Source organism: Nicotiana sylvestris, chromosome 12, assembly GCF_000393655.2.
Source record: "Nicotiana sylvestris chromosome 12, ASM39365v2, whole genome shotgun sequence".
NCBI classification, from domain to species: domain Eukaryota; kingdom Viridiplantae; phylum Streptophyta; class Magnoliopsida; order Solanales; family Solanaceae; genus Nicotiana; species Nicotiana sylvestris.
The window spans coordinates 100,388,476-100,460,564 of NC_091068.1; the positions used below are offsets into that span (position 1 = coordinate 100,388,476).

Here is a 72,089-nt window from a genome sequence, read left to right on the forward strand (position 1 = left end):
CTAAAGCACTATAGGATGCCTGAACTGCTGACTGATGTAGCCTGGGAGGATGGCCCCTACCAAAAGTACCCCTGCCTCCAGACAAACCACCCCTAAAACCGCCTGAATAACGAGGCCTCTTATCTGACCCCTGCCCTCTCTCATGTGAAAAAACATCCTCGATCTGCCTGGCGACATTGGTAGCTGTCTGAAAAGAAATCTCTCTCCTTGGACGTATGCAACTTGATAGGATGAGTGAGTCCCTCAATAAACCTCCTCACTCTCTCTCTCTCTATCTCTCTCTCTCTTTATCTATCTCTCGGTAGGAAGCAGAAGAATAGCATGACGGGCTAAGTCTACAAATCGGGTCTCATACTGGGTGACGATCATACTTTCCTGCTGAAGATGCTCGAACTGCCTGCAGTAGCTCTCTCTGAGTGACAAGAAGGAAATTCTCAAGAAATAGTTGTGAGAACTGATCCCAAGTAAGAGCAAGCAACCCAGCTGGTCTAGTTAACATATAATCCCTCCATCATTTTTTGGCGGATCCCAACAACTGAAATACAGCAAAATCGACCCCATTGGTCTCCATTATCCCCATGTTCTGTAGCACCTCATGGCAGTTGTCAAGATATTCCTGGGGTTCCTCTGAAGATACACCACTGAAGTGAACTGGAAAGATCTTAGTAAACCTATCCAATCTCCATAAAGCCTCGGAAGATATAGCTGATCCATTACCGTCCTGTGTTGCAACACTTGGCTGAACTACCCCAACTGGCTAGTCTGTCGGAGTTTGAAACTGGGGAACCATCTGCTTTAGAGTGTGAGTAGCGTGAGTATGTGCTCCTCCCCCAGCCTGAGAGACGTCTAGTGCCACAGGAAATGTACCATCCTGAGTCACACTCTCCATAAGGCCCACTAAATGAACCAAGGCGTCCTGAAGCACTAGGGTGGCAATGAACCCCTTCGATACCTGAGCCGGTCCGGTTGGAACAGTATGGGTTGGAGCCTCCTTGTCAAACTCTACCTAAGGCTCCACTACTGGTGCTGGTGCTCGAGCTCTAGGCTAAGCCCTACCCCTACCTCGGCCTCAGGCACGGCCTCAGCCTAGACCTCTACCCCTTGTAGGAGCTGCCACTGGGGGCTCTGGTTGTTGCGCAGCTAAAGATATGGTGTGTGTTCTCGCCATATGTGAGAGAACATAATAGAAGTGTCCAATTAGCAATGATAGAATAAAATCGCATGTGTTATGCCCCGCAATATTACGCCGATATTATGACTTGCAGTGTTACATTACGATAATGTTACACTTCATAATATTACATTACGACGATGTTACACCCTGTAGTATTATACGTGGAATTGTCGTAAGATAATTGACCTCAGTTCAAGGACAAGATTATTTTGAGATTATAAGCATTATGTTATTTCAAAAAAGTGATGAGTAAATTCGTGAAGGTGAGAGGGTAAGTAAATCGAAGAAAATGAACTTTCGTCAAAGCTTGGCAATTTGGGATAAAATACGGTCTGAGCTATAATACTCGATATTTAAAGATTAGTACCATACAAGGTACTACATGACCATAATAGTAAGATGTACAAGGTATGTTAAAAATGAGTAGCATTTTAAGTAATTTGAGATAATTCTTAATTATGTGGGTGATTGGTTAATTATTGAATAATGGGATATTACCCCATTAATTAAGGAATTATATTGGATAGAGATTAAGGGCATGAGGTGGCAGCCTCCCATGCAAATTGAAATGACTCATGATACAAAATGAAAGGTGGCATCTAAAGTATCATACTAATAACACTTATGTAAAGACTACGAAGACATTAAAAGTTTAGATTGTGGTCTTCATTGGCCTTAAATTAATCAAGGTAAGCTTATAAGTTTTCTTCCTAAATCCAAACATATACAAGAACAGAAGTTAATCTCACTCCAACAATAACGGACATTAATCTTGAAACAAAACAATTTCGACGAGATTTCTTAGTACCGTAGCAACGTGAAATTTTGTGATTCTAAAGGAGTATGACGCAACCTTTTCCAAGAATATCATACGAATTTTTCCCTACTCTAGGTATGTTAAGGCTATCCCTTCTTTCCTTTTGGCATGATCTATAAGACACAAACGAAACGAGCAAATGCACAACTTTCATAAATGAATCTATTCATAGAAGTATTAGAGGTGCCTATGTTCTTGAATTCCCATATGTCTTATTGTTCTATCGTCTGTTCATGGGTCTCATAAAATACATAAGTTGAAAAAATTTACTTCATGATATTAATCAGAGGCATAATGGTCTTATGACACTCCGAAAGATTTTATTGACGTACTTCTCATGCATTGTATTCATTTATACATGTACATTGACCCATGACCAGATGGTGTTATTGTGAGCACGTGATTTTTGCCCGACTAAAATATTCCTACAAAATTCATGAAATAGGATTTTTTCTAATTATCTTAATTATTATAGAATTGTAGGAATTTCTGATTGTTTGCATTTAGTTGCATGTTTAACATTCTAAAATCGTGAGAAAATACCAAAACAAATGTTCAACATTTTCATTGCATAGCATTTCTAGATTTTGATTGCATTTAGGACTTAATTGCATGAGTTAATTGCATCAATAAACGAAAAATCAAATATATATTGGTTCGTCCTTGCACTTTAGTTTTAATTGTCGTTTAGTAATTTTTCTTTCATTAGTTTTTAGTTAATTAATTATTTTAATGTTAGAAATAGATAATTATTTTAAATTCTACATATTAGGTTTTATTTAGGACTTAGTTTAGGATTTTAATAAATTCTATGGGTTTTAAATCAAGAAAAATAAAGAAAAAGCGAGAAAGAAGAGGGAAATTCTGTTGGATCCTAAATTTAGGCCAAACAATTTCAGAGCCCAAAAAATTACCCCATCCGCTAGACCCAACTAACCCAAAACCGGTCCAGCTCGCCTCTAATCACCCAAACGACGTCGTTCAGTAGCGCTCTATCAAACTGTATCATCAGAATATTGGCCAATACATCATGTTTACTTTTGTATATGCTAAATGTTCTGCACTTGAGAGGCTGGAATTGTGGGATAATCTGTACTATCTTGCAAGTGATATGGAGTTGCCTTGGGTAGTTGGTGGTGATTTCAATGTTGTGCTACATGAAGACGAGAAGATTGGGAGACTTCTAGGTCACCTTCCAGAGTATGAAAACTTTGCTTTCTATGTGAACTCTTGCGGGCTGTTTGATGTAGGCTACAAAGGAAGTCCATTCACCTGGTGGAATGGTAGACCAAATGCTGAGTGTATTTTCAAGAGGCTGGACAGTGTTTTTGTGAACATACCATTTTAGAATTTATTCCCAGCCATTGATATTGAACATCTTTTTAGGATTGGATCAGATCAGGCTCCTCTATTCATGAGTTGTAGTGACCAAGTTACTAACTTCATCAAGCCTTTTAAGTTTTGAACTTTTGGACAAAACATGAATCATTTAAGGAGGTGGTTAAGCAGAACTAGATTGCTGACTCCATTGGAGATCCTTATCTCATGTTCAAGCAAAAACTGAAGTGGGTGAAGATTGCTCTATCTAAGTGGAGCAAGGAGACATATGGAGACATGTTTAAACAGCTTTCTATTAGGGAAGACATTGTGAGGATGAAGGAGATGTTATTTGAATAAGAACCAACTATGGAGAACAGAATAGTCCTTCAAAAAACACAAGATGAACTGAAGAGATACTTAAGCATTAAGGAACAATATTGGAACTTGAAGGCTAGGATGACATGGTTTTCTGAAGGAGATAGGAATACAAGATATTTTTCACAATCATGTCAATGGCAAGAGATAGAAGTTAGAACTAAAAAGAATACAAAATGGAGAAGGAGCCAAGGTTGAAAGCCAAGATGATATGGTTGTTGCTGCTGTGGAATTCTATTAGAGGCAATTCACCAAAGAAGATGATCTTACTAACTTCACATTACTTGATAATGTTCCTGCCATGGTAATTATGGAATAAATTGTGGAACTATGTAGGTATCCTACTCTTGAAGAAATCAAGGGTGCAGTGTTTGAACTTAGTGGAGATAGTGCTAGTAGTCCTAATGGATTTATTGGAGTTTTCTATCAAGAGTGTTGGGACATCGTTGGCATAGATATTCATAGTATGGTATTGCACTTCTATGGGGAGCTCTACTACCTAAATCTATCACACACACTAATTTAGTGTTATTTCTTAAGAAGCCGATGGTTCAACTTTCTCAAATCTGAGGACTATAAGCTTGAGAAACTTAATTAATAAGGTGATTTATAGAGTACAACATGATATACTAGAGAATTTTTTGCCTTCCTTGATATTCTCCAATCAGTCTGGCTTTGTGAAGGGAAGAAGCGAAATGACCCGACCAGTTGTTTTGAGCTCTAGCGTGTCGTTCAGTGGTTTGAGGTCATGATCAGCTTCACTTCAGGTATTATGACCTGTAGGCATAGTCGGAAATGAAATTCAGGAAGTTCGGAGTTGTTTGGAAAGAAAATTCTCATTTCGGAACTTAAAGTTGGAAGAACCTAACTAAGGGTTGATTTTGAGTAAATGACATCGGAATCAAGATTTGAAGGTTCCAACGGGTTCGTATGATGATTTTGGACTTGGACGTATGTCCGGATTGTGTTTTGGATGGCCCGGGAGCATTTTAGCGCCTATTGTAGAAGTTAGCATTTTGGGAAGACTTTTATGAATTTGGGTTGTAGTGTATTTTAATGTTTTCGATGTGTTTGGGATATAGAGCCTTGGAAAAGCTTCGTATGATGATTCTGTTATTAGGAGCGCATCCGGAAGTGGATTCGGAGGCCCCTAGGTCATTTTGGAGTCATTTGGCTAAGGTTAGAAATTTGAAGATTTTGAGAAGTTTGACCGGAGGTGGACTTTTAATATCGGGGTCGTATTCCAATTTCGGAAGTTAGAGTATGTTTGTTATGTCGAATATGACTTGTGTGTAAAATTTGAGGTCAATCGGACGTGAGTTGATAGATTTCGGCATCGAATGTAGAAGTTTGAAGTTATAAAGTTCATTAAGCTTGAATTGGGGTGAAATTCATGATTTTGATGTTGTTTGATGTGATTTGAGGCCTCGAGCAGGTCTGTATTATGTTATGGGACTCGTTTGTATGATTGGATGGGGTCCCGGGGGCCTCGGGTGTGTTTCGGGGTGGTTCCGGATCATTTGGAGCTATTTTGGAACTGCTGATTTTGGTGTCTGGTTTTCTTCTTCACGAAGACGAAGGAAGTCCCGCGTTCGTGAAGAGGAAATTATTGGTCTGTTGGGTTTGGTCTTCGCGAATGCAAGCTAGTAGAAGCGAACGCGAGTCAAGAGCTGGACAAGCCTTCGCGAACGTGGCCAAGGCGACGCGAACGCGGAGAAGAAAGGAGGGAGTTGGACCTAAGGCCATTTGGCCTATGCGTTCAGGGAACGCGAACGCGAAGGGGCGGGTCAGCTGGCCTTCGCGAGCGCGATCAAAAGGTCACGAACATGAAGAGAGAATTTTGGGCGCAAGGTTATAGAGCTTCAAGAACGCAAGGGTTGTGCCGCATTCACGAAGAAGGTCGCCTGGGCAGTGTATAAGTTTGCAAAAAATAGGTTTTGGCTCATTTTATCTCAAATCTTTCATGGGAGCGGAGCTAATGGCGATTTTGGAGGAGTTTCTTCATTACCCATCACTAGGTAAGTTATTTCTTCCCATTTGCGAGTTAAATACAAGAATTATACATGGATTAGAACATCAAAATTAGTAGAAATTTGGGGTTTTGGTGGAAAAAACTAGAATTGGTATTTTTGGATTTTGACCATGAAATTGGACATGGAATTTGGAATAAATCATATATTTGAGTTCATGGGATTATGGGTAAAGTTTATCTTCGAAAATTTTCGAAATCCAGGCACGTGGGCCCAAGGGTTATTTTTATCGACTTTTTGATCGGGGTTAGAAATTATTATAAATTGGATTATAATGAGCATTTGAGTATATATTAATAGGTTTGCATAAATATTAGCTAGTTTTGGAGCGTTAAGCATCGATTCGAGTTGTTTGAAGGGCTCGGAAGCCGGTTATGGAACTTTGGAGCGAGGTAAATCTCCTTTCTAACCTTGTAAGAGGGAATTTAGCCCATAGCTGAAATAAATCAATATGTGCTCCTATTTGTATGGGCTGTGTACGCATGAGGTGATGAGACTCTGTGCATAGCTACTATTATGCTTAAGTTCAGGTAGTCTAGGACCCAAAATCATGCTTTACTAGTAATATTTGCAATCTTGTTGTCAATTTAAAATGTTTAAATCATATCGAACTTTGTAAATAAATTTCCAAAAGGATAGACATTGTTTTCTTGATTTTTAAAAGAGAAATTGCATTTTCCTTGGATAATGGCCCCTTGATGAATTCTTGATTGACTGATTGAATGTGTCTATCTTTTGTGGAATGGGTCGAACACCTAGGTAGATTAAATAGATGTATCTATGGTTCGCGTCATTCGACCTTTTGGCAGTGCACAGTTTAAATATTATGTTGGATCGGGTCGTACGACCTCAACATGATTTGTGCATGCTTGTATTGCTTGCCTTGAAATTTATAAATAATAATATTGCCTCCCTGGTCTGAGATAATTGATAAATGATGAAATATGAATTTGTAAATCTCTTATTACCAAAAATATTGCTTACTCGCTTCATGATTTCTTTGAGTTTACTGTTGTTTTTAATAAATCCACGACTAATTATATTATTGATGGCCATAGTAAGTGTCAGAGTCGACCTCTCGTTACTACTTCTTCGAGATTAGACTGGGTACGCGTTGTGTTCGTACTCATACTACACTTGCTGTATATTTTGTTGTACAGGCACATGTATGTTCAGTGGCCTTGTGGGCGCAGCGGCATGATTGATACGGGGACTTAGGTGGGTTGCATCTTATGAGATGATCCGTAGCTAGCAGAGTCTGCTTCCGAGTATTTGTTCTTTCTTTGCTATCCAATTTGTATTCCGAATAGTTATTGTATTTCATTTTATTTCCTAGTAATTGCTCATGCACTTGTGACATCGGGTTATGGGATGATTATGGGATATTCAGTATTGCAATTGTAAACACTTTTATTTATTCTGTAAAGATTATATTTTTACTTATTACATTGAAGGAAATTTACGATTTGAGAAATATTAAAATGAGAATTTAATTAACTATTTAGTATTGGCTAGCCTGACAGAGGTATCCAGTGCCATCACGACCTTTAATGGATTTGGGGTCTTGACAACATGGTATATGAGCACTAGGTTCACTTAGGTTTCACGAGTCATGAACAATTCTAGTAGAGTCTCGCAAATCGGTGCGGAGACGTCTGTACTTATCTTTGAGAGGCTAAAGGGATGTTAGGAGCACTTTCCTTCTTGATTCTCATCGTGCGATTTGATTCCTTTGAGGCTTATGCCTTCATTTCCTTCCCATTCAATCTATGCGACGTGAAACGCTGGTTATAAATCGGGAATTGAGGAATTGTAATGGTACTACAGATGTGGTGCGGGATGTTTCTCCCTACACAGTTGGCTGGGCTATTGTCGTCGCCTTGCGGAAGGATATTTTATCATTTCAGCTCAGTAGTTGTACTTCTGAGAGCTTTGAGTCTATGTACAAGTTTCTATAATGCTCATGAATGGTTATCGCACAGTATTGATGTGATGGTAGGATACTTGCCTATGGTCGGGACTGTGAATGACTTGAAAGAAGGTCTAAACAGTGCATGATTTAGTATGAATGTTCAGGTTTGGGTTAATAGAGCAACGAGACTTGGTATTTTCGAGCGTGGTGGAATTTTCATCTGTGATATGGTGTCGTCACCCTTGGTTGAATGTGTTAAGTTTGTCGGTGTTATGGTCTTCTTCAATTTTGCCTTCGGGGCAGGGTATTGTGAAATGGTGCTTGAGATGCGGTTGTTAGAGATAACGGAGTGTAGCAATTTCGAAATCGAATTGGCACTTCTAGTATTGATGGCTAGAGAAAGATTAACTTCTAAGAGGTTTAAAGTTAGTAGCGATCTGTTGCTTCAAGTGCTATAGAGATAGATTTTTACTTAAGCAACCACTGGGCAGCGAAGGATGAGGAAGTACATGTGGGAGGTGCCTTGCGGTGGTTAGATTTTCTAAAAGGACAAGAGTGAGGAACGGGAGTCAAATGGTTGCTTAAAGGAGTGAGTTTGACCAAAGTGGGAGAGTGACAGAGTAGCATATGGGTTTTGCGGTAGGATGACTATACACCCTAAGAAAAGTCTATAGTGATTTGGGATTCAGGGTGGACAGTGACGCGGTATGCAGACTCAATTTAGAATATTGGCTACTAGGCGGCAGGAGATTTGATGCGACAGAAAGGAGTTACTGATATGAAGAAGGATACAACATGACTTAGGTTTGGAAGATATTGTCGCATATTTAGTTGATGTCCATGAGGAGTGAATAGACTTGTGCAGTTGGTGAATGAGCACAGAGTCAGGAAGGGTTACCAACTTTGAAGTGATTGTACCCCGTGCAGCGATATTGGAAGATGTCGGTATGTAATCTTTATAGATGGGTTATCTCCTATGAGCAGGTCAGCGATCGCGTGGTTAACGAAGCTTTGCGAAGAATTCTACTTGCTATCCGATAAGAGGTCGAATATGTGAATGTGGTTAGTGATTCAGAGTGTTCATGGAGGGTCAAATAGAAGGAATTCGAGGAATTTGGCCAGTTGGTTGTGCAAGATCAGTTCAATGATGGATAAAGAATCTTGGCGGGTTCCAGAGTTATGTAACAGTAGCTTCAAGTTAAAGTGGGAGTGTTCCACCACCTACGGTTGGATTGCATGGTCGTCTATTTGTGAGATTTCTAGTTATCAGCATATTGGTGGGATATTATGACTAAGGAAGAGGGTCATCAGTGGTGATTTGGGCAAAGAATTTGAGGGATGTGTGTTATAATTGGCCTTATCAAGTATGTTCAAGCTTGGGGAAGGTTCAGGATTTATGCTTCATGTAGATGTGAGTTACAAGGAAAGTGATTCGACCGGGTGCTTCGTTGAGAGGGTGTTCATGTGCTAGAAGAGCCTTAGAGTTGATTATATTCGGGGCCAATCCAGAGTGGGTGACTCTCAACAACGGTCCTAGTGGATTCAAAAGTTAAAGTGTGGTGCCTGTGGATTTCGAGTCCGTAGTATGGTTGAGTATCGAGCTTTTGCAGCTGATTATGAAAAAGGGGCTTGGAGTGTTCTGTGTTATCTCTTCTATGGTGTAACATGAGAGGAATTGGAGAAAATGACTTTGGATTCATAGAGGGATTATCAGAATGGGTGTACCAGTTAAAGATGCAAATATGCGCATAAAAAGAGTATGAGATGGGTTGTGGGTTTTGAGACAATGTGGTCTCGTGAAATGGGGTCACTCAGGACGAGTGTGGATTGAGTTCGCTATGTTATGAATGGAGCCGTTATTATTTCTAAGTCAAGTTAAGAATAAATTGGGAGAAAACGGGTCGACTAGAAATGGTTGATTTGACATGATGATGGCAATGATTAGTTCCTTCAGTGCATTGAGTTATGCATGCAATTTTGGAAGTACGTGCAAGGCTTGATGGTCGCGGTAATTGATTTTATTTGGAGGCATTTAGGTATTATGGTATGTTATGTGTAGATGGATCCCAGAAGGATCATAGGGGTTTAGACCGCTGCCTGAGAATATTATTTTCTGCGGTTATAGAAGTTCAGTCACGTGTTGTAATGATTCTCCTAAAATGAGTTAAGTGAAAGGTTTCTATATGACAAAGTGTTCAATCTATTAGTGGTTCAGTGGTTATGATGAAATCCTTGTACTATCGCATATGGGCATTTTAGGTGCAGTGTGCAGCATGAAATTTGAAAGTTGAGGATCAAGGTTGCGGTTCGGTGTTGACAAGGATGTCACAAGCTCAGATGAGCAGGAAAAGAATTTAGAAGTTTAGAGTAAGCTGGTATTGTCTTCAGCGTCACCTGAGATCGGTGTCTTGTGTAAGAGGCTTTGCGTACTAGTTGCGGATTCTTGATTTGCTTTACAGCATTAGTGCGGCTGGTGGTATGGATGTGCAGACTTGTTACCTGGTGCGGAAGTTCGTAGGAGCGTGTCCCACAAGAAGATTGTATAAGTATGACATGTAGTCACTTGATTGATTGAAGATTGAAACCAAGTATAAAGATTGTCGTAATATCACTAATTTGAGAATTTATGCTTGGAGGGTGCTTGGTTCATTTGGTTGTGGACTGTGGAAGTTTGTTTTGGTTATGATGGTTGTTCTTGTGTGTCATGTGGGAAAGGGTTATTATGGACCCTTGAAAGGTTATTAGCCTAGTACGATGCGATCAGAATCAGCTTGAGGTCTGTGGATGGATTCAAATATGAATATAGGCCCTATATTAGGCCAGATGTGTTCATTTCAACATAGCACTCCTTGTGGAGGAGTATTCGGGCGTTGGATGTTATTTCATCATCGGCTATTTCATGTAATACTACATTGTGCCGTGTTTGTTGTGAAACAGCTTGATAAATTTCTTATGTGTTAAGGTTCCATGTAGTGATGGTGTTATGTGAGCAGGATGGCTCTTGAGATTCAAATCATATATCGCACCTTAGTTGTGCTTGAGTTTTGGAGCGTACGGTGCTATTTGTCTCCCCAAGGATGGTATTATGCACTTTGTGCTTGTGGCTGATATTCAGATATTTTGCAGTAATGAGCATTCTAGCTTGGTAAGTATCTCCTTATATAGATTTTATATATGGATCGGGTGGCACACCGCCACAGGTATGTTGTTTGGATCGGGTTGCATGCCGCAACAGTGTGATGTTGAGTACAGTTCCCTATATCTATTTTTGTGTGTTTTGCTTCCCATTTTCTGAAGAAGGTTTATGACATCCTTTAGGTTGTTCAATTAGTTACGTGGGTCGAGTGGCTCTTCCAGAGTTCGTTTTCCCTATGTATCACATTTGAGTTTGTAGGTTGTTGGCACATTATGGCAACATATGAGACTTTTGGCAATGTCTGAAGTAGTTTATTACCTGAGCAGCTTGTAGGGGTGAGACGAGATTATTGGGTCTGGGATCAATGCGATCAAATTTTTGTATGACGTATATTAAAGAGCAAATATAGTTATATGGTTCATAATGAGGCAAAGGTTCTTGTCAAGAGGAGGAACTATATGAATTATTGACTCAGTAGTAGGTCATGAATTTCTACACATCTCTTCCGTCATGGCAGTATCGCAAGAGTTGGAACAGGACTTATATGAGTCACGAGGTATGTTGTGAGCATTAGATTCGTGAAAATTCGGCTATTGTTATCAGAGGATATTATTATAGTCATGTGAGTTATGCAGTGCATAGTGTGGATTCAAAGGTATGCAATCATGTAATAGTGCATCGTGTAGTGATTGATACGGTTATCGGATGATGGAAACAGGCCTGGCAGAAAATTCTGGATGTTCGAATATGGCTCTAAGGCTAATTTGACTAAACAAAAGGGAGAATCTTCATATTTGTTCGAGCAAATGTGCACAATCGAGTTGTGGTAGTACAGGTAGGTGCACAAGGTGTTAAGCAGTGATTTCAGACAACTCCAATGCAATTATTAGCACGTTCAAGGACGAAAGTATGTTTAAGTGGGAGAGAATGTAACGACACGACCGGTCATTTTGAGCTCTAGCGCGTCGTTCAGCGGTTTGAGACCATGAGCAGCTTCACTTTAGGTATTATGACCTGTATGCGTAGTCGGAATTGAAATTCGGGGAGTTCGGAGGTGTTTGGAAAGAGAATTCTCATTTCGGAAGCTTAAAGTTGGAAGAATCGAACTAAGGGTTGATTTTGAGTAAATGACCTCGGAATCTAGATTTGAAGTTTCCAACAGGTTTGTATGATGATTTCGGACTTGGGCGTATGTCCGAATTGGGTTTTGGATGGCTCGGGAGCATTTCGGCGCCTATTGTGAAAGTTAGCATTTTGGAAAGAATTTCATGAATTTGGTTTGCAATGTATTTTAATGTTTTTGATGTTCGTTTGGGATTTCGAGCCTAGGAATAGCTCCATATGGTGATTCAGGTATTGGGAGTGCGTCCGGAAGGGGATTCGGAGGCCAGTGGTTCATTTTGGAGTCATTTGGCTAAAGTTAGAAATTTGAAGGTTTTAAGAAGTTTGACCGGAGGTGGACTTTTTAATATCAGGGTCGGATTTCGATTTTGGAAGTTGGAAGTGGTGCGTAACGTCGAATATGACTTGTGTGCAAAACTTGAGGTCAATCGGATGTGAGTTGATAGGTTTCGGCATCGAATGTAGAAGCTTGAAGTTCTAAAGTTCATTAAGCTTTAAATGGGGTGCGATTCATGATTTTGATGTTGTTTGATGTGATTAGAAGCCTCGAGCAGGTCGGCATTATGTTATGGGACTGGTTTTTGTGATTCGACAGGGTCCCGAGGGCCTTGGGTATGTTTCGGGGTGGTTTCAGATCATTTGGAGCTGTTTTGGAACTGCTGATTCTAGTGTCTGGTTTCCTTCTTCGCGAACACGAAAGAAGTCCCGCGTTCGCGAAGAGGAAATTATGAGGCTGTTGGGTTTGGCCTTCGTGAATGCGAGCCAGTAGATGTGAACGCGAGGCAAGATCTAGACAAGCCTTCGCGAATGCAGCCATTTGGCCTACGCGAACGCATATGAGGAAATGCGAACGCGAAGGGGCGGGTCAGCTGGCCTTCGCGAATGCGATCAATGGGTCGCGAACGCGAAGAGAAAATTCTGGGCGCGAGGTTGTAGAGCTTCGCGAACGCAAGGGTTGTGCCGCATTCACGAAGAAGGTCGCCTGGGTAGTGTATAAGTTTGCAAAAAATGGGTTTTGGCTCATTTTATCTCAAATCTTTCATGGGAGCCGAGCTTAGGGCAGTTTTGGAGGAGTTTCTTCGTTACCCATCACTAGGTAAGTGATTTCTTCCCATTTGTGAGTTAAATACATGAATGATACATGGATTGGAACATGAAAATTAGTAGAAATTTGGAATTTTGGTGGAAAAACTTAGAATTTGTATTTTTGAATTTTGACCACGAAATTGGACATGAAATTTGGAATAAATCATATATTTGAGTTCGTGGGGTTATGGGTAAAGTTTATCTTCGAAAATTTCTGAAATCCGAGCACGTGGGCCCAAGGGTGATTATTATCAACTTTTTGATCGGGGTTAGAAATTGTTATAAATTGGATTATAATGAGCATTTGAGTATATATTAATGGGTTTGCATAATTATTGGCTAGTTTTGGAGCGTTGAGCATCGATTCAAGTTGTTTGAAGGGCTCGAAAGCCGGTTATGGAACTTCGGAGTGAGGTAAGTCTTCTTTCTAATCTTGTAAGAGGGAATTTACCCCATAGGTGAAATAAATCAATATGTGCTCCTATTTGTGGGGGCTACGTATGCACGAGGTGACAAGAGTCCGTGCGTAGCTACTATTATGCTTAAGTTCGGGTAGTCTAGGACCCAAAAATAGGCTTTACTAGTAATATTTGCAATCTTGTTGTCAATTTAAAATGTTTAAATCATATCGAACTTTGTAAATAAATTTCTAAAAGGCTAGACTTTATTTTCTTGACTTTTAAAAGAGAAATTGCTTTTTCCTTGGATAAGTGCCCCTTGATGAATTCTTGATTGACTGATTGAATGTGTTTATCTTTTGTGGAACGAGTCGAACGCCTCGATAAATTAAATAGATGCATCTATGGTTCGCGCCATTCGACCCTCTGGCAGTGCGCAGTTTAAATATTATGTTAGATCGGGTCGTACGACCTCGGCATGATTTGTGCATGCTTGTATTGCTTGCCTTGAAATTTATAAATAATGATATTGCCTCCTTGGTCTGAGGTAAACTGATAAATGATGAAATATGAATTTGGAAATCTCTTATTACCAAAAGGATTGTTTACTCTCTTCATGATTTCTTTGAGCTTACTGCCATTTTTAATAAATCCACGACTAATTATATTATTGATGGCCATAGTAAGTGTCGAATTCGACCTCTCGCCACTACTTCTTCGAGATTAGACTGGATACTTACTAGGTACGCATTATTTTCGTACTCATACTACATTTGTTGTACATTTTGTTGTACAAGCACATGTATGTTCAGTGGCCTTGTGGGCGCAATAGCGTGATTGATACGGGTACTTAGGTGGGTTGCACCTTATAAGACGATCTGCAGCTAGCAGAGTCTCCTTTAGAGTATTTGTGTTTTCTTTTCATTCCAATTTGTATTCCGGACAGTTATTGTATTTCATTTTATTTCCTTATAATTGCTCATGCATTTGTGACACCGGGTTCTGAGATGATTTTGGGATATTCAGTATTGCAATTGTAAACATTTTTATTTATTCTATAAAGATTATCTTTTACTAGTTACATTGAAGGAAATTTACGTTTTCAAAAATATTAAAAATGAAAATTTAATTAACTATTTAGTGTTGGCTAGCCTACCAGAGGTGTCCGGCGCCATCACGACCTTTAATAGATTTGGGTTCGTGACAAGAAGTATATTTGAAAACATTCTCCTCACTCAGGAGATTGTTACTGACATTAAGTTAAGGGGCAAGCCAACAAATGTTGTGATAAAATTGGTAGGGTGTCTTGAAAATACTTGCTTCACGTGTTAAGGAAGATGGGATTTGCTGAGCATTTTATCACCATGATTTGGAATTTGTTGTTTAATAATTGGTACTCAATCTTGGTGAATGGACAATCTTTGGGCTTCTTTCAGTCTACTAGAGGGGTGAAGCAAGGATATCTATTATCTCCTGCATTATTCATACTGTCAGCAGAAGTGTTATCTAGATCATTGAACAAATTGTTTGATGAAAAATGTTTTAGGGGCTTTGGGATGCCAAAGTGGATTGATCCATTGAACCATCTTGCTTATGCTGATGAGACAATAATCTTTGCCTCAGGTCACCCAAAATCATTGAAGAAGATCACGGCAGTGTTGAGTGGGTATGAGAAGATTTCTGGCCAGCTAATCAATAAAGCAAAAAGTTCTTATTATATGCATTCTAAGGTGTCCAGTGCTCTCTTCCTCGTAGTTGGGAATATCACAATCTTTTCTAGAGGTGAATTTCCTTTCACTTATCTAGGCTGTCCAGTTTTCTACACTAGAAGGAGGAAAGACTACTATGAAGATCGCTTCCAAAAGGTGAAGGCTAAGCTACACTTATGAAAAGGAAAGTTATTATCTTATGGTCGTAAGACTACATTAATTAGTAGTGTTCTTCAGAGTATGCCAGTTCACTTGCTATCAATTCTGGACCCTCCCAATAATATCTTGGAACATTTGCATAAGTTATTTGCAAGGTTCTTCTGGAGTACTAAAGAAGAAGGGAGGAGCAGACATTGGTCATTATGGCAGAAGCTTTGTCTACCAAAAGAGGAAGGAAGACTAGGTTTTAGATCGTTGTTTGAAATATCTAGGGCATTATTTGTCAAGATGTGGTGGAGATTCAGAACCACAAATTCCTTGTGGTCAAACTTTATGTGGAACAAAGATACAAAAAGAACTGCCAACTATGGTGCGGTTTAGGGAGGGATCACATGTGTGGAGGAAAATGTTTAATGCTAGGCAAGATGTTGAACATGAAATCTGGTGGGAGATGAAGAGTGGTACTACTAATGTTTGGCATGAAAACTGGACAGGTTTAGGTGCATTATATCATTTAGTGCCACATGATTTTGATATCAATGAAGACTTGTAAGAAGTAGCAGAATTGAGGTAAGGAGAGGACTGGAATGAGATGTTGATTGATCAATCTTTTCTTGAAGGCATTGCAGATCATATTAAACAACAAGTGCAATATGAAGGCAGTGAAGGTCACTGGGATAAACCTTGGTGGAAACCTACAGCTTCAAGTAAGTTTTCTGTGAGTAGTGCTTGTAACTTGTAAGGCATAGGGCAAACCCTAATCCATAATTCAAAAACATGTGGATTAAAAGTGTGTCATTCAAGATTTCATTCTTTCTTTGGAGGGTATGGAGGTTCAAAGTGCCAACAGATGAGATGTGGAGAAGGAAAGGTTACATATATGTCTCTAGGTGTTGGCGTTGTCAAACTACTCAGGAGGAATCCTTTGATCATTTGTTCTTGACTGGCACCACTACTACAAGAGTTTGGAAAATATTCTTAAATGCAACAGGGATTAATACTCAACTAGTACAGGAACATCAAGTAATTAGATCATGGTGGACAACCAAATGTTGTCCTAAGCTAAAGCCATTGTTCCACCCTAGCACCTGCTATTATTGCTTGGAAGTTGTGGAAAATGAGAAACACTAATAGGAATGGAGGTTCAATGTCAGTTCCTAGGGTGATTCATGAGACCAATAAGACATTGTACTTCTTGGCAAGGGTGAGATACAATTGGCTTCCTTATATTCCTTATCTTTGGCCGGACATAATCAAGTTTTTTTAATAATACAAGCCAATTCTAGTGACTAGGAGGGCAACTTGGTCATTTCCTCATATGGGATGGTATAAGTGCAATACATATGGAGCTTCAAAAGGTAATCCTGGTCCTGCTTCTTTTGAATTTTGTGTGAGAGAGACTGTGGAGGTGATCTGGTGTATGCAAAGGCACAACAACTAAAGGAAACAACCAATATTATGGCTGAGGCAAAGGCAATAGAAGAAGGGCTAGCATACTGTATGGCTCATGATCTACACCCTCTCATATTGGAGACAGATTCACTGGGATGAAGAATATAATTGAAGGTGAATGGGATCCACCATGGTGTATTGTGACTGAAGTTAAGAGGATTAAGGAAATGAATGGGCACTTCAATGTGCTATTCCAGCATGTGCAAAGGGAAGGCAACACACTGGCGAATTGTTTTAGCTAACCTAGTTTTTTCTTTTGCAAGTACAATCCAGTTTAATGCTTTCTCTGAACTGCCACGTGCAGGGAGGAGACTACTTAACATTGACAAGGCTCAAATACATAATCTTAGGGTTAGGCTAGCAAAAAGAAAAGCTTATGACTATGATAGATTCTAGCATTATGCTGCCTATTGTTGCAATTCACTTCTGTGTCTGTAGTTTCTGTATATGGTTGGGTTGTTTGCCAGTGGTATCATCATGGTTTTATGCTCAGTCGGGTGGCAGCTCAACTATGTATAGAACATCTAGTGCAAGCAGGCAGGGTACTTCTTTTTCACATGTAAGCTACCATGTTATGTTTCTGCTATATCCTAAGGAATGCTTCTGGAAACTTTATCAAGAAGTCTGGATATACTTAATCATACTGATGATGTCTTATATGCACCTCCAAGAGTGCACTGCATTGCACAATTCTACATGTGTTGGACTACTAATAAAGAGATTACTGCCAAGGGTTCTTGGTGCTTGTATAGAGTCATGCTTCTCTCCAGTGGTATTAGCATGGTTTCATGCTCATTCTGGAAGAGGTGTGGCAATATATGGGTGTTTCTGGCAGTTATGTATCCATGTTACATGGCAGCTTGCAGGTGAACTTGCTACAGGATCAAGGGATACTCAGTAGCTGCATTTGTGCTTAAGGTCAGCTAGAGGCTGGAATCTGCTATTTAGAGTTCGATGGTGCTGCAAATCCACAAAATTTCATGACTACATGCTGCACACACAGTGTTAAGGATTACTGGATGACTTCTAAGGAATCGTGTATTTGGAGGAGATTCACATTTGCCTTTGGAATGCGAAATCCGGTGGCTGGTGAGAGTTTTATAGGTGCTACCGTAAAGGTTTTGCACTTGGCTTGTAGATACACCTACACCATTTTCCTACGGAAGTGCACATCTGCTGCTTATGTAATAGCTAGTTTAATATTTACTAGCATTTTAATAGATTGTAGTTATTTACTTCATGTAGTAGTAGCTAGCCATTTTTGTAAGATTTAACCCTATTTGGGATGTTTATATATATATATATTAAAAGCACGAAGGCCTTTAGCGAAATGTCGTTCGTCTTTTTTACCCTTTTAAAAATAGCTTTCACGCTAGACAAAATTGTCATTTAGTTATTTTCCTTAAATTTAGGAATAGTCATTTAATTGTTAAGATTTCAAAATCAACTAAATTTATATATTGAATTCTTCCTTATTTAAATTATATCATATATTGTAACATATTTGTAAAGGCAAAATAATAACAATAAAAAAAATTCTTATTAAACCATGTAGGAAGGCTTAATATTTAAAACATCAACTAAGACTTTTCCTAATATTGTCCGCTATCTTTTGGCTTAACTTGGGCATCAATCTGCACGTGCATTTCTCATAATCTGTATGCAGTTATTATTTACATGCAAAGTTCAACAAGGAAACTTTAGAATTTTGAAATTAATAAAATATTTGTCATTTAATTATTTTTTTAATATTAACTAAGACTTTTCCTACTATTGTCCGCTATCTTTTGGCTTAACTTGGGCAACAATCTGCACGTGCATTTCTCATAATTTGTATGCGGTTATTATTTACATGCAAAGTTCAATAAGGAAACTTTAGAACTTTGAAATTAATAAAATATTTGTCATTTAATTATTTTTTAATGTTAAGACTTTAAAATTTAAAAAATTATTAATAAATCTTTTATCTAAACTACGTAAGAACTTCTAATATTTAAAATTTTAAAACTGAGTAAGAATTTGTTTGTAAAAATTATTTCGTTATATACAATGCACAAAGTAATTATAGTTTGTCAATCTATAAGGTAGAATTAAAATAGAATCATCTTATTAATCTTGTTAGGAGTGGAATAACTTGTCCAAGACTATACCTTTTAGGATTAAGATCAACTAGGAAATGTTTAAGGCCTGTTTGGAAAGCCACCAGATAATTAAAATTGGTGTAATTACTAGAGTAGTAATTATACAATATTGTAATTATGAGACCTGTTTGTTTGTCATAGTGTAGTTACTGTATAATTACAAGTGTATTGTTTGGTTGCACAAGCGTAATTACATAGTTAGATTAAATTTTAAATATAAAGTTAATTATCAAAAATTGAAAGCTATATTTAACAAATATATGCATTTATAAATAATATTAAATTTGACATTTAAGATAAATATTATTTCTTGAAAGTATATTAATGATAATCATATATTTATAACTAATATTTTTAAAATAATTCATATATATATATATATATTAAATTAATAATATTTTATTTTAATCAATTATAAAATTTAAAATTACATATTATGTAAGAACGTCATGGACTACATGATTGATAAAACAATTAATATTTATAAATATAATATCGTAACATTGCTCAAATATTTTACGAAAAAAATAATTTATCAATTCTAACTGAAAAGAATGGCATGCAATCTGAATTAATAAGTAAATATCAAAGCAAATAAAATGTAAGTGAAAATATAACATAAATTCAAAATCAAAAAAATTAACATAATACTCTTATGTAAAATTAAAACATAACATAAAATAAGTTTCAACATAATATAAGTAAATATAATTCAAAAGAAAATGAAAACATAAGTCTATAACCTCATTCAACAATGATTCTACTTTAATGACATCACTCATTATATGCTAAGTTTATTAATGATTCATTATTTTTAATATTAGGAGGAGTAGTTTCAAAACTAGAATAATAGCACAATTATGCTAAATGAAGAAAATAAAATAAAAAATATGTGCAACTACATGGAATCACAAAAATAAAGGTTGAATATTATTTAAATATTAAAAAAGTAATCTATCATTTTAACGTAGTTAAGTTTGCATATAACCTGATCCAATAATAAAGTTCAACTTTAATGATATCACTCATTATAAGTCAAGTTTGTGGATGACTTATTCTTTCAAAACTTACGAGGTATAATTTTGTGAAAAAATTAGAATAATAACATAGTTAAGTGTAATAAAAAAATAAAGCAAAATAATTAAGAAAGAAACAAAATATGAGAAGTTATATAGACGAAATTTTTTAAGATTACATACTCATTTATACAGGGTACACGCACAAAACGCGCGTACCCTAAGACTAGTATATATATATATATTATCCATTAGGCATCATGCTTAGTGGTATATTTGCTATAAAAAAGATATTACACTTCATATATATATATATATATATATATATAGCAAAAATATTTACAAGATATCCAGTAGGTATGTACATTGTATACCTTCGGGGTATATAATTACATACAAAATCATGTTGTGTAATTTATTAATGAGTGAATTTTATAAATGGTTAGAGGCTGGTAATTTGTTTCTCCAAGATAGTCTTGTAAAAATATATTTCTAGAAAAAATAACTGGGACGATGACCTTTTGGGCCACCTATTAGAGTTTAGCCACTATTTAATGCGGAAAAAAAAATTTGGACAAAAATTTCTTCACCTAAAATACATAAAACTCCAGCATAGTATACTGGAGTTTGAATTTTTGAAGTCCGGGAACAAATCATGGAGTTTGAACTAGTAAATATTCAAACTCTAGTAGTCGTTTCTAGAGTTATGAACTCCCGCATACGATGTTGGGGTTTCACATATAGGGAAATTTCAAACTCTAAGAATAATTCCCGAAGCTTGATCTTATAAATATTCAAAGTCTAGGAGCTGCTACTCGAGTTCTCCATATTTTAGCTTGGGGTATTTTTGTCCAAATATTTATTGTGTAAAAAGAGTAGCTAAATGCTAATAGCTTTTTAAATACTAACTAAACTCTAATAGCGGGGGGTTAATTAGCCATTTTCCAATTGAAATTTTTTTCCTTCCTATACACTATTTGAAATTTTATTACCCTCTCTACTCAAGTTTCAATTTAATTATATAGGCATATACAGTTTACCAATTATATACATTTTAGAAATTAAATGAGTATCCCTTTATATTAGGAATTGAATAAGGAATCAATTATTTCTCATCCTTATTTTCTCTCCCTCCTGCACTCTCTCTCTCTCTCTTCATCTCTCTCAATCTCTCATTCTCTATTCTTTCCCCAATTTTTCTTCATCTGATGTTCTCTATTTTTTATCCTTTCATGTTGTATATTTTTTTGGATGGAATTCATCAATGGATATCAATCGTTTTACTATAGAGTTTTAACTTAGCAATTTTCTTTCATGTTGCACAACTGGTGTTCAAATTGAAATTGTTAACCTATAATTTTGAAGGTGTTTGACTCTCCACCATTGACAGCCATTAAAAAGTTTTGAATTTGAATTTGGGTTTTCAAAAACTATTATTTGTTTGGATTGGGTGTTGTTGCAAATAGTTGAAAATATTGTTTAGAGTTTATATCTCAATTTTGAGGGTATTTGGTGAAGATTGGACTTGATTTTGGCTGAATTTAAGATTGTAACTCGAAGAAGAAGAAGATATGACATACAATATACTTACGAAATTGTAGTAAAGTTGTATGAAAGATGAAAAATAGTTGTATAATGTATGAATTATTGTATAAATTTTGTATTTAAGTTATCAATACTATTTTTTTACATAAAATTATTGATATGTATCAAAATTGTATTAAAATAGAAAGTTTTGATTGGAATTTTAGAGAGGAAGAAACACACACCACATACAAAATATATACAAATCAGATACAACATATACAAAAGACATATTGTATAAAATTTGTATGAAAATTATATTTAAATTGTATGATATTGTAGGTATATTTTAACTGGGTAAAAATAATGTATGAAAGTTATAGATAAGTTGTAAATAAGTGTATACTAAATAATTAGTTGTATGAAATTTATTTTTAGTATGCATGTTGTTGTAGATATATCAATTTGTATTAAATTTGTACGAAATTTATTTTTAAATTTGTATGTTGGTGTACCATCAAATTGTTATATTAATTTTAAGTACGATGTATCCATTTTAGTGCTGATTTAAATAGGTTTCTATTAATTTGTGATAGATTAGTGTATTGGGTAAGTTAATCAATCAAGTGAGGCAGAATTCTTTACTGGCTCCGCACGATAGTTATTAACCTCGTAAAATCTTTGGACAAATTTTGATATATATCAACAACTTTATGTAAAAAGATAGTATTGATAACTTAAATACAAATTTTATACGGGATTTATACATTATACAATAATTTTTCAACTTTCATACAACATTCAAATAAAAAATATATATACAACTACAACAGAATACAATTTACATACAATTATACTACAACTTTACTACAATTTTGTAAGTATATTGTATGTCATGTGTTCTTCTTCTTCTTCTTCGAGTTTCAATTTGAAATTCAGTCAAAACCAAGTCTAATCTTCACCAAACACCCTCAAAATTGAGATATAAACTCCAAACAATATTCTCAATTACTTACAATAACACTCAATCCAAACAAATAATGGTTTTTGAAAACACAAATTCGAATTCAAAGCTTTATGATAGATTAGTGTTCGAATCTTCAATTCCTACGACCTTCTTACTAAGTGTTGAATTCATCTCTTGAAAAAGACTATCAAACTGCAGGATAATCCGATTTTCAAGAGAGCACAATATAAACCGAAGTATCACAAGTTTGAATTCAATAACATTCTTGTACAGGGAAGTTCCATACTTAGTGGGCAATGTAAAATAGAAAAGGGCAAACCAGTGATAAACTGGAGGTTACTTCAATAGGTTGATTGACAAAAGACAACTTTTAGGCTTACCTTATTGAGAGAGAAAGACGGTGAGAGGAAGTGATGAAGAAAGAAAGAAAAATTGATGAGAGAGACGGCAGTGAGGAAAGAGGAGAGGAGAGAAAAAAAGGAAAAAGATGTAACTAAATTCCCTAATTTAAGACGCTAATAATAGATTGTATATAATTTGTAAGTAATCCTTGTTTAGAATGGGTAATATACCAAACTAGGACAATTTTGATAAATAAGTTTGAAATAGTATATAGAAAGGAAAAAATAACTTTCCAATTTCTTCCATTTTTCTAGCCTAGCATGAGATTCTGAGATTCTGAAAAGTCAAATTGGACTACGCTTTCCAACAATCCCAATTAAATAAAAGCCCAAATTACCAATTCAAGGGCCCACACATAATCCAGCCCAAACCCATCCAAAACCCTAAATCCACTATATACATTCATCTCTTTAATTTGCCAAGTAGGGTTTCACTTACTCTCTGCACACACACACACACACACACAGAGCGGAGAGAGGCGGAGGAAAATGCCGGCCGGTCATGGATTGAGGTCGCGTACGAGAGATTCATTCTCTCGTGCATTCAGAAAGAAGGGTACCATCCCACTTTCAACCTACTTGAGGACATTCAAAATCGGGGACTATGTTGATGTCAAAGTTAACGGTGCTATTCACAAGGGAATGCCTCACAAGTTCTATCATGGTCGTACTGGCCGTATCTGGAACGTCACCAAACGCGCCGTCGGTGTCGAAGTTAACAAGCAGGTCCTCTCTCTCGCACACACACACATTAATACAAATATGTTTACTCTTCAATTGTTTGTTGATTTGTAGCTTAAAGTAGTTTACTTTATTGATTGCATCTACTTGTGTATGGAGATCTGTTAACAATTTTTAGGGTCTGAAGTAGAATGAGTTTTTTTTATGATTAAAATCAATGAATGAGGATTCATATTGCTGACCATGACTAGTTCGGGAAGTTTGGAATGAGTCATAGTTTTGTTATAAAATTGATGAGAATGTAATAACTGATATTGCATACTAAGCTAATGTGAAACCTCAGCCTTTGTCAATAGAATGCTAAACGGCTGACAATTATTTGGATGCAATTGTTAATAGCGGGAACTAAAATATTTTGAACAGCTCGAGTTATTCATGCTTGAATTCATTTCTTAACAATCCCGTCTTCTTACATAAATAATTTCCAGCATCAAAGAGAAGTTATCAAATGTCAATCAACCAACTATGTTTGATTTCATTTCTAAAAGAATGTAAGTATTATTTTTTAAATTGTGTCCAATGTCGATCAATCAACTATCTTACAACCCCAAACAAATTGGGGTTGATTGTATGAATTCACTGGTTGTGAATGTAATAATGCAAATGGTTGAGATACATATTTTCATTTGATCATGAAAGCGACTTGGTTTTCTCTCCTTTACTAGTGCATTTGCCAGGATAATCAAAGATGTGCTATTTATTTCTGTATTCCTCTTTTTTGGGTATGTGGTTGTGGGGAGTGTGGATATTTATTTACTTGATTTACTAAATTGGAAGTTTAATGGACTGAGGGTATCTTGGATGTCTGCTCTCCTTGTTTTTGTTTTTTACGCTTATGCATTGTGCCTATTTTAAATTTTTTCCTGCTTGTTCTGGATCTCAGGTTCGTAACAAAATCTTAAGAAAGAGAATCCATGTGAGGATTGAACATGTTCAGCTATCCCGATGCACTGAAGAAGTCAAAGAAAGGATTAAGAGGAATGACCAGCTAAAGGCTGAGGCCAAGGCTAGAGGAGAAGTTATCAGCACGAAAAGGCAACCCCTGGGACCCAAACCAGGTTTCATGGTTGAAGGTGCTACATTGGAGACTGTTACCCCCATACCATATGATGTGGTTAACGATTTGAAGGGAGGCTATTGATTTTTCTCTGTTTATGAGCTGGTGATTGTTTGTGCTTTATGAAGTTTAAAGACAGGATTAGTTTTTGGTGTCCCTGCTTTTTAGTTATAAGTTTTGTTTACAATATCAGTTGAGGACTTCATTGAACTTGTTGGCTCTAAATGGAAGTGCAGAATTATCTATTACTACTAGATTTCTATGCATGGACTTGTGTGTTTTCAGTTCAGCTTTTGAACTAATTTGAATTACGCAAAGCGTTGCCTAATATTCATCTAATGAGTATATGAAGCAGATTTGTATGGTTTTCCAGCCTGAGTTAATGTCAAACAAAACCTTTTCCGTAAGCAGCAGAGTATTGCATTGTCTTTTACAGTGTCAGTTTTCTTGTGTTGACTGGTTGTTGTCCTGGCTATAAGGTGACAAACTATGAATTGATTTTTTGCACGAGTTGTAGAGTTCCATTTCAAACAGTGATGATACTTCATAAGCTCTGTTGCAGCCGCCAAGCAGCAACTCTTTGTGAGATTCACATAATTTGTGCTCCTCAAATACCAAACTAATGTATGATCGCCCATCTCCTTTAGGACACTCAAACTTGGGGAAAAATTTCAACGATGTTAGCTCTAATGAATTTTATTGCTAACATTTGAGCCGCTTCAAGTTAGTTATTACTGGCAGTTAAAGATAAATGGAGATTGCAGTATGGGGCAGGTCCCTAAGTGTTTGGATGGTGAATGTGAGTTTAAAAAAATTCTTTGATGAACTATTCAAACTCCAATTGTGCTGCACATGGAAGAAATAGTGAGCTGAAACAAAAGCATGAGGACATGGGATAATTATTCAACAATTATAAGTTCTTCTGTCGTTCTCTTTTCTAATTTACACCATGTTTTCCTTTAGTTGCCATTGCGATGAAAATGGTTGTAGTTGATCAATTAACAACTGATACATTTGAATCATAAATATCGGCCCCTCAGCGTTCAAACTCATTAAAGATAAACTTACTGGTATATAACCAGTAACATGTCACATATAACCTGCTCATGAGAATTTAGACTAGACACAAAAGTTTCAAACTTTTACCCACGCTTCTATCTGTAGAAGCAGAGAGGATGCACTGTGCGAAACCTTAATGCTTCTGCTACGGTTAGGAGGATAGCTCAAGAATATCCTTTTTTCAGAGTTCAAGAACGTCAATCATGCATAGTTTGTCACAGATTTGTTGAGACTCAGAAATATTTGTTCTGCCAATTTTAAGCAGACAGTTCTTATGTATTAGACTCTGGTCCTGCTGGTTTTGCATTGAGAAGTGGTTGCAGTGCCTTGACGACTATTGTCATATTTGGCCGAAAATCTGCCTCATATTGAACACAAAGTGCTGCAACAGCTGCCATCTGAGAGGAAAGTATACATAAAAGCTATAAGTGGAATGAACAGTTAGACAAATATAACATTAAAGATTAATGGATATCCAATACCTCTTTGAACTAGTTTTACTAAGTAATACTAGCAAAGATCAGTAAGAAAACCTTAGCAATTGCTTTTGCAGGATAGTCATTATTTAGCTTTGGATCAACACACTGCTTCACTTTGTCTTCACTCAGTCTTGGAGTTGCCTGCAGAAAATTTTAGAATGAATCAGTAGATTTGTGGCATGAATAAAGTTAATGAGAAAGAGGTAGAATAATAAGGTACCCATGTGACAAGACTCTGTTGTCCTTTGGGCATTGTATGATCTACTGGCTTCCTTCCTGTCAAGAGTTCTAAGAGAACAACTCCAAAACTATAGACATCACTTTTCTGTGTTATCTGTCCTGTCATGGCATACCTGCACAAGGGCATGGTCTTTATATCGATGATCTACTGCTTGTAACAAGTGCTTTAAGTATATTATTATCGTGGTTTTTATCGATAGGAAATTTTCCTTATTAAAGGTAGGGGTAAGTTCTGCGCACACACTACCCTCTCAGACCCTACTACTCCACTTGTGGGATTACAGGGTCTGTTGTTGTTGTTGTTGTTGTTATTGTTGTTGTTGTTGTTGTTGTCGATAGGAAATTTCTTTGTATTTACGATAATGATGAGTTATTTTATAAAGCTTGGTAAACAGAAAGTCTATGTTGAGAAAATAAGGAGGGGTGCGATTGCAAGTTAGAACAAACTCAGAATGCAAGGCTTACTCTGGAGCATGGTAGCCAAATGTCCCCAAAACTCTAGTGGAATGCAGACGAGCTGCTGTATCGGAAGACTGGTTTGTCAAGTTGAAATCAGCAATTTTTGCTGTAAAATCATCAAAGAGAAGTACATTGCTGGATCTGACATCACGATGAACAATAGGTGGCTGAACTTTTTCGTGTAAGTACTCGAGGCCTTTTGCTGCACCATAAGCAATTTTAACTCTCTGATTCCAGGTAAGAACTGGACCTGGCTCAGCACCTTGTACACCTTTTCTACCTACAACAAAACATCCAACAATCAACTATGATCTTGCACACATTTGATGCCTTTTGTATCTAAAGCATTAGTCGTTTGTGCAGCGTACTATTAGTGAAGTTCCGCAATCATGTAAAGTAATTTTAACAGTTCAGTTTGACATACCATGTAATACATCATGTAGAGAGCCCATAGCTGCAAACTCGTATACCAAGATACGATTGTTTGCTTCTAGACAATACCCCATAAGAGTCGCAAAATGCTCATGCTTAAGTCTTGAAACCATTGATAACTGCATAGATAGAAAAAGTAAATTGCATGTAGTATGTCCTTGCCACAAAAAGAAGAGAGAAATGCCATTATTAGGAAATTCACCTGGGCTGTAAAGTCAGAATCTGGTTCTGATGAAGAACTAGTATCCAACTTTTTAATTGCTGCTTGCTGCCCATAGCTTAATTTAGCAAAAAATACGCGTCCATAAGATCCCTCTCCAATCAAAGCTTTCTGACCAAAATTACCAGTCAATTTATTTAGCTCATCCAATGGCACAACCGGTATCTCAATTGGTAAAACTTTCTGCGCAGTTCCAGTTTTTGCACCACCCCTTGGCTCTCCTCTATCACTGGCTACAACACCAAAAAAGCTAAACTTTGATATACAAAATACTGGTTTTAGGAGAAGAAAGGGATGGTTCTTCTTTCAAGCAAAAAGGTCAGCCCGGTGCACTAAGCTCCTGCTATGCGCGGGGTCCGGGGAAAGGTCGGACCATAAGGGTCTATTATACACAACCTTACCCTGTATTTCTGCAAGAGACTTTTTTCACAGCTCGAACCCGTGACCTCCTGGTCACAGTGCAGCAAATTCATGATATCCTGCTAGTTCATGTAGATAAGGCACAAACTTGCATAACAAACAATGTGATGCTATATCTATTTTTTCTAAAGTAATATTCTAGCTTAATATAGGCAGTTTGATCCCAAAACTATAAAGCTATATATAGCTAAGATAATTCTTTCAAGTATATGAAAAGCGAGGGTAGGAGAGCAAATAACATACCCCTACCCAGTGTTTAAATTAAACCTAAATAGTTTAATAGTTGCAAACTAAAATGAGAATATATATCACTTAACCATGATTAAATGATAAAAGTGTATATACAAGATGCATGTCTTTGTAGTTATTGATTTGGAGTAAACATTGGGTCCAGGTAAAAAAAATTCGAGTAGGAGCATACCACCACCGTAGGGATTGCCGGCTCCAGGAGGGGCTGTATTTTGGTTAGACGGCGGACCACCGCTGTATACGTCTTCTTCTCCACCTCCACAACACGACATTGTCGTTCAATTATGGAAGGCACAATCTCTCTTCCCAAATGCTGCTTTTATTAATCCATATAAATTGCAATGCTTCCGTGTAAAATATTATATGCTACGCAGCAATTTCCTATGAAAAATTTAAAAACATATTGTTTAAAATACAGTTCCAACAATTAAAAAAAAATATATGTAACAAAAAACCAATAAGACATATGGAGTATTTAGTCGTTGAAAGCTGACAATCACGAAAGGGAAGCACCGGAGAAAAGAAAATCGTTGTGCTTTATCCCGTTGAACCAAACATGTTAATTTGTTTTAGGTGTTTTACTAACTAATTTACAGAATAATTATAAGGAAAATATTAAAATGATAAATAGGAGAAATATTACGTACCAAATTTTTTATGGAAAACACCAATCTATCTTGGAAAATGAATCTGGAAAAGGGGGAGACGGAAAGGAGATGGAAGATTGAAAAACAAAGAAAAAGGAGAAGGGAGTTGCTTTTCATGGCTGCATTTCTCTTTCTTGTTTTTTTTTTTTTTTTTTTTTTTTGTTGCTAAATTTCTCTGTTTCTACTATATTATGGATCTTTGGTAGATTTCAAAAAAGGATTTTTCTGTTTTAAACGGGAAAGTCGCATGGACTCATTTAACCGCTAAAAACTAACACATTTCTACATACATACATGAAGTTTTTCCTTTTCCCCTTACTTTTTCGTATTCAAACTATAACAAATGTATTGACAAGGTAAATTACAGTGTTATTTGTAACGATCTGGTCGCTCGTTCTGAGAGTTATAGCCCAATTTTTCCCATCTATGCTTATTTATGTGTTGTTCAGCTGTATTGAATTGTATCGAGTTGGTAGGTTTGGGTTCGGAGTAGTTTTCGAGTGAAATGAACACTTAGTTTCTTAGTTAGAAAGCTAAGTTACAAAAGTCAACCGGAAGTTGACTTATGAGTAAACGAATTCAGATTTGGATTTTTATGATTCGATTAGCTTCGTTGGGTGATTTTAGACTTAGGAGTATGTCCATAATATAATTTGGAGGTCCGTGGTAGAATTAGGCTTGAATTGGCGAAAGTTGGAAGTTTAGAAGTTCTTAGGCTTGAATCCGAGATTGATTTGGTGTTTTGATGTTGTTTTGGGTTTTTCGAAGGTTTGACTAAGTTCGGGTAGTGATATATGACTTGTTGGAATTATTTTTTGAGGTCCCGAGGGCCTTGAGTGAGTTCCGGATAGGTTTGGGTTGTGTCGCGCTCGTTTTTTTTTGTTTTGATGTCGTTTCTTCAAGCATAAATGATATCATATTGAACAAATGAGCTCTGATTTCTGTTTTTGATTGAAGCATTAGATCTGTATCGTAATTACGTACCCGTAGCAACAAAGAATCATCGAATTTGGACATCATATGAGGATTTTATGGTCATTTTACTAAGAATTAGGTTGCCAGATTTTTCAGATTAATTACGAAATTACTATTGACAGCGTATTTAAAAATATGCACTATTTGCAAATATAAAAACCTACATATCTCATTCATTATAAAGTCAAATTGAGTGATTCAAAAGCCTAACTTGGCTAGAATTTCACAAGAAATCCATTAGAGGCATAAAATACGAGTTTCGGGATTGTTTGGCAGGAGAAACGAGTCAAAATAACTGGCAAAAAAATTAGGGGTTGCTCATTCGGTCATATTTTGAGTTGGGGAGCTCGGATTTGGGCGATTTTCACCATAGGGATTGGGATAAGTGTTCTTTACTCGGTTTTAGTTATATTTCATGAATCCATCTTCATTTTTGGGATTTGATTGATGATTTCAAAGTGAAATTGAGGGAGTTAGGGCTTGAGTTTTTGAGAGTTTTAGGTAGGGATTTGAGGGACCAAACGGAGTCCAATTTTGATAAATTTTATATGGATAGACTCGGGAGAGGATGAGGTTTATTATTTTGCCATTTTTGACTGATTCTGAGATGTGGGCCCGAGGCCAAGTTTTGGCCGATTTCGAATTTTTGGCCTATTTTTGTAGTTTTTATTGTGGAATTCGATTCTCTAGCCATGTTGATAATTTTATTCTGATTATAGTTAGATTCGGAGTTTTTAAAGACCGAGTCCAGAGACGAGGGCATCCCAGAGTAGGATTTTACGTTGTTGAGGTAAGTAACAGTTTTAACTCTGGCTTTGAGGGTATAAACCCGGAGAATTTTATATCATGTGATTGTGTGGAGGTAATACCCATGCTAGGTTACGGCCGTGTAGGTGTACACCGCGAGTGATTGAGACTTGGTCCGTCCCGTGAGGCTGTGAGGCCTGATGGCTATCATTTGTGGTTATGTGTTTACTTGTTATTGAACTTGATTGTCTTCATGTTAGCGATCATGCTTAGGCTTTATTCATGCTCACATTATTTGTACTCAGTCATAGAAATTATTGTATATATTTACCTCAGTCTCTATTATTTGCTATATATGTTGTGATACTTGATGTGGGTTGTGTTTCCTTATTTGTTGATGATGGTGAGGCTAGTGAGGTACATGATTGAGTAAGTCCGAGGGCCTGGTTATGCGGATATTGATACCATAGCGCGTGAGTTGTCCGCGTAGCACGTTAGTTGACTGTGCGGGTCCAGGTATTGATACCATAGCGTGTGAGTTATCCGCATAGCGCGTGAGTTGTTCGCGTAGCACGTGAGTTGACCGTGCGGATCTAGGTATTGATATGATGGCACGTGAGTTGTCCGTACTTAGCTCTTGGGCTTTGGGAGCCCCTCCGGTGTCTATACAAACCTCTAGTGAGCGCAGAGTATTGAGTATATTGAGTGTTGAGTGTTGAGTGCTGACTGCGAGTGCTGAGTGATGGAGTGACATTGCTGTGAGGTTGCATTTACTTTTGTTGTTGCTGCATTTATCTGTTAAATTTCTTTGTGGCATTTACTGAGTCATGGAATTTACCTGTTTATTCTTGTTATTTTTAAAATTGTGAAAAATAAATAATTGGACTGTTTTTCTTAGCTTGTCACTACTGCTTAGTTCCTTAGTTATTTCTGTTACTTCTGAGTCAGTTATACCCATACTACACCTTGCACTTTATGTGCAGATTCAGGTGAGTTAGAGTGCGGCGATCGTTGATTTCAGGTCGGCTATCTATGGAGATTGCAAGGTAGCTGTCAGCGTCCGCAGGACCTTGTTACTCCTTTTGTCATTTCTTCTTTTGGACAGTTAGATAGTTTATATATCTTAATTTATAATTTTAAACGCTCATGACTTAGTGACACCCGGATGTTTGGGGCTCGTTTCTGTATTTTTCTATATTATATTTAGAGATGATTTAGTTTATGAGAAATTTAAATGTTGAAATATTTTATTAATTTCTTATAATCGATTTAGTAGTAGTATTTTGGGAAGTAGGCCTTAAAAATCACTTTCAGCATCACCTTGATTTGTGTGCGCAGTCCGGACGCGTAGCCGGAAAGCCATTATGTCAAAAATTTTGAAAAATGATGAATTTTGACTTTAAAATGAATTTAAGTTGACTTTGGTTAATATTATGGCTAAAAGGACCCGGACCCGTGATTTGACGGCCCTGGAGGATCCGTAGGAAAATATGGGACTTGGGCATATGCCGGGAATCGAATTCTGAGGTTCCAAGCCCGAGAAATGATTTTTTTAAAGAAAATTATTTTCTAGAATATTTATGAGTTTTTGAAAATGAAATGTGTTTAAAACTTGATGGTATCGCGCCCGTATTTTGGTTCTAATGCCCGGTACAGGTCTTATATGTGGTTTAAGATAAGTCTATGAAATTTGGTAATAAACGGACTTGAGATGACGTGAATCGGATCGTATTTGAGAAAATTAAAAAATTGGAAGTTCTTAAGAAATTTCATCATTTTGATGTTAAATTCATAGTTGTTGATGTTATTTCAGTGATTTGAATGCACGAGCAAGTCCGTATGATGTTTTTAGGGTGGTGGGCATGTTTGGTTTGGAGCCCCGAGGGCTCAGTTGAGTTTTGGATAGGCCACGGAGTAGAATTGGACTTGGAAAAAATAGCAGGTTTCAGTTGTTCTATTGCAAGCCTACAGGCTTCTCGCAAATGCGAGGGCTGGGTCGCAAATGCGAACTAGCCCAGGCTAGCATTCCCTCGCAAATGCGAGTTTTCCATCGCAAATGCGATGCACCCCCAGTTACTGCTGTATCGCAAATGCGACTTCGCATTTGCGAGAGGTCTATCGCAAATGCGACATTTTGTTCGCAAATGCGAAGGTCTCAGAATTCTGAAGGAATTGCGACATTAGAGACCTGTAAACTCATAACTTAGACAAATTTCAATCATTTTTCACACTCTTTCAAAACCAAAACACCCTAGGTCGATTTTTCAAAGGCAACTTCTTCTCCAAATCAATTGTAAGTCAATTTTAACTTGTTTTCTTCAATCATTAACATCTTAACAACTTTTCACATGATTTCAACTCAAAAATCAATGATTTTCATGGGGGAAATTGAGTGTTTTGGGTGGGACCTAGGCTTTTTAAAAATTGGGGATTTGGACCTCGATTTGAGGTCCGATTTCAAAACAAATTATATATTTGAGTTTGTGGGGGAATGAGTAATCGGGTTTTGGTTCGAACCTCGGGTTTTGACCATGTGGGTCCGGGGGCGATTTTTGACTTTTTGGATAAAACTTTAGAAAACTTATTTTCATGCATTAGAATTGATTCATTTAACGTTTATTGATGTCATTAAGTAACTTGTGGCTAGATACGAGCGAATTAGTGGTGGAATTAAGAGGTAAAACGATAGTAGAGACTTGAATTGTGTTCGTGGCATCGAGGTAAGTGTTTGGTCTAATCTTAGCTTGAGGGATTAAGAGTCGAGTTCTATTTGCTATGTGGTATTTGTCGAGTATGACGTATAGGCATGGTGACGAGTATCTATACGTTGGTGTAAAGCATGCCCGTGAGTCTTATATTGTGATTATTCTGACTTTGTTGTATTATTCATGCTTTGTTGATGATTTCTATTGTTGGGCAAAGTTTGTGGAAATAATTGTGACATTTGAACATTGAGGAACGTTGGATCAAGTTGTATAATAAAATGTGAAAGTATAAGTGGTAATTGAATCTTTTGGAGCATTGGCTCAAGTTGTGAAGTGAGTTGTGAGGTAAAAGTGAGGAAAAGAAGAGAATTATTACGCGGCCTCCCTTGCCGGGATATTGTTGCCATTGATGTTATCTCCCTTGCCGGGATGTTGATGTTCCTTTTGATGTTGTTCCCTTACTAGGACTTGATTGTTGAACTATTGTTTCCTTGTCGGAATTCTTATTGTAATTTCATTTATGCCCTTGCCCTATTATTTGTGATTGTTGTTTGGGTGAGAAAGAGTGTCAAAGTACGCAGGGTGATGTCGTGTATTGTTTTGGTAAGAGTGTGTTAAAGCACGAAGGGTGATGCCGTATATGATTTGTGAGGAAAGAGTGTAAAGCACGAAGGGTGATTTCGTGCCGCATGATGTACCATTCTTTGCCGATTATATTGATTATATGGTGAGGACGAGAGTAAAAGCACGAAGGGTGATGCCGTGCACATTTTCATTACTTGATTGCTTTGGTGAGGACGAGAGTAAAAGCACGAAGGGTGATGTCGTGCACTTATTGATTTCTGATTCTTTATTGATATCTGAGATATGTTGTTTCTTTCAATTACCTGATGTCTTTCTATTCTAAGTTGATAGTTCCCCCGCAGCATGTTACCCCTCACATACTTGACTGTATATTAATGTTCTTCTTTTTCGCTGTATTTAGTTAAATTGCACAGGTTTATTTGGTAGCACTGTGTGCAGATCCCGGAGCAGCGGCTTTTGGACCGTAGATTGGGTGGCTACCTTCAGTCCACGCGGAGATCCAAGGTAGTTCTGCAGGCGTCCGCAGACCCTGGCGTCTCCCTCTATCCCTTTACTTATGTTTCATTTACTTAGTTCAGAAACAGTGTATCTTTTATCTTTTAGACTTTGTATGTAGTATTCTTAGATCGTCTGTGAAACTGTGACACCAGTTCTGAGTGGTCGAGGCTCAAACAGTTGTATGAGATTCATATTTTAGATAGTTTACTGTATTTCTTCCACTTATCGTAATTTCCGCTGTCTATACGTTATTGCTTTATAATTGTTAAAGAATATAAACTGGAAAAAGGGTAATTTGTTCAAACAGTCGGCTTGCCTAGCTCACATTAGTAGGCGTCATCACGACTCCCGATGGTGGAAAATCCGGATCGTGACAGTAGGCTTGTCTTGTAACGCGATAGGCACCATCACGACCATGGTTAGATTTTGGGTCGTGACATTAAAATACATATTTCTTGCCATCAAGCGACAAACAGCTTTTCCAAATCTTGCTTTTAGTCTATCCCACTCTAAAATTTTCATTATCTTCTTAGCTAACACTGATAAATATCCGTTAAAAATAGATTGTCACCACAAGTCCATAACAAATCAGAATCATTCTCAGCGGGTTCATTTTTTCCTATTAATTGGTAAGAAATAACCCAAAGAAGAATAAATTAACTTTATTTCATGCAAATTAGGTAGTGTATACCTTTTACATCAGAGTAGAGTATGACTTATATGCTATCTTCATAAGAGATCCTGAGCTGATATATGATACACAACATATGCAAAAAGGCAAAGGATAACATACTTAAGAGCTCACTGTACAATTAATTGCCTAGGCACTACTAATTAACTTCTCTAATGCTCCTTCCATATACGACCTGTGACTTTCAATGTAAGCTCTTGTCCATTATTCCCACCAGAAAAGAAAAGTGCCAAGCTTCTTGGAATAATAAGTCCATCTTGACAGTCGCGAACTTTTCTGTGGCTGTCTCGGATACTCCTAGGAATACCTTGCCATGTCAATTTACGCCCAAAACCACCAACTTCTAGACTATACTTGAACATTTTGGCTTCATTGTCCTCGCCCATAAATCGTAGAAAGGCCATGTAAACTGGTGTCATACCAAGTGAAAATGCCTCAAAGTGCAAGCAGAACTGTTTTCCATAACAGTCGAAAACCTGCATTGTGTAAAAGATGTCATTGTGCAATCTGGGAGTCGTAACATAGAAATGTAAGGCTTTTATAATGACTCAGGCTCAACTATCAAGGTATTGTCGCTCCGACCTAGCCTTTGAGGCCTCAGTGTTTTGTCCCCTTGGAAGTTAACGCAAAGGGTGCCTCAACTGTTAAATTCCTAAACTCACCCTTTTTAGGCTCCTAACTTTTCCCTCTCATTCCAATGTGGAATTTGCCTAAGGCAAGCTTCACAAATCACAACGGACCCCCTCGAGTTCAACCATTAGCACTCCTTTGGGCTGTTATATATAGTCTTTCTTTAAACACGAATACAAACATTCACCAACAAATCCATAAAAAGAGAAATAGTCTATTTTCCCCTGAGAGAAGTACAAAATCCCCCCCCCCCCCCCCAATCAAAAAAAAAAAAAAAACACCCTTCAAAATCTTTTTTGACAAAGAAGCTAGTATTTTGAACATTATCAGTTGGAGAACAAGGCATTTGATGCATTAAAACAGCATTTACCACTAACTGTTAAAAGTAGCAGAGACTTACTGTGAGCATCCATATTGCATTGTCAACTTCCTCTGGATTTGATTTGACATATCGATGATTGAAGGTACATCCAGTATGCATGTCAACCTTGTGGTCCTCCTTAAGATGTAACATGAGTGTTGGAATGTCCCCTTTTATGGAGCACTCTGATCCAGCATATGGACAATGGTAAGGCCGAAATTTACAACGTTGTTCATGTTTAAGCTTCCGATAGTAGGGTAATATTTTGTGACAGCCAAGATTTTGATGTCTGCAGGGCAATTCCAATGATTCTGCCACTTTCTCCAAGGCTAAACACCTTATGTTTCCAAGTTCAACTTGGCAAGTAGGGCAGAAATTATGTGCTCCAGTCTTGCAGTTGGTGCATAGCGTATGGCCATTTGGACACTACATGGATTATATAATATGAGATACAAAGATTGGAATACAAAATACAAGTGCTTATCTATCAGCAAATAAAGCTATATTTATAGGTCTTCTACAAGCAATCTGTTGTAGAAGTAAGAAACTTCCTCATTATAGGTGATATCTAGAGTTTGTTCAACAGTTACAACATGTTTAGAGCTTATGTCTATACCAGTAGTAAAATACTCCCTTGTGAACTTATTCGCTTTTGGTCCTTGCCAAAAAAGAATGACCATTTTTCATATTTGGAAATAATTTACCTTTATGGAATAATTTATAGTCACACAAAATATATGTGCCTTATTTTTATTACTTCTTAAACTCTGTACCTAGTCAAGTAGGTTACATAAATTGAACAGAAGGAGTATATATGTTTGTCAGTTGGAAATTCAACAAAGAAACAGAGTTTCAAAATTTACCGCTTCCGCACTCAGGTGGATACTTTGGAAAGAAAGAAATTGGAGAAATCTTGCAAATTCTTATTTTAGCCACATATAAACACTCTTTTGTATGCTCTTGGATTACACTTAGTATCCTACTTGTATATGGAGACAGGATTTCAAGTTTATGATTCGGGATTCTAATCGTTTTAAGTTAGTGGATTTTAAATTAATAATTTAAATATGTTTCAATGAATTTTTTAAGACAAATACAAAGTTGGAACCAAAGCTACTAAGTTCGGCCGAACCCGCTCCCCGTACTCTAGCTCCGCCCCTGACTGTATAGATGACCGGGTTCTGTACAGCTATAGTATCTTAATGTGATGTGTTAACCCCAGAATATCCATACTATGCCACAACTATTGTTATAAACCTAATGTGCAGTTTCATAGTGTAACTTCAAATTGTTAGGTGTTTGCTATAATTTTCTTATCATATTTGATTTTCTTATTTGTTGAAGGAAAGAGCAATATAATTACCTTAATTGGGTTTTCCTTTTTGTAGAAGGAAATTATAATTCTCCTATACTTGGCTAGTCTTTTTCTTGTAGGAAAAGGTTTGGAGTTCTATAAATTGAAGATTCGTCCTTCTCATTCAGTAGCATCCACAATGTAGTCATAGGGGCTTGAGAGTAGTATTTAGGGGGAGAACTTTACGGGACAAGTGTTAGTGTGTCACTTGTGTTTGCCTCTTCGTGAGGTTGTTCTCTCGATATTTTGTACTCTCTTTTTATATAGTGGATTGCTCATCTCCGCGGTGGACGTAGGTTAATTGACCGAACCACGTTAAATGTTTGTGTCTCTTTTGGTATATTTCTCCTTTGTTGTATGATTTATCGTCGTTCAAGGTTTGCTTTGCTAGCTTCCGCATGACACCTGCTTTTTACGGTCCTAACAAGTGGTATTAGAGCGAGGTTCAAGACAGGTTCATCTTGGCGGGTTCAGTTCTAGCCGCAACATATTTGACGATAATCGTGATTTTTGTCTGAGAAATTTGACGGGTGTGCTACGCACGTTGAGACAAACTTTGTGGTGGAGATTTGGAGATGCAACCTGTTGAAGGCTTTGTGAAGAAGATGGATCAAATTTATTTTGTCAAAAAATTCCGGCCAAGGGAGAGAATTGTTAGGTGCTTGCCATAATTTTCTTACCATATTTGATTTTTCTATTTGTTGAAGGAAAGGGCAATATAATTACCTTAATTGGGTTTTCCTTTTTGTAGAAGGAAATTATAATTCTCCTATACTTGGCTAGTACTTTTTCTTGTAGGAAAAGGTTTGGAGTTCTATAAATTGAAGATCCGTCCTTCTCATTCAGTAGCATCCACAATGTAGCTATAGGGGCTTGAGAGTAGTATTTAGGGGGAGAACTTTACGGGACAAGTGTTAGTGTGTCACTTGTGTTTGCCTCTTCGTAAGGTTGTTCTCTCGATATTTTGTACTCTCTTTTTATATAGTGGATTGCTCATCTTCGCGGTGGACGTAGGTCAGTTGACCGAACCACGTTAAATGTTTGTGTCTCTTTTGGTATATTTCTCCTTTGTTGTATGATTTATCGTCATTCAAGGTTTGCTTTGCTAGCTTCCGCATGACACCTGCTTTTTACGGTCCTAACACAAATTGCAACCCAAATTTTTCTAGGGGAAGTCAGCAAAAGCAACCCCTTGTAAGTTACTATGTTGAGTCATTCATCTGCCTAAGCCTTGGTCGACAAAGTCACCCGGCAACTGTACAGGTGTGAGACTAGACGTTAAAACAGTCTAGGTGTGCGCAAGTTAGTCCAGACACAACCGTTATAAGAAAAGAAAAGAACAACCACATAAAGAGTACTAACCTGGTAAACTGGAGGATACAAGGACCTTGTGCAGATTGGGCACTCAAGCAACTCATGAACACCATGAATTGAAGACTTTCGAAACTTTTCACCTAGAAATGTGATACTTTTCTCTAGCTGTGTATTTGTTGTGTCACAACTTGTAAAATTTGGCCATGTTTCTATAATTTCCTTGCGACTAGCACCACCTCCAGGAGCCATTCTAAACTTGGATGATATACTTGTATTTGCACTACTTAAATAGCCAAAGATTAAACACTGTAAGTTGCTGACTTGGTGAGTCTAGTCTCTGGTCTCTATAGACACAGTTGAAAGACTAGAAAATCAAAGGGAGGAAGCAACGTTAAAATTACGCTAAGAATACCATATATACTGGTGCAAGTTCAGATGCCCATTTTGACTTAGTTTTTTTGTGGAAAAGACAAAAAGAGAGAAACAGTGAACCAGTAATTATTGAGTGGGGACTTTAGTCTGCTATTTTTTTAATTAGCTCGACATGTAATTTCTCATCCTTCTTGTTTTTTCTCATTTGGGTAGATGAGGTAGGTACAACTTTGAACTAATTTAGACCAAATAGATTCTTTCAACAACCTAATCACAAAATAAAAAATGAGCTTTTTAGATTATTGATTATCCCAAACTCAAAGAAACAACAAATGACCAAACACAAACTCCAAAGTATACAACAACACACCCAGTATTATTCCATACCATAAGGTCTGGAGAGGATAATGTGTACGCAGACCTTACCCCTATCTTGTGAGGACCGAGAGACAAACTCCAAAGTATATTAGCTCAAAAAGTATTTTAGATGCATTCATCTGTATACACTTAATACCTCCACTCGGCAAAAAATGTTTTCAGAATAAGAAGACTTGAACCAGGCCTAAGGAGGCAAAATTTAATGTTGTAGAGTAAATTATTTAGCAGCCGGATTCAGAATTTGAAGTTTATGAATTCCTATAGGCCATAACGATCTTAAGTTAATATACAATAATTACTGGATTTACAGTCAAATATATATAAACATTTAATGGATTTCTTAATATATATACAAGGTTTGAGCAAAAAAAGCTATTGGGTTAATATTAACCCATAAGTTACTAGCTACATCCGCTTCTGCTCTCTGCTTGCTACCTCCACCAAGCGCAGGTTTCGGTGTACTTTGAAAATGCTGATTTCTTATGATTTTAAACTACTTTATTAACTGCTAGACCACACGTTTGAGTGCATTTTTTTTTCTTTTCTTTTTTTAATTTTTATTTCTTTTTTGATCTATGAAGTAAGAACATCAGAACTCCATACTTGTTGGGTACCACAAAAACTATAATAATAAAACTGTCATATAAAGACATATACTATATTCACACAGAGACAATTCAATGAATTGATAGCCCAACCAGCAATCATCAGGACCACCCTTTCCTGCTTTCCTTAATCTAAAATTTAGTGTTTTAAATGAAATCAACCAAAAGGACGAAAACTAAAAGGTCCTTTAGATTATTAAGTATTATTTTTTTTTGCTATCTATCGTATGTCCCCTAGGGACCCTTTATTAGTTTTATTTTGTCATCAAGCACCTTTCTTTCAATCAACCAATCCTTTTCAATTTTCATGTTTAAAGTTTAAACTCAAAATGGTTTTTTTTGCAGAAAGCTCAGTTGCTTATTCACAACACGCCAATGTGTGTATGTGAGAGGCTAGAGATTTGGAGACATGCTCTTGAGTCTAAAGGTTTCAAGTTGAGCAGGACGAAGACAGAATACCTCGAGTGCAAATTTGGAGTTGAGCCGACGGAAGCGGGAGTTGAAGTGAGGCTTGACTCTCAAGTCATTCCCAAGAGGGGTAGTTTCAAGTACCTTGGATCGGTTATTCAGGGGATCGGGGAGATTGACGAGGATGTCACACACCGTATAGGGGTGGGGTGGATGAAGTGGAGGTTAGCGTCGGGAGTCTTGTGTGACAAGAAAGTGCCACCGTTACTAAAAGGTAAGTTTTATAGAGCAGTGGTTAGGCCTGCCATGTTATATGGAACTGAATGTTGGCCGGTAAAGAACTCACACATCCAGAAGATGAAAGTAGCAGAGATGAGGATGTTGAGGTGGATGTGCGGGCATACAAGGATGGATAAGATTAGGAATGAAGATATTCGAGAGAAGGTGGGTATGGCCCCCATGGAGGACAAGATGCGGGAAGTAAGACTCAGATGGTTCGGGCACATTCAGAGGAGGAGCACTGATGCACCGGTGAGGAGGTGTGAGCGACTGGCTGTAGTGGGCACGCGGAGAGGTAGAGGGCGACCTAAGAAGTATTGGGGAGAGGTGATCAGACAGGACATGGCGCGACTTAGGATTACTGAGGACATGGCCCTTGACAGGGAATTATGGAGGTCGAGCATTAAGGTTGTAGGTTAGGGGAAAGTTGTGAATATTTCTACAGCACAATAGAGTGAGACTAGCTAGTTAGGAGTTAGACTAAGAATGTCATTGGTCGTCTATTGATGCAGGGCTTTACCTGCTAGTTTTACTATACCAGCCATCTATTTCGTATTTCGTATTCTGTATTTTATATCTCTTATATTGCTATTATTTTATTATGCATTTTTATGGTACTAACATATCGGCTCCTGTTGCTTTTCTTTTTGAGTCGAGGGTCTCCTGGAAACAGTCTCTCTACCCTTCGGGGTAGGGGTAAGGTCTGCGTACATATTACCCTCCCCAGACCCCACTTGTGGGATTATACTGGGTCGTCGTTGATGTTGTTGTTGTTGTGATAAGTACGTGAACGCTATCATGCATAAATACATTGAGAGAAATGAAAAGGTGAACGAATGCTTGTGATAGACTTCCAAAGAAATTGGGATCCTTACCCAAATAGACAGTATACGTAAATTATCCATTAATTATATACGATTACAAATATTTATACATAAATTAAACATATGATATACATCTTTAGGATTTTTTTAGGGCGGCGATTTAAGTTAGTCCGTCAAAAGGGAAAAAGAAATGTTATAATCTAACTACGAACTAAGAGCTAAAGAAAGATTTTGATGTATGGATCGAACGGTATACACTACACCTAGCTGGATAACCGACTTATTACAGAGTTGATTAAAAGATCAATTTTAGTGTTTTTTTTTTTTTTGGGTTTCAGAAATTTTAGTTGGTTATTGACTAACAGAAATGATTTCTTTTTCGTGCATTCACCAACAAGAAGCCTAGTGAAATTTCACAAGTGGGGCATTAACCAAAACAATTATCAATGTAAAATAATTAACTTGATAACTTATTAAGTAAAACCATCCAACACAATATTTGCATGCCACATAACCAAGAACATGGTTTTAATAGGCCTCATGGCTTTTGTCTAGTGGTAAGAACGCAACACATAATGTGTGAATTAATCACTTGTCATGAATTTGGATGCTGCAACAGACAAAAGTCGGGTTTTTAAGTGGAGAAGAGTAAAGGGGCAAACTCACTATATATCGATTTTAAAACCATGCACCAACTGGCCATCGGGGATTTCTGGATTATCAAAAAAAACAAAAAATATGATTGTGATAGACCAAGTAAACCCAAATATACACAGAAAGGGGGTAAAAACTGGTAGAAGGGTTTATGAATTCTCTACAATTATAAACAACAGCTCCATTACGTTCTCCATCTTTTTCCTTTTTCCTGCTCTTTTGGGAGGCTATTCAGGGAGCCTGTTGGTGCACTAAAGACGTCTGAGAGTGTTTTTAGGGGCACTGATCCATGAAGAACCGGCAACTGCAAATCTCCACAATGCATTAACATGCTCTGGCAAAGCATATTCTATACCAACTCTTGGACCAACTAGTATATGTTCTGGTTCTGGCCCATCTAAGAGTTCTAAACCGCCTGTCATCATGTGCGGGAGTTTCAGTTAGTAGCTAAAAATTTGAAAGATGGAATCATAGAATGCTTACCGGCAGTATATAGAGCATGGCTAGACCATTCTGTTGATAGCCCTAATGCCTGACCAACCTACAAAAAGACCCCAATTACGCTATCATGTAAGTTTGTGATGACTGCAAATCATTCTATAGGGAAATGAAACATATTCAAGTGATCTCTATTGTTTATGAGTTACAGCCTGGGTCATGATTATAATACTCTTCTTTCAAACGCTTCAACTACTTTACGATACTATATTACTTTTTCTCCTTCTTCTTTTCTCCTTTTTGTGTGAAAGTGCTTCCTCCCAGTACTCATCGCCAGAACACAATTTCTTTTTTGATAAGATCATTGCCAGAACATAATAAAATGTTTTAAGGGCAATCAATGTGGTACTTTCAGCAAGTCAAAAGTCAGAATGATGCTTATCTTCTAATGCAAGTTTGTTCATCCTTGAAACTGTAAATGCTCATGGCAAAATGACCTTAAGGAGTTCAAAGCCTGATATTTTGGTAAACCCCTTTAAGTCACCAGTCTAGACAGGAACCATGTTTCACCTATTACGGGTCCTTATATGCTATTTTCCTATACGAACCAAAGTTGAATCTTAACAAACCTAGCAATAGAACTTACATTTTCCAGGTGTCTTTTTGCACAATTCACTAGAGCTTCTCAAATTGCTCATAATACTACTATGTCTAAGATACGAATTTCTCTCCAGCAGGATACCACCTAGCATCCAGAAATACAGGCAGCGTCTTATTCTGAGAAGTTTGAATTTTGTTTATCTAAATGCAAGAAATGGGTTAAATTCACATGATGAAAAATAGTAGACACATTTTCTCTTCACCATTCTACCAAAATGAAACAGAATAAATCATAGTTTATAAACAAGGGCTGTACGCTTTCATAGATCATTTTCACAGTTGAGATTCACAACAAAGCCCTCCCTTCAATATAGAAAGCTCATGAAAAAAATTCATAACTTGAAAGTCCTGGTCTACCCATCCTGGAGTACCACTTGAGTTGTATTTTAGTTATTAAGCATTTCTTAAGGTTGCATTTCAATTTTACACTTCGCAACTGTAAATTTCAGGTAAAATTTGATTCTACAGAAGATTTGACATACGTAAGTTCTTAGCTAGAGCAAAGTTAGAATTGTTAACAGATATGTTTAGGTTACAATCGGTTGTACAGAGCACTTGACAATAAAGGAAGGCAAATGATACTTATATGATTGCAATTCATTGGACAAGAATATGCAGAATGTCTAATTCAAAAGTTTCATTTGAAACTCGAATTACTCTAAGCTAGTAAATGTTTTCCAGTACAAATCCAACATAGGCTCAAAGTACAGTAAATATGAAGTCCATGCCAACAACAATGCAAAAGGAAGGTTCAGCCAAAGACCTTCAAGACATGTTAGAAGCAGAGGTTTCATGTTAAGGCATAACGTTTTGTTAGCCATGACACATGCAGCGGAACTCTAGAAAAAACAGTCGTACTCGATATCACTTGTACTACTTTTATACATACAGAAGTTTCCAGGGATGCCTGGAGAAGGCAGACCAGTGAATAACAGAGAGACATCAGATAAGAGTCCTTGAAGCAAATAAAATAATCACATTCAAAATAAAATCCAACACAAAGCCAAACTCTTCTGAGGGACTTAAATCAAGTAAACTTTCAGGTAACATTTGCAAAGACATGATCAAGACAATGACATTTAACAAACAGCTTGGTTTAATACTCAAAAAGGTCATAGATTACCTTTCCAGGTCCTGCAAGAAGAATAGGCTTCTCAGTTTCTAAACCCCGCCGCCGCTTAATTGTAGCCAAACCTGCAATGCTTACTCCATTATTAATTAAAACAAAACCCTAAAATAGCATTTCAATCGTTGCTAGTTTGACGAGTAGGGATGTCAAACGGTGCGGTGCGGTTGCGGGGTAAACCCGCATAAACCCGCGAAGATTTCAACCTGTCCTGCCCCCGATCATATAATTTGTTGTTTTCAACCCGCCGCGCATAAACCCGCACCCACCCTGCACCGCTTAAAATTTCTTTATTTTTTTTTTTTTTTTGAATGAATTTGATAGTAAAAATTAAGATTCATAAACTTCTTTTTCATTTTTTCTGAACTAGTATTAATTTAATTTAAACCCAAATCCTATACAAGCACCTCCCTAACAAAACTAAAGTAACAGTGTCTTGACAACTCTATGTATAGGTTGCTACACAGATTTGTATTAGAGGCTCTTGGCTCGTGACACTAGATCGGTGGGATTTATATTGATATTTTATGGATTTTCCGTATTGTTTATCTATTGATACAGAGTTATAATCATGTTAATTTGGCATTAAATCCTATTAATTGTTAATGAATTCTACATAAGGGATTGTGAGTGATGAATTGGTCAGGCTTGCCTAGCATCGTGTTGGGCGCCATCACGACCGGGGATTGGGGTCGTGACAAGTTGTTATCAGAGCCTAGGTTACTAGGTCTCGCGAGTCTTGAGTCGGTTTAGTAGAGTCTCTCATGACAGGTTTTTTGGCTCACTTACCCATGATAGTATGATAATAAAGACATGTTACGTTGGTACTCGGTCGAGTAAGGCACCGGGTGCCTGTCGCGGCCCTTCGGTTTGGGTCGTGACACAAACGCTGCGAGCCTCAATTTAGGCATAATAACCTTTCATGGGATTGAATTAAGGTCCAGATTTGTTGCCTAACCCGCAACTACATAATAACATATATTAATAGTTGGTCATTCATTTTAGATTTCATAGATTAGAAGCACGATTTGGGTACTAATGTTTCTTTGTGTTACCATGTGATAAATCTGTTAATTTGACTCCTGACTCCATGATCAATGTTGTATTTAAGTCCCCACATGCTGTATTTTCGGAATTAGTATTAAGCTGTGCATAAGAGGTGAATTGGGCCAGACCTATAAATGACCCAAATAGGGTCGTGCATATGAGTCTGGATACGTCAGGACATGGGCCATAGAGTATGACCCAATGAAGTTCATATGGACCAACATTTGCTAGCCTTTAATTTTACCATATCAAGTCTTGGTTTATCCTTTTTTTTTCACTATTTGTTTGCAATGTAGGAAGACAAGAGGGGTTGCTCCGATGGTAAGCAACCTCCACTTCCAACCAAGAGGTTGTGAGTTCGAGTCTCCCCAAGAGCAAGGTGGGAAGTTCTTGGAGGGAAGGATGCCGGGGGTCTATTTGGAAACAGCCTCTCTACCTCAGGGTAGGGGTAAGGTCTGCGTACACACTACCCTCCCCAGACCCCACTAAATGGGATTTTACTGGGTTGTTGTTGTTGTTGTTGTTGTTTGCAATGTAGGAAGACTTTTCTAAATTAATGAGTTTTCTGTTTTAGTTTTTGTCTTTTTTAATTACAATTGCTATAAGCTTGGTTGTTTTAACATTATTCCTGTTGCAATGAGTCGTTTGAAAGCTGAAACTTCAATCCCCAAAGCATCAAGAAAGAAAAAGTACAAATAGCTCTGAGTCCATCTTATTTATAAAGGTGAGAAACCATATAATCTAATAAGTAAAATAATATATAGTACAACACTAGTAGACTGTTATAAGCGTCAATGTAAAATTTTGAATCAGTATGTGTTTCATGGCCAAACCCGCAGCCATACCCGCACCCGCCCCGCAACCACAAGTTTTTTTAATTAAAAAATTCAACCCGCCCCGCACCCGCACTGTCACAAACCCGCCCCGCCCCGCTTAGGTTCAAACCCGCTCGCACCGCTCCATTGCGACGAATATACTAGTCCAAGAGCATAGAACTTGAAAGGAAGGAATGTCAATGTGACAGTATATCCTTGTTTTCATTTATTACCCAGGCATTAACTCTTGAAACTCCAACGCATGAACCAAATTCAAGACTACTTTTTTAGTGATCATTTGAGGAGCGTCATGGTAAACAGAGGATATTCAAACAGTTACATCCGTTTTTTTCATTCCATTACCATAGCTCTGACTATCTTGATATCACATGATATCAATTAAAATAGACAATTTTTAGTTAATTATTTCAGAAGAAGCAGAGTTATAAAAAATACTAGCTGCTCCAGTAACATTTCACTGGATGCATGTTTTGCTATAACTTTGATATCACCTGATCCGAGAGGAGTATCGACACAAAAAATGCAGAACTGGGTTTGTGGTTTTTTTTTTTTTTTTTTTTGGGGGGGAGGGGGGGGGGGTGCGGATGCTTCAAAGAGTGAGAAACTGAGGATGCCTCTAGGGAAAATGGAGTACTTAGAGAACTGCATGCTTTGGCTGGCAGCAGGACTAAAGAAATCACATGGAAAATTTAAACTATAAAACATTGGAGTAATTCGGGTTGATCCACTATGAAACAGGAATGGAAAATTTAATAAAAAGAAAAACATAGTATTAAAAACATGAAGTGACATGTAATTCAATTTACCGCTGATGGGAGCACAAGAACGGATCAAAACAGCTGCTCCAACTCCCTCCTTGTCTGCGACAACATTTAGCATCATGTGGAGACCGTAGCAGAGGTACACATATGCATGACCACCAGGACCAAACTATCAATCGCAAGTTATTAGAAAATCTAGAAGACATTCTTCCATATGTTTTGAAATATACTCAAACTCTGATTCAGTTACTAAAGGACAATCTGAAAAGTTTCACATGGTATACTAAATGATGTCTCCAACGCAAGGTCTATTGTGTCCTCCAAATCATGTAGCACCAGACATATCGATTAACAATGTTGTTTTTGCGCAACAGAATTTACGACATTCATATTATCATATCACATGATAAACTGTGACTGCCTGCATCTACTTTACAAATTTGACATACGTGAGAGATAACTTTCAGACGGTTTAAGCTAACCAATATGTAGTGTATGACAGCAATAAAATCTTTTTGGGGTAAGTGACAGCAATAACATGATATTTCACGACAGAAACTCAAAATAATGACGGGGCGGGGGCCGCGGGGGGGGGGGGAGGATCCCTTTTAATAATGGCTGAACAAATACTCCTTCACTAGTGAGGAAACATGTCAAAGCTGAGTGAAATGCTCATCCAAAAGCTTATCTTATGTGATATGTAACTAGATCGTCAAACTCTTTCCCGCTATACCCAGCCAGAGCTTCAAGCAAGAAGGAGGAAGGCCCTCTTTTCGCGTCCTTGTATTAAGCTATGTAGAGCTGGAACAGTTTTATTTATTTATGTCTGAACAAAAAAAGTTGAACACACTTCTTCCCAGCATTGACCGATAATGTAAAGCAAATGACTGAGAAATGTCAGCTTTAAAAATCTTACAACAGGGGCAGTCCTAGCTGTTTTGCCAAATCTACCATGACAAGCTGAATCATCTGGCCTATAAGCTTCCACCTATCAAACAAGTCACCATTTAACAACAAAAACAACCCCATCAATCCTTTTCAAAAAAAAAAAAAAAACCCATCAATGAAAAGACCAAATTCAAGAACCATTAAAGCAGGCCAAACACATTAAATGAAGAATAGCAATAACATTAAGAACCTCAGTTATCTGAAGAACAACATCATCTCTCCTAAGGAACTTGCCAAGCAAACGAGGGGCAAGATCAAGTGCATCAATTTGGTAAAAATCTTGGGTCAAGATTGGATTTTTATCCAAGAAAGCTATAAGGGTATTACTAATTTGAGGGATTGGGTGGTTTTCTTGAGATTCTGAGTTGGGTTTTGAATCTTTTGATTTGTGCTGCTTTTTTACTTTAATGGTTGTGGTTTTGGATGTTGAAGCTCTTGTTTTGGTGGGGAATTTTTGGACAGTAATTTTGTGATTTGTATCATTTTTTAGGCGATGGAGTTTCTTCATTGTATTAACTGGAGAAAGAAATGGCAGACGAACGGGCAGCTTTAAGGAGAACCATTGTATAGGGGCGTTTGCTGGGCGGAAAGAACTTGTCAATTCTCTAATTGGGGTTTTAAAATATTACTACTAATACAAAGTAAACACTTCAATTTTATAATTATATTTTATTTAAGTAATTAAGAAATGGCTGTTGTCTGTTGACTTAGAAGTTAGAAACAGACTTCTGTTTGATCTTTTACATTTATAATTGAGTTAAGTGATAGAGTACATAATAGGAAGAAATTAAAAAATAACCAGATTTACGAGTGATCATTGAAAAATAGCCACAGTTTCAAAAATAATCGAAATTTAGTCATTTTTCATGTAAATATAAATCTGAACGAAAATATTATTCAAAATTCAGAAAATATTCCAGCATAATATACTGGAATTCCAGTATAATATACTGAAGTTATACTGGAGTTTCAGTATATTATACTAGACCTCCGGTATATTATATTGGAGTTTATACTAGAACTCTAGTATATTATACTGGAGTCCCAGTATAATATACTGGACTTCCAGCATAATATATTGGAGTTCCAGTATAATATACCGATCCAGCATAATATGCTGGAAATTCATCCACATGTGCTCCAATCTCCAGTATATTATGTTGGAACTTTCCGTGTGTTGGAGTTCCAGCATAATGTGTTGGAGTTTCAGCATAATATGCTGGAAGTTCATATACAGGTGCATTGATCTCCAGTATACTATGCTGAAACTTTTCGTGTTGCAGCAAAATAATGGCTATTTTTTAATAACTTAGCAAACACTGACTATTTTCAATTACTAATCCGAAAAATGACAAGCCCGTGCTATTTTTACGTACATAACATCCAAATAATAGAAAGAGATCTAAATAAGAGAACTATCTGACTTTTACCTGCAACCCGATCTAAACATTACAATTCACATGGAAATATTCATCGTCCCAAAATGCTCATACCCACCAAAAGTTCAACATATACAACCTCGAAAGCACCAAGCAATGACTCTTCCCACAAGGCAGAAACGAAACACACTGAATAACACAAGGTACCATAACCAAATATAATTATATTGCGGCGTGCAACCCGATCCGACATCATATCGTTACGGCGCACAACCCGATTCAGACATTACAATTCACATGAAAATATTCATCGAGCCAGAATGCTCATACCCACCAAAAACATGTGCATCAAGAAGAAGCATGTATAGTGCATAACCATAAACACAGGGAGACGAATAACATAACGTGCTACAAGAAAAGCAAGCACAATTACGGTGTAATAAACAAGCCAACATCTCAAGAGCCATCTCGCTCAATATATATATATATATATATATATATATATATATATATATATATATATATATACACACACACACAAAGTCGAAATAGGACCACTACAGATGTATGAGTAATCACGTGGCCTCACAACTCATCATAGCATAAGAAAGTAACATATGAAGATGATCGAGGCAGGAATAACATCCATTCCGCCCAATAACTCACCCGCTAAAATGCTGCAGAAGAGTAAGAAAACCCGATCTGATGTAGAATACATATTCTCATTAGGCCTACCGATAAACCCAAATCTCATTAGACTACATAAATTTTTTAATGTATCCATATTATAATAACATTAATGTTAGAACCCGCGCGATGCGCGGATAATTTGACAGAATATTAATCTTATAAAATTATCATCTAATATGTCATATTATTTTAATAAATATTAATTGTATTTTATTATTTAATATAGTGTGCAGAAATATAACAAAATCTATACAAAATGAAATGATACGCATCATATAGTAATCAAATAAATTGATTGTTCCTTATTTATTTTTATTATTAAATTAGCAAGTACTTAGTACTATACATTTACTGATGTGACTTTTCATTAACTTGTCAATTGGCTTAATATTTTGATACTACTTCTCGTTTAATATAATATAGATATATGTTTTCTTACTCTGAAAATATTTTTCTTTTTAAACTTATGTTATAATGTTCAAAATTCTTCAATTGTTTGAATTTATTGATAATTGTTTGAGTGTTATTTATTTATATTTTATTTTTAATTTATCAAAAAATAAATATCATAAAGTTATCTTTATTCCCCTATTTTCATACACTCTTTTCCACTTTAACATTTGATTAGTTTTCTCATTTTGTAGTTTACTGAAAATTTAAATAATATAAGTAATATTTATTTTTACTAAATTATAATTTTGAATTCATCAAAAGTATAAATAGATAAGTTTTTATTATATTTATAAGAAAAACCAATATTTAAATAATTATTAATTTGTGTAATATATACAATATGCTTATCTTATGTATAATATCTTAATAGTATCCTTATATTTTTTATATTTTTTATTATGAAATTATGAGTTATATTTATTGACTAAAATTTCCTACATGAGAAATTTAATTAGTATATACATTTTTACGCTATCGCTTGTAATTCTTTCCTTTTTAGTATTCTTCCCTTATAAATATTTGTTTATTATGATTCTAGTTATGTGTATAGATGCCACTTTTCTCATCATAATTCTAATTATAAGTTTTATATTTTATATTTTTCACAAATTTATAATTTATATCTTTTTTCCCTTGCTTATCTAATTGTATTATCTATTCCTTAATATTATTAAATTGTCATATGGATTGTTAATAAATTACCATTTTAAAATAATAAATTGAATATAGTTTTGTATTACTCTTGAAATTTAACTTGACTTTATCTTGTATGACTTTCTCGTAATTATTTCGATATTTAAATTTATCAGTAATATTTCGAGTATTATTTATTTATTTAATTTTATTAAATAAATTTAAAGTGAGTATAGAATCACATTATATCTATTCTCCTCTTTATACATTAATTTTTGTTCTGTAATATTTTGATATTTTTCATTCTATTTATCTATAATACGAATATTATTGTATTATTTTTTTAAATGGATGGTGTTGAATTAGTTCAAAGGTTAAACAAATATCTTTTAATATATGTCATAAATCTTATACTTTTATTCTATTTTTCAGAATTATTTTATTTTTTAAAATTATCAATAATATTTTTGAGTATTATTTTGATACTTTATTCTATTTCTTAAGGTAATTTATAGTATGATTAGCCTCAAACTATCTCTATTTTTCTCTTTTTATGTATACTCCCAAATTTGAATTGAAAGTTTTTTATTCTTTATTTTTATTTTTTATTTTAAAATATTTTTAAAACCACTCCCAATTTGAATGAGTAGTTTATTTTTTTATATTTTAAATTTTTATAGATAATTATAATAGATTTATATTTATTAATTCAAGTAGAGTAACAATTAATTTAAAATTTAAAATTCAAAAAAAAAATAGTTAGAAAGGTAATTTATTTTGTCACTTGGCTTTTTGTAATTATGCCACTTGGGTTAATATAGTGCTTTTGCTTCTCCTATTCTATATAGAAGATTACCATTTTAAAATAATAAATTGAATATAGTTTTGTATTACTCTTGAAATTTAACTTGACTTTATCTTGTATGACTTTCTCGTAATTATTTCGATATTTAAATTTATCAGTAATATTTCGAGTATTATTTATTTATTTAATTTTATTAAATAAATTTAAAGTGAGTATAGAATCACATTATATCTATTCTCCTCTTTATACATTAATTTTTGTTCTGTAATATTTTGATATTTTTCATTCTATTTATCTATAATACGAATATTATTGTATTATTTTTTTAAATGGATGGTGTTGAATTAGTTCAAAGGTTAAACAAATATCTTTTAATATATGTCATAAATCTTATACTTTTATTCTATTTTTCAGAATTATTTTATTTTTTAAAATTATCAATAATATTTTTGAGTATTATTTTGATACTTTATTCTATTTCTTAAGGTAATTTATAGTATGATTAGCCTCAAACTATCTCTATTTTTCTCTTTTTATATATACTCCCAAATTTGAATTGAAAGTTTTTTATTCTTTATTTTTATTTTTTATTTTAAAATATTTTTAAAACCACTCCCAATTTGAATGAGTAGTTTATTTTTTTATATTTTAAATTTTTATAGATAATTATAATAGATTTATATTTATTAATTCAAGTAGAGTAACAATTAATTTAAAATTTAAAATTCAAAAAACAAATAGTTAGAAAGGTAATTTATTTTGTCACTTGGCTTTTTGTAATTATACCACTTGGGTTAATATAGTGCTTTTGCTTCTCCTATTCTATATAGAAGATTACCATTTTAAAATAATAAATTGAATATAGTTTTGTATTACTCTTGAAATTTAACTTGACTTTATCTTGTATGACTTTCTCGTAATTATTTCGATATTTAAATTTATCAGTAATATTTCGAGTATTATTTATTTATTTAATTTTATTAAATAAATTTAAAGTGAGTATAGAATCACATTATATCTATTCTCCTCTTTATACATTAATTTTTGTTCTGTAATATTTTGATATTTTTCATTCTATTTATCTATAATACGAATATTATTGTATTATTTTTTTAAATGGATGGTGTTGAATTAGTTCAAAGGTTAAACAAATATCTTTTAATATATGTCATAAATCTTATACTTTTATTCTATTTTTCAGAATTATTTTATTTTTTAAAATTATCAATAATATTTTTGAGTATTATTTTGATACTTTATTCTATTTCTTAAGGTAATTTATAGTATGATTAGCCTCAAACTATCTCTATTTTTCTCTTTTTATATATACTCCCAAATTTGAATTGAAAGTTTTTTATTCTTTATTTTTTATTTTAAAATGTTTTTAAAACTACTCCCAATTTGAATGAGTAGTTTATTTTTTTATATTTTAAATTTTTATAGATAATTATAAGAGATTTATATTTATTAATTCAAGTAGAGTAACAATTAATTTAAAATTTAAAATTCAAAAAAAAAATAGTTAGAAAGGTAATTTATTTTGTCACTTGGCTTTTTGTAATTATGCCACTTGGGTTAATATAGTGCTTTTGCTTCTCCTATTCGATATAGAAGATAGAATAGATATATTAGAGTACATAATAAGTTTGGATAAACACTATACAAGGAAGTAACTAAAATCAAAAGAAATAGTAGAATGAGGTGAGCGTTGACATTCTTGGCACTGCCCGAAACTATGAATAGGGGGTGAAACTCATCAGACAGGAGTGTCGTCATTCACTTGCATAACACGCAACAATATATATCGTCAAATCCTGCAGAGATCAACCGACAAGTTCAATATTTGATTAACCAAAACAAAAAGGAATTACGTCGCCTGAGGGATTCGAACTCTCGCGGGGTAACCCCACGTACTTAGCAGGCACACGCCTTAACCACTCGGCCAAAGCGACGGATGTTACTCGAAACGGAAACTATTTTAACTAGTCTGCTATCTCAAACAGTCAAAACTTCCAGGGAAATTCATTTCTTCTTTCATTTTTCTTTTCTGCATCTTTCTTTCTATTCATACGTGGCTTCACACAAATAAAATCTTTGCCGGTTAAGATTGGTGCCTCTTGGGATAACCTTTCAGTGGGCTGTTTCTTGTTTTTGTATTTTTTTCATCCAATAATTAGACTGTGTGAGAAAATCTTCGTTTTCGATCTTTGAAATTGCTATTGTCGAGAAATTTCAATATTGAGACATTTTTCCTTCCGAATTGTCACTATCACCCTCTTGTGTTTCTATGTACTTAGACAACATTTGCACATTTAAAATGTATCTCTTTGCATATGATGCCTAGTATTGATCAGTATTTTAAAAAGCTTTTTCGAGACTCGTCTCGGGGCTCGCCCCGGGCGGGCACTAGAAAAACGTCTTAAGGCTCACGTGTGGAGCTTAGTTCTACGAGGCTTATGTCCTAGGCACCCGATTATGCGCCTGAAACACACCCAATGCTCAATACTCGGGGCTCGCCTAACAGTTCCTAACACAAATCATGCGTCGAATTCTCTAATTGGCATTGTCGACACTCAAAATTCCTTAACAAATGAACGACTAAAGTTCTATTCATCCATTTAAATATGAAGATTGAGAGTAATTCAATTTAAGGAGCCATAGTATTACATATTTACGTGTAAGTAGGGTGAATATGAAATGAATATTTCTTCTGAAAATAAATAGCCCAAATTTATATTTTCATTAATTGTAGCTTGTCATATCTTAGTTCTATGTCTTTCAAAATTATCAAACTTTTATTATTTTTTTATTTGTAAGCAATTTTATATTTACTCATAATAAGTAATAATTTAAGTTACAGTACTAATGAAGTTTCCTAATTATTAACTTTAGGGACGTAAACTATGTAGTTTGATAATATTTTTTGTTGTAATATTTTAATTGATTGAAAGATAAGATGTTATAGTTTATTTTCAATCTCATAATAACATTAACACTTGTATTTTTTATAATTATAAAAAAATGCTAGATATTTTATTTTTTATGAGTTATTCTAATCTTTTTAAATTTTTTAAACTTTTAATGTACTTTATATTATGCTATCTATAAATTTATAAATTAAAAATGTCATGACCCGCATTTTTCACCTTCGGGAGTCGTGATGGTACTTACTAATGAAAGTTAGGCAAGCCAATTATTCTGATTACTTAACCTTTTTTATTTTTAAATCCCTTAACAGTGGAGAATAAACATCATATAAACAACAAAAATGATAAAGCGGAAGACTGAAATGTAACAAGTTAATGATAATTCCGATACAGATCTATAACAAAACTACCCAAAATTGGTGTCACAATCTTACAGATTGTCTAGGAGTACTACAAATAAGGGTCCGAAAGATAAATACAACGTTGTCTCTGAAATACATAAAAGAAACAGAATGGAAAGATAGAAGGAGACGCCAAGGCCGGCGGACGCTTGCAGGACTACCTCGGGTCGCCTGAATGGACTGAAGGCAGCAACCTCACTGCGGTCCAAAAGCTGCAGCACCGGGATTTGCACACAGTGCAGAGTGTAGTATTAGCACAACCGATCCCATGTGCTGGTAAGTGCCTAGCCTAAGTGACGAGGCTAGGACCAGACTACCAAATAAACCTGTGTAGTTAAATCATATACAGCGGAAAAATAAAAATAGATATTTACAGTTAAAGATGGGAGGGGAAAAGCATGCTGCGGGGAGTATCAGATAACAACAGAATACCAAAAGAGGAATGTAAAGAAAAAAACCATAATTCAATTGCCAACAAGAATAAGGAAAACAAACACAATATTCACTTTCATTTCCTTCTTGTTGCGGTGTGCAACCCGATCCCAAATCATGTAATTCCGTTGCGGCGTGCAACCCGATCCTATTTCATATAATACCGTTGCAGCGTGCAACTTGATCCCATTTCATATAAACTGTTGCGGCGTGCAACCCGATCCCTTTTCATAGAATACCGTTGCGGCCTGCAACCCGATCCCATTTCATATAATATCGTTACGGCGTGCAACCCGATCCCATTTCATATAATACTATTGCGGTATGCAACCCGATCCCATATACAATTCAATATCAATCATAAAAGAATCTCGGCAAGGGAACAAGAGTATAACAACAACATCCCGGCAAGGGAGACAATATCATAAATAATAACATCCCGGCAAGGAAGAAAATATCATAAATAATAACATCCCGGTAAGGGAGAGAATATCATAAATAATAATATCCCGGCAAGGGAACCAACAATGATAATAATCATATTAAGCATGAATAAATCACAACGGAGTCACAACAATTAAAATACGAGACTCACGAGCATGCTTGACACCGACGTATAGATACTAGTCACCATGCCTATACGTCGTGCTCCACAATTAACACATAGCAAATAAGATACAACTCCTAATCCCTCAAGCTAAAGTTAGGCCAAACACTTACCTCGATGGCACGAACACAATTCAAGCCTCAACTACCGCTTTACCTCTTGTTTCCACCACCAATTCGCTTGTATCTAGCCACAAGTTACTTAACTATATCAATAAATGCTAAATGAATTAATTCTAATGCATGAAAATAGGTTTTCCAATGATTTTTCCCAAAAAGTAAAAAATTGACCCCGGGCCTACATGGTCAAAATCCGAGGTTTGAACCAAAACCCAATTACCCATTCACCCACGAGCCCAAATATATAATTTATTTTGAAATCGGACCTCAAATCGAAGTCCAAATCTCCAAAATTTGAAAATCCTAAGTTCTACCCAAAACACCCAATTTCCCCCATGAAAACCCTTGATTTTGAGTTGAAATCATGAAAAAGATGTTATAGATTAAATAAAATGAGTTAGAAATGACTTACCATCGATTTGGAGAAGAACTTTTCTTTAGAAAATCGCCTAAGAGAGTTTAGGTTTTGAAAAAGTTGTAAAAATGGTTGAAATCCCGTCTGAAATTCATTTAGCAGGTCTCTGATGTTGCAATTGCGACCAGGGTTCGCAATTGCGAACCCTTAAGAAACATGCTTCCTTAGCATTTGCGAAGGTATTGTCGCATTTGTGATATCGCAATTGCGATAAAGGTGTCGCATTTGCGACTTCTAACATGTACTGAAGACTTCGCATTTGCGAAGTATACCTCGCATTTGTGAGGTAATGCTGGCCCTGGGTTCTTCGCATTTGCGACAAAATCCTCGCATTTGCGAACCCTGCTTGCATCGTAATTGCGATGCCTGATCTCGCAAATGCGAGATAAGAGGCCAGCTACACACCTGCAACACACCAACAATTCTCCCAAGTCCAATTTCACTCCGTGGCCTATCCAAAACTCACCCGAGCCCTCGGGGCTCCAAACCAAACATGCACCCTAACCTAAAAATATCATACGGACTTGCTCGCGCAATCAAATATCAAAATAACCTCAACAATTACAAGTTTAGCATCAAAATCAAAGGAAATCTCAAGAACTTTCAAAGTTTCAAATTTTACAGCTAAGGTACCGAATCACGTCATATGACCTCCGTTTCTTACCAAATTTTACAGGCTCAACTTAAATGCCATATAAGACTTGTATCGGGCTCCAAAACCAAAATATGGGACAGATACCATCAAATTCAAACATATTCAAATTTCTAAAAACTCTTATAATTTCAGTTAAATATTTTTTTCAAAAATTTATTTCTCGGGCTTGGGACCTCGGAATTCAATTCCGGGCATACGTCCAAGTCCCATATTTTCCTACAGACCCTCCGGGACATTCGAATCACTGGTCCGGGTCCGTTTACCCAAAATATTGACCGAAGTCAACTTAAATTTATTTTAAAAGTAAAATTTATCATTTTTCAATGATTTTCACATAATGGCTTTCCGAATACACGCCCGGACTGTGCACGTAAATCGAGGTAAGATAAAAAGGAGGTTTTAAGGCCTCGGAACACAGAATTTATTTCCAAAATAAGTGATGACCTTTAGGGTCATCACAGAAAAATTAAAGATCCATGGGGATTACGCCCTATGCCTCGGGGCTTACGCCTTGCCCCATGTTAAGTAAAATACCTCGCCTCACGTTCCCTCCTTTTAAAACACTGGTATTGATAGAAAACCAGCTAAAGAAAGTGTATTTTGTAACAAATTAAGGAAGATGAGGAAGGTGTCTCTATACGACTAAAACCGAGCACACTGAGAACCTCGGTTTCCCGGTGAGACAAATGGAGTAGAAGCGTGACCGTAAGGAGTCGGAGTCAGACCAAGGAGCCTCTCGTATTAGGGCTCTATCAAAACACCTGCCTTCGGGGGCATCGGGACCACGTCTCCTAGGACCGATTTGAACCTCAAGACCTCGGAGAGCATTACCAGGCAACCGCACACGACTGACAAAGGGCCGTGATGTCCATGCCCAACCCTATATCACAACGTGAATCTCGACCCATATAGCTAGAAAAATAGTGATTAGCGAAATGGAATTTTTTTACCTTTCTTAGGATTTTACTTAGGATAAAACTCTCCTACTATATAAAAGGAGGCTTAATATTCATTAGACACATTGTAACACGCATACCAAGGCAATCGAGCCCACTAAGAACCTCGGTTTACCGGTGAGGAAAATGGAGCAGGAGCATGACCGCAAGGAGTCAGAGTCAAACCAAGGAGCCTCTCGTATTAGGGCTCGAGAAAAAACACCTGCCTTCAGGGGCATCGAGACCACGCCCCCTAGGACAGGTTCGAACCTCAAGACCTCGGATAGCATTACCAGACAACCACACATGACTAACAAAGGGTCGTGATGTTCATGCCCAACTGGATATCACGGCGTGAATTTCGGTATGTATAGGTAGAAAAATAGTGTTTAGCGAAATGGAAGAGTTTTACCTTTCTTAGGATTGTACTTAGGGTAAAACTCCCCTACTATATAAAGAGGAGGCTTAATATTCATCACACACATTGTAACACGCATACCAAGGCAACTTACCTCTATTCTCTCTGTTATTCAAAGTTCTTATTTTTGTTCATCAGTTCTTCATAAGTGCAAGCTTGAGATCGAAGGCAGATCCTTTATTGAGCCATTAACCGAGCCTGGGATCACTCTTATCATTAGTTTGGAAATTTATTACGTCTTTTATTTGCTTAAGACTATGTGGATTATAATTAGGCAAGATAACTAAAGAGAGCAAGGGTCAAAGGAATTTATTATAACACAATGAGAAATAAGGAATACAAGGATATAACTATAACGGTCTATATTAGATGACTAAATGTATAAAGAAGAGGGGGTCCTAAGTTTTTTATACTAAAGGATCACCCCATGCAACATAAATAATACTTCGCAACTCCCTTAAGGTAGGGAATTACTCATATTATTCAGCGGGCACGGGCTATCATCTTATGCTATCCGATTAATATGTTAAAGTTATTTACCTATAATCGCTCTAATTCAATTCTAAGTCGTACCCTATGCGTGCACTACCCGTACCATGCCTATAGTCTAGGAGGCATTGGAACTCTATTTAGGGTGATTCTAGACTTTACTTAGGCCGCTCAGAATGATAAAACTAGACGACATACAAAATATGTAGGACTTCATGTAAATGCAGTTAAGGGTTCAAGTTAGCCTCCACACTGAGACAACAAATGCACACAAACAGATTCTCACATCCGGTGTTAGACATTTTCAGAATTGAGGCAAATTAAAGTCATTAATCCCTATAGACATGGTTTCTATGTGACCTTGGATTCAAATGTGCATGCAGTTTCAGATACAAGGTGCCACTTTAAACTTATAGACATGATTTCCAAACAACTATACAGTTTAGGAGTATTTGGTATTGCATGCTGATTACAGGTCATAAGTTATTAAACCTATAGACATGATCTCTAAGTGATTTACGTAGTAGGGGCAGTTAAACCATTGGAAATACTCAGAATTACTCATGTTTGATCCTATGGGCATGCTTTCTAAGCGAGTAGCAACGTTTATAGCTATGTTCCAACAATTGCCAAATTTATCGATTATTCCTATAGACATGCTATCTAAGTGAGCAATAGATATAACAACAGCTAATTAATTAATTAAGCCCTATGAACATGATAAACTAGTATAATCTTATAGGCATGGTATCTAACGGATATTCTGTAGTTATGCAAATTGAAAGAATGATTATTGACATTTATTTCCTATAGGCATGCTGTCTAGTAACACATAGCAGTAGACATATGAATAAATAAAACACTTATGCTTTGATAGTAGACAAGTTGTGTGACTGTGTGATTCTCCTAATGGCATGATTTCTACCAGTGTACATGGAAATTGAATAGCATATATGACAGGTTGGATAAAATAACAAGTAGATCATACGAACCTATAGACATGTTTTCTACTCTTTCATGCAAACATTAGAGTATGCCCATTTTTCAAATTTCACTAACACCCCAATTATTTATTACAAAATTATTACAAACCAGATGATAAATATAAGTACAAATATTACACAAAAGATAATAATAGGCCTACATTAAGATCAAAAGGAGGTACCCAGTATTGACTGGGCCTTCAACAAACTCTTTCTTCACCAAATAGCATACCCAGATCTCAACAAGGGACTATATTCATCAGCACAACCCAAAAACTATAGAGGAACTCAAGCTAAACCAAACATCTACAGATTGACCATATGACCCAAACTAGGGGTGTTCATAAAAACCCGAAAACCAAACCAAACCAAAAATCAAACCAAACCGATACAAAAAACTGATACTTTTTGGTTTGGTTTTGGTTTTGGTTTTGAATTTTAAAAACCGATCAAATTTGGTTTGGTTTTAGTTTTAATCAGAAAAAAATCGAAAAACGAGCCAAACCGATTATAGGAGTAGCTATTTCAAATTTATTATTACACCTACATATAATATATATATATATATATATATATATGTAGGTGTATGTATATTTTTACACAAAGTCTCAAAATTTTAATGGTAAATGTTAATAGTTTGCACTTTTAGTATAGTTCTTTACCTTTATAATCTAGTTTGATTGGTAGTTTTCTTTTGTTAAGTATAAGAAACCATTTCGTGTTAAAAAAAATATATTTAATTGAGTCCTTTAATTATTTATCACTATTTGATTCAATTATCATCAATATATCTTGATAAATAATAGATTTCTCAAAGGGCAATTGATTTGTTAGTGTTACGTCGAAAATATGGTCGCCGGAACATGTGTTTGGTAGTGTATGTCTTATATTTAAGAAAAAACCAAAAAATAACCGAAACACTGACAAACCCCCACATAAACCGAATCGAGAAAAAACCGACTTAATTGGTTTGGTTTGGTTCTAATATTTGAAAAATCGACTTACTTGGTTTGTTTTTTTTAGTGTAAAACCAATCCAAACCGAACCATGAACACCCCTAACCCAAACATTGAATTACACATAAATTACTTAAACAACCCAGTTTGCAGATTCAGTAGATAGAATGAGGAAAGAACTGAGTGTCAGAGATAGCTCAGATCTCAGTAGAAAAGAGAGTGGCCAAAAGACCCACGATCCTAGTGTGTTAGAGTTCACAAGAGTCTCAGATTGACCCTGAGCAGTGCTCACACTAGGGAGGTCAATAAAGAGTTTTGGTGGCCTTGGCTTTCAGCCGACCAAGGGTGGCAGATTCAGAATAGTGTAGGTAAAAAATGAGTGTGATAGAACAATTACCAAATGACATAATTTGAATAGATGCACTTACAGTTTTAAAAGCAGACATGACAGGGGTGACATACAAGCAAAGAGAATCAACAAAACTCAAAGAACGGGTTGTTAACACAAGTTCAAAAACTTAGCATATTGGGCATAAATATTTGGTAAAAGGCAAGGGCATCAAGGTTTCTGAGATTACAAGATTGACATACAAAGGTGCATAATACCAAACGAGTCTGAAGTAAAGCACTAACTTAAAGTATTTTAAAACCTAGGGGTCCAAATTATGTTAAGTATCCATCACAATATCAAAAGATAGATATGCTAACTTACAGTATCAAACATGGTAAGGAAACACAAGTTGAGATAACTACTCTAAAGTCTAAAATAATCACTAAAGGATATAGAATCAAGCAAACCAAAGACATGCTGAATGACACAATAGCAGGGGAACAAGTCATATTATAGATGCGAGTCAGTCATTACAGGAATTCAGAACATAGTAGGAAAGCAAACTCATGTCAAACAGTAAATGTAGATATTTAGGTACCAACACATTACGCTAAATGAACTTAAGAAGGTCTAAATTATTTAGGTAAAGCATATTCAAATAACATATCTCAAAACTGGAAATTTTAGATAAAAATCAAATGCTAAAGAGGTTTAGATCATGAAATAGGTTCAATGCCAACAAAGTTGCATACAGAGATGGTCTGGAAACACATTACGTGAGGAATTTCAGAGGTAAGAATATGCAAGTCATGAACATAGAAGAGCAAAATTGTAAAAGCCAAGAGACTTACTAGTTATCAGTTGAATAAATAGACAACAAGAAAGAACAAACTCCACAATACTCTGAATGTCAACAAAGAGCAAGAACCCAGAATCTAATTGCGTCAGAGTTCTCAAGGGCATCAAATGAACTTCGGGTAGTGCTCGCACCAAGAAAAGTTGAAAAATCGAATTCCGGTGGCCTTGGCTTTCACCCGGCTAAGAACCAAAGTATAGAACAAGAGAATAATAGAACAATAACTTCAATTTTTAGTGAATCTCGTGATTGAAAGTCTCTTTCAAAAGGGAAATGGGAAGAGATTTATATAGCAGTACAAATATAGTAAACAAATACAGGAAATACTGTAAAATCAATAAAAATAAGGAAATAATAACATGCAGAATCAACAAAAATTGGATTAGGGAAAATTAGATAAACCCTATTTGACAAAAATCGAAAACTGGTTGGAGATCTTGGCTAATCGGACCCATATAGCCTTGATATAAACGTATCTAGACGAAATATTATCTGAATCCCAACGATTAAAATTGATTCTCTTTGATTCGAAGATTTGTACTTACCAAAATAGAGCAAGTACTATGTAATACTATAAAGAGGCAACCAGTGGAGAAAGAACATGAATATGGTAAAATAAATAATAAATGAATCGCATTGGATTTGTCTCTAGGGTTTGGGGTATTGGGGATATAAGGAAAGTGAGGGGAGCGTTGTGAGCCATTGATCGCTTTTGATCAACGACTGGGATTTGAGAAGAGCTGGGTCGGGTTTTCGGACTAGGTTGGGGATTAAAGGGCCATTTGGATTGGGCTTAGGGATTTGGGGCTTGTTTGGTCCGAAATTAATCCCAATTTTGGGCTAGATTTTAAAATAGAAAATTAAGGGAAAATAATTTAGTAAAATAGTTAAATAAGTTAAAAAATTGCTATTTATACAGATTAATACTTTAAAATAATAGTAGAAGATTATAAAATATAAGATATTATTTTGACCTTGAATAAAATGACAAATGCAATAAAATTATAAAATATAAGCTATTATTGCAAGATTGTGCAAATAGCTTTAAGAATATTAATGTAATTATATAAAATAAAATAAAATATTTAAAACCTGTATTATATAAGCAAATAATAATTTTATGTAACTAAGTCATCACAAAATAATCGTAAGGAGTAATTAAAAAATATTCAAGTAATTTAAATGCAGGAAAATCAATTTTGAAGTTCTAAAAATTTTAAATAATGCTTGTATAGATTTTTTAAACTAAATAATGATATAAAATGATATAAAATGATATTTTGAAAGTATATATACTATTTGAAAAATATGAGGGCAAAATTGGGTATCAACAGCTGCCCCTCTTTACCCGGGAATGATGAAAGAGTTGTCGGATAAAGAAAATGATGACCAATTTTGGCCGATTTGAGTGAGGAATGATGTGATTAAAAAATAGAGGCCGAACCCTGGTTCTTGAATTGCTTACATATCCCTAGTGTTATGGGAATCAGGTCGTTTGCACTTCTGGATCCAACAGTGAATAAAATCGATGGAGTTGTTATAGGAATGGTCGTATGTTTCGGAAAGGGTTCTTTTGGGTAGGATAGTATCGAATGAACTTATGCAGAGTCATGAATGTGAATTTGAAACGTTATAGATGTATCACAGAGTAGATACCTTAACGGTCATAGAGTAAAAGGTAGGCAGTTATTGGTGGTCAGTTACACTTGAAACGATTGAAGGATGTGAATGTTATGAACGGAAACCAGAGAAAAGATTGCTCCTGTTTGCAGAACGGTTACCTCCTGGATTACCTACAAAACTAGAACACGGTGCATGCAAATATATATGGGTTATTGCAAAATTTTAAACGTGGTGCAGATTCCCTTTGGACCATGAAGTTTGTCTTTGAACGGTGAGGATGATATCCTTAGACCATGACGTCCTGGGCCATGAAGCGTATGATAAGGGATTCACGAGCCATGAGGATGGTGCCTCCGGACGATGATGCCTTTGAATAATGATGTACAATTTTGGGAGATCCTCAAGCCATGTAATGGTGTCTCCTGGCTATGAGGATGATGCCTTCAGACTATGATGCCTTTGGACAAAATGACGATGTTTCAGCCTATCAAATGCAAAGATAGGATGCTTGGTCATATGTGAGGACGAGACAAGACAAGGCATAGCCTTGTATAAGATGAGGGCAGTGCTTAGCCCTAGGTGAACAAAGGATAGTGCTAGGTTTTAGGTAGTGTAGTGGAGGCAGTATTTAATCTTATGCAAGGAAAAGGCAATGCTTAGCCTTATGCCAAAAAGGGAGACAATTCTTAGTCTCGTGCGGGGAGAAGCAGTGCTTAGACTTATACAATTAGGGAGGCAATGCTTAGCCTTATGCAAGAAGAGGAGACAATACCTAGTCTCATACATGGAAATGCAATGCTTAGCCTTATACAATTAGGGAGGCAATGCTTAGCCTCATGCAAGAATAGGAGACAATGCTTAGTCTCATGCAGGGAAAGGTAGTGCTTAACCTTATGCAATTAGGGAGGCAGTGCTTAACCTTATGCAAGAAGAGGAGACAATGTTTAGTCTTATGCAAGCAAAGGCAGTGCTTAGCCTTATGTAATTAGGGAGATAGTGCTTAGCCTTATGCAAAGAGGGAGGCAGTGCTTAGCCTCATGCGAAGAGGGGAGACAACGCTTAGTCTCATGCAATTAGGAGAGACAATGCTTAGTCTCATGCAATTAGGGGAGACAATGCTTAGTCTCATGCAATTAGGGGAGACAATGCTTAGTCTTATGCAAAGAAGAGAGACAATGCTTAGTCCCATGCCATTAGGGGAGACAATGCTTAGTCTCATGCAAAGAAGGGAGATAATGCTTAGTCTCATGCAATAGGGGAGACAATGCTTAGTCTCATGCAATTAGGGGAAACAATGCTTAGTCTCATGCAATTAGGGGAGACAATGCTTATCTCATGCAAAGAAAGGCAATGCTTAGCCTTATTCAAGAAAATGATGAATTACAGTGAGAAAGTAAAGTATTTCTTAGCTGGAGGTGTTTGCGCTAGGTAATCTGTTGTCATAAAGGTATTGACTTGATATATTTGTGAATATTGTTCTCTTATTGTGCCTGCATCCAAAGAAAAAATCATGAGTTTTGTGGGGGGAAGGTTGGTTCGTGCTCCTGACTCTTTCTTTGCCTTCATTCTCGTCTTGAGACCCTGTTTGAGTTACCCTGGACAACATCTGGCTGTTATAGAAACAAAGTTTTCGAAAAATATGCATGCATTTGATAAATTGTATGAAAAATATAGTTATTTGAAATGTAGTAGTATGCAATATCAAATAATTTAGATGAACCGGTGACTGTGACACATTTTAGAGACATTGTGCCCAGTTTAAATGCATACTTCTGACAATACTTTTTTGGTTGTTCTGCATATAACGAAGTTGGCTGAACTTGCGATCTTGCCCAAATTTCTGATCATGGGGAAAATGAAGATTTTTTTAAGATGTGACCGAACCCACAGGGCTGCTTAAGTATCCCCTCTTAAATAGGAATCGGGTCAAGCGTAGTTCAGTTATATCAAGTGAAGAAATGTAAACAATCCTAAACACAATATTTCTTGATTGCGTCTGAGTTGATAGGCTTTGGCCAAATATCTCCATCCATTTCTGCAAGTATGAGTGCTCATACTGTTAGTACTTGATGAACCATGTAGGGACCTTACCATTTAGGTGAGAACTTCCCCTTGGCTTCATCCTGATGTGGGAAGATCTGCTTTAGCACCAACTACCCCGGTATGAATTTTCTTGGTCTGACCTTTTTGTTGAAAGCTCTTGACATTCTATTCTGGTAGAGTTGACCGTGGCACGCTGTATTCTTTTTTTCCCCATCAATGAGAGCCAATTGTTCATATCAGCTCTGTATCCATTCTGCGTCGCTGAGCTTAGCTTCTTGTATAATTCTTAAAGAAAGGATTTCTACCTCGGCAGGAAACCGCTTCGGTACCATAAACCAATAGATAGGGAGTTGCCCCAGTGGATGTGTGAACTGTGGTACGATAACCAAGTAAAGCAAATGGCAGCTTCTTGTGCCATTGCCTGTAATTGTCTACCATTCTTCTTAGTATCTTTTGATGTTCTTGTTGGTGGCTTCTACAACTCCGTTCATTTGCGGCTTGTATGCTATGGAATTCTTATGCTTGATCTTGAAAGTTTCACAAATGACCTTCATTAAATCACTGTTGAGATTGGCGGAATTATCGGTAATGAATGACTCTGGCACTCCGAACCGGCAAATAATGCGATCTCGAACAAAATCTGCGACGACCTTCTTAGTTACAACTTTGTAAGATGCATCCTCGACCCATTTCGTGAAATAGTCTATGGCCACCAGAATGAACCTATGCCCATTTAAAACAGCGGGTTCAATTGGACTGATGACATCCATACCCCAAGCGGAGAAAGGCCAGGGTGCACTTGTTGCATTGAGTTCATTGGGTGGTACTCATATCATATCAGTATGTATCTGGCAGTGGTGACATTTATGAACATACTTGATGCAGTCTGTTTCCATAGTCATCAAGAAATATCCCGCTCTTAGTATTTTCTTGGATAAAACAAAGCCATTCATGTGCGGTCCGCAGGTTCCAGCATGTATTTCCTCGAGCATTCTGGATGCTTCCTTGGCATCGACACACCAAATAATCCCAGGTCTGGAGTCCTTCTGTACAGAATTCCTTCGCTTTGAAAGAAATGGTTGGCTACCCTTCGGAGTGTGCGCTTCTGAGTATGAGTTGCGTGTTCCGGGTACTCTCCCTTTGCCATGTATTCCTTGATGTTGTGGAACAATGGATTTCCATCACTTTCTTCTTCAACATGAGCACAATAAGATGGCTGCTTATGAATTCCTATTGGGATAGGAATGATGAAGTTCTTGTCTAGGTGTTGTATCATGGAAGATAAAGTGGCCAATGCATCTACACACTCGTTCGGAATCCTCGGAACATGTTAGAATTCTATCTTTGGGAATCTCTTGATCAGTTCTTATACACAGTAGAAATATGGCAATATTTTGGTGTTCTTTGTAGCCCATTCTCCTAGAACCTCATGCATCAAAAGATCGAAATCTCCAATCACCAGCAACTCCTGAACATTCATGTCAATGGCCAACCTGAGTCCCAAGATGAAAGCCTCATATTCTGCCATATTGTTGGTGTCTTGCAGATACTGGATAGTGTTGGCCGGTTTTGATACTAAGATAGCTCTGATACCCACTCCTTTGAAGTTTGCAGCTCCGTCAAAGAACATTCTCCAACCGTCGTATGCCTCGGTGATATCTTCTCCTACAAATGATACCTTCTCATTGGAAAAATACATTTTCAATGGTTCATATTCTCCATCCCCAGGATTTTCTACTAAATGATCTGCCAACGCTTTCCCTTTGACTGCCTTCTAAGTTACCCAGGTGATGACGAACTCACTCAGCAATGTATGCCATTTTGCTAACTTTCCCGTAGGCATGGGTTTATGGAAGATGTACTTCAACGGGTCCATATTTGATATGAGATATGTGGTGTATGCACAGAAATAATGCCTCAACTTTTGAGCTATCCATGTCAAAGCATAGCGGTGCGCTCCAGCAAAGAGTATCGGGCTTTGTAAGGTGTGAATTTCTTACTCAGATAATATATTGCCTGATCCTTTCTTGCAGTCTCATCATGTTGTTCCAGAATGCAACCAAAATCTCCATCTAGTACGGATAAATAAAGCAGCAAAGGTCTTCCTGGTTCTGATGGGACAAGAACAAGTGGTTTAGATAAATACTCATTGATTTTGTCAAAGGCTTTCTGGCATTCTTCAGTCCAGCTTGTTGCAACATCTTTCTTCAACATTTTGAAGATCGGCTCACAGATCATGGTTGATTGTGCTATGAAACGGCTGATGTAGTTGAGACACCCTAAAAAGCTCATCACATCTTTCTTATTCTTTGGAGGTGGCAAGTCCAGGATAGTTTTGACCATTAACGTGTCTAATTCAATCCCTCTGCGATTGACGATGAATCCTAGCAATTTTCCGGCAGGAACTCCGAAGGCACACTTTGCAGGATTCAGTTTCAGATTGTACCTTCGAAGTCGATCAAAGAATTTCCTCAAGTGTGCTATATGATCTGTTCTTCTTCTAGATTTGATGATGACGTTATCCACACACACCTCTATTTCCTTGTGTATCATGTCATGGTAAATATTTGTCATGGCTCTCATGTAAGTGGCTCCAGCATTCTTCAAACCAAATGGCATCATTTAATAACAGTACATCCCTCATGGCGTGATATAGGCTGCCTTTTCGGCATCCTCTTCATCCATCCAGATATGATGATACCCCGTGAAGCAATTCACAAAGGATTGGAGTTCATGCTTGGCACAATTGTCGATCAATATGTGTATATTGGGCAACATGAAATCATCTTTAGGACTTGCCCTGTTTAAATCTCGATAATCAACACACACTCTAACTTTTCCATCTTTCTTTGGAATCAGCACGATGTTGGCCAACCAAGTCGGATATTCAACCACTCTAAGAACTTTGGCTTTAATTTGCTTGGTGACCTCCTCTTTTATCTTCAAAATCATATTCGGCTTGAAATTTCTGAGCTTCTGTTTTACCGGTGGACACATGGGATTGGTAGGTAGCTTGTGAGTTACTATGGATGTACTCAAACCAGTAATATCGTCGCAAGACCATGCAAAGATATCTTCATATTCTTTTAGGAATCTGACATGCTCTTCCTTTTTGACGGTGACAGGTGAATGCTTATGCGTGTTTTCTTGACCATTTTGGAATCCCGTAAGTTAACTGTCTCAGTTTCGTCTAAATTAGACGTAGGCTTGTTGTCAAAGTTTTCCACTTCTCTGACAATTTCCTCAGGTATTATATCATCTTCTAGATCCTCTGAATTACTATCCATATGTTGTGTTGTCTCATTACATGTCATAGTCGTAGGTTCATTGGGATAGGTAATAATAATGATGTAGAGAGAAAAATGTAAAGAATAATAATAAATACTAAAAATAGCAATGCATTAATAAAATATTAAAAATGTCAACAAGTACGGCTCGATGACTCGAGCAATTATTTCAAAACAAAATACTGAAAATGTCTTAGATGCTCAAAAATTTGCTTAAAAAAATAATTGATGCTAATTGCCAAGCTACCCAGGAACTCGACGAGCCCGGGATGATGCAACAGTCCAATTCTTGAGAACAACTCCTTTTTCCACGATTTGAATGGTAAGGTCTTCCTCCTCCCCCTCCTCAACTATCACACTACAATCCATATCTTCATTATCTAGAAATAGCTTCCTCATGCTAGCTAAGGCTTCATCTTCCTCAGACCCCTACATCATGTCAGCTTGATGAAATGTCTGGTGCAAATGTGGTACCGGTTATTCCAGCGGATAATAAGGACCACACCATGGCGACGACTAATTCTGGTATTCGAGCCAACTATATTCATACCCAAGCCCAAAAGTTGTACCATGACACTTTGGTTGTACTAGTTTGGTGATCCATTGGAGATTCTTACCGAGACCTTTGCCAGGTTCATACCCTGTCCATAGCAGTATGCTTTCTATCTTGTTGCTCCATCATTTGTCCTTTTCAATTGCATTGACGTGCTCAATGCGATGGTATGTTTCTCCACCTAACTTCTTCCCATTCTCGATGACTGGAACATTCTGATTGGTATAAATGGGATTACTTCCATCTCCATAGATGATCACTTCTTGATAGTTCTATTCAAACTTCACAGCCTGATGCAGAGTAGAGGCCGCTGCCCCAGCGGCATGTATCCAGGGCCGTCCTAACAATAAATTATGGGTAGGAGATATATCCAGCACTTGAAACTCAACATCAAACTAGGGTGGGCCCATCTATAGGATGAGGTTGATTTCTCTGATTATGGATCTTTTAGATCCACCAAACACCTTCACATTTAAGCTTCCTGCTCATATCTCGTGCAGTCCTTTACCCAACCTCTTCAGAGTATTCAGTGGACATATATTAAGACTTGAACCCCCATCTATCAGGACCCTGGCGATGAACTTATCCTCAAATTACACTGTGATATGTAGTGCCCTGTTGTAACTTAGTCCCTCTGGAAGCTCGTCTTCATAAAAGGTGATTTTGTGGCTTTCCAATACCTGCTCGATCATGTTGGCCATCTCCCCACTAGTATTGTCGGTGGGTACATGAGCTTCACTCAGCACTTTCATCAAGGCATTCTTGTGTGTCTCAGAGTTTTGCAGCAGTGACAAGATGGATATCTGAGTGGGAGTTTTGTTCAAATGGTCAACCACAAAGTATTTTCTTGCTTGCACTTTTCTCTAAAGGTCGTCGGGGCCAGTCTCAACAACAGGCAGCTTAGATGAAGCTTCTTTGCTTGTTCATCCCAAGTGCTCAGGTGTATAAACCCTGCCAGTTCTAGTCATGCCTTGTGCTGTACCTGTTTCCTCCATTTTTGCTTTTCCTTTCCTCTTTGCTTCCGCGACATAATCCCATGGGATAACATTAGACTCGTAAGATGGCGTGGGATCTACCATCACAGTGAAGGGTGTGGTTACCTCGACTTCAAATAGTGCTGGTGCGGTTATCTCGACTTCAAGCGATGCTTGGGTTTGTACCACAATGGGTGTGAGGGTGACTGGAGATGTTCTAGGATTATCCCCCTCCCGAATGAGTCCATTGACCCCTCTGGATCCCATTCCTCATCGGTATCTATCACATTTACTCCCTTACCTCTGTGATTTGGGAAAGGATTATTACGAACATTTGGTGTAGCTTCCTTTGTCTGTATGACTTTGGTGTTGATCAATGTCTGAATCTTGTCCTTCAGCGTGTGACATGCATCAATGGTATACCCCTTCATGCCTGGGTGATAGGCGCATGTCTTGTTTGGGTTAATCTATTGAGAAGAGTTTTCCATAGCAATGATAGGAATGAGAGTGACATAACCAACAACCTTTAGTCTCTCATATAGTTGGTCTATAGGTTCAACAATTGGAGTGTATTGTCTGGGTGATCTGCGGTTGAAGTTTGGTCTTGGTTTTTCATAATTTTGGCGGGCAGGTGGTGGTGAGTGATAATATGCGGGTTAGGTATTATAGGCGTGGTAGGTGGTAGCAGGTTGTTGGTATCTGAGGGGTGAAGGCTGGTATGTGGGTGGAAGTGTTTGGTATGTGAGAAGAGACTTAGGACCTTGGGCTACCATTATAGCACCCACCTCTTTCTTCTTCGAGATACCTCCTGACTGCAAGGCTTTATTCGTGGCCTGTGATGCTTCGAAATTTGTCACCATTCCACTCTTAATTACTTCTTCTATTATTTCTCCTGGCTCGATGATGTCAGAGAATTTATGGTTTTCAATAACCATTAGCCTTTCATAGTACTGCGGGTCTTGAGCTCTAACAAAGAACTTATTCATTTGGTCTTATTCAAGTGCTGGTCTTACTTTCGTAGCTTCGGACCTCCACCGAGTTGCATACCTGCGGAAGATTTCCGTTGGTTTCTTCTTGAGATTCTGAATGTAGAAAATGTCTGGTACATTTTCTATGTTGAACCTGAAACTGTCCATGAAATCTGACGCCATGTTCACCAAATTAACCCACTTCTTCTGGTTCTGACT

At 36.6% G+C, this 72,089-nt stretch overlaps 4 protein-coding genes and 1 non-coding gene across 6 annotated transcripts; 1 reads left to right on the top strand and 4 right to left on the bottom strand.

Moving 5' to 3' along the window:
* The first annotated feature begins 23,149 nt into the window (after nt 1-23,149).
* Nucleotides 23,150-24,803, top strand: LOC104218767 (large ribosomal subunit protein eL21x/eL21w). The gene is made up of 2 exons (XM_009769343.2): nt 23,150-23,465; nt 24,364-24,803. Exons 1-2 carry the CDS (start codon nt 23,229-23,231, stop codon nt 24,619-24,621), a joined length of 495 nt encoding a protein of 164 aa, XP_009767645.1. The 5' UTR covers nt 23,150-23,228; the 3' UTR covers nt 24,622-24,803.
* A 645-nt stretch (nt 24,804-25,448) lies between these two features.
* On the bottom strand, nt 25,449-28,870 carry LOC104218766 (probable protein kinase At2g41970). 2 transcript variants are annotated; one of them, XM_009769341.2, is made up of 8 exons: nt 28,743-28,870; nt 28,268-28,476; nt 27,409-27,659; nt 27,199-27,325; nt 26,781-27,054; nt 26,296-26,428; nt 26,130-26,216; nt 25,449-25,994 (listed from the first exon to the last, which is right to left on the bottom strand). In XM_009769341.2, exons 2-8 carry the CDS (start codon nt 28,365-28,367, stop codon nt 25,869-25,871), a joined length of 1,098 nt encoding a protein of 365 aa, XP_009767643.1. In that variant the 5' UTR covers nt 28,368-28,476; nt 28,743-28,870; the 3' UTR covers nt 25,449-25,868. The 2 variants fall into 2 exon arrangements, with proteins under 2 accessions (XP_009767643.1, XP_009767644.1); XM_009769342.2 differs by having other exon boundaries at nt 25,913-25,994; nt 26,079-26,216.
* Nucleotides 28,871-34,896: 6,026 nt separating this feature from the next.
* On the bottom strand, nt 34,897-38,993 carry LOC104218765 (E3 ubiquitin-protein ligase SINAT2-like). The gene is made up of 3 exons (XM_009769340.2): nt 38,651-38,993; nt 35,974-36,360; nt 34,897-35,419 (listed from the first exon to the last, which is right to left on the bottom strand). Exons 1-3 carry the CDS (start codon nt 38,849-38,851, stop codon nt 35,096-35,098), a joined length of 912 nt encoding a protein of 303 aa, XP_009767642.1. The 5' UTR covers nt 38,852-38,993; the 3' UTR covers nt 34,897-35,095.
* Nucleotides 38,994-42,117: 3,124 nt separating this feature from the next.
* Nucleotides 42,118-48,547, bottom strand: LOC104218764 (DNA-3-methyladenine glycosylase). The gene is made up of 6 exons (XM_070165284.1): nt 48,129-48,547; nt 47,907-47,978; nt 47,036-47,159; nt 44,344-44,414; nt 42,606-42,663; nt 42,118-42,537 (listed from the first exon to the last, which is right to left on the bottom strand). Exons 1-6 carry the CDS (start codon nt 48,444-48,446, stop codon nt 42,374-42,376), a joined length of 807 nt encoding a protein of 268 aa, XP_070021385.1. The 5' UTR covers nt 48,447-48,547; the 3' UTR covers nt 42,118-42,373.
* Nucleotides 48,548-53,768: 5,221 nt separating this feature from the next.
* On the bottom strand, nt 53,769-53,850 carry TRNAS-GCU (transfer RNA serine (anticodon GCU)). Its single transcript has one exon. It is a non-coding gene; the product is annotated as a tRNA-Ser (tRNA).
* Nucleotides 53,851-72,089: the final 18,239 nt, after the last annotated feature.

Bases quoted from the DNA above. Each gene is read 5' to 3' on its own strand.
- LOC104218765 (XM_009769340.2), bottom strand. From the start codon at position 38,851: ATGGCTCCTGGAGGTGGTGCTAGTCGCAAGGAAATTATAGAAACATGG. The intron at 36,361-38,650 runs GTTAGTACTCTT...TAATCCATGTAG, and splicing joins TGTATCCTCCAGTTTACCAG to TGTCCAAATGGCCATACGCT. The intron at 35,420-35,973 runs GTAAGTCTCTGC...TACACAATGCAG, and splicing joins ATGCAATATGGATGCTCACA to GTTTTCGACTGTTATGGAAA.
- LOC104218764 (XM_070165284.1), bottom strand. From the start codon at position 48,446: ATGAAGAAACTCCATCGCCTAAAAAATGATACAAATCACAAAATTACT. The intron at 42,664-44,343 runs GTAATCTATGAC...GTCTTTTTGTAG, and splicing joins TTCTTGCAGGACCTGGAAAG to GTTGGTCAGGCATTAGGGCT. The intron at 42,538-42,605 runs GTAAGCATTCTA...ACATGATGACAG, and splicing joins CCATGCTCTATATACTGCCG to GCGGTTTAGAACTCTTAGAT.
- LOC104218766 (XM_009769341.2), bottom strand. From the start codon at position 28,367: ATGTCGTGTTGTGGAGGTGGAGAAGAAGACGTATACAGCGGTGGTCCG. The intron at 27,326-27,408 runs GTGAATTTCCTA...CTATCTATGCAG, and splicing joins ATTCTGACTTTACAGCCCAG to TTATCAATGGTTTCAAGACT. The intron at 27,055-27,198 runs GTATGTCAAACT...GTTTTGTTGTAG, and splicing joins TCTACATGATGTATTACATG to GTAGAAAAGGTGTACAAGGT.
- LOC104218767 (XM_009769343.2), top strand. From the start codon at position 23,229: ATGCCGGCCGGTCATGGATTGAGGTCGCGTACGAGAGATTCATTCTCT. The intron at 23,466-24,363 runs GTCCTCTCTCTC...TCTGGATCTCAG, and splicing joins GTGTCGAAGTTAACAAGCAG to GTTCGTAACAAAATCTTAAG.